Raw genomic sequence first — 72089 nt, forward strand, 5'->3', positions numbered from 1 at the left:
CACCAAGTTGTGGCTAATGTGTATCCCTTTTTTTATTTTTTAAAGATCTATTTATTTATTTGAAAGGCAAAGTTACACACAGAGAGAAGGAGAAGCAGAGAGAGAGAGAGAGAGAGAGAGAGGGAGAGGTCTTCCATCTGCTGGTTCACTTTCCAATTGGCCGCAAGGACTGGGGCTGCACCAATCTGAAGCCAGGAGCCAAGAATTTCTTCTGGGTCTCTCACGTTGGTGCATGGACCCAAAGACTTGGATCATCTTCTACTGCTTTCCCAGGCTACAGCAGAGAGCTGAATTGGAAGTGGAGCAGCAGGGACAAGAACTGGCTTCCATATGAGATGCCAGCACTGCAGGCGGCAGCTTTACCTGCTACGTCACAGTGCCCCCTAATGTGTATCTTGAGAGACCAGAGGTCTCTGTTCAAGTAGTTGGGTCCCCGCCATATGGAAGACTTGGATAGAATCCCTGGCTCCTGGTTGCCATGTGGCCTATCCAGCCCTAGCTGCTGTGGGTAACTGGGGAGTGAACCGTAGATGGGAAATTTCAGTCTGTCTATCTGACCCTCTCTTTGCCTTTCAAATAAATAATAACTAATACATATAAATATATAGAGTTGAAATTTTGAAATAAATTTCCCTCTCTTAGCTACTCCTCTAACTTTTACTACCTGTGAGACAATGATTGACCACTTCCTCAAACAAAGCTCCTAGAATTCATTCCTGATTCCACACTGTATCCATATTCACCACTACCTACTGTTTATGTACCTATCCACTCTCTTTTCTACATTTCAATATTTTTCACTCTTTTCCCAAATTCACTTAACATGTCCCAGCCTTTGAGTCAGTAGTAACTTTCTTTTCCCTTACCTCTCCATTTGGCATCTTTCTGGAGCCTGGGAGCTTAGGGTCTGAAGTGACCAGGAAAATCCCTACCTCCTTTCTCTGAATTCAGAACTGAATGAGTAATAACATTCAGGTGAAAATTTTATGGTCCTATTAAAATCATATACACTAAAATCGACACTAAATCCCTTATGAATTATGCAGTATTAGAGATAATTATGCAGTATTAGTATTAGAGGTTTACCATCTTCTTAAGTAAAAGCCCAATCACACTCCCAACTTTTTAATCATAATTTCCTTTCTTCCTTCCTTGTTTCTCTTTCCCTTCCCTCCCAACTCCCATCTTTCCTCTGTCTCTTCTTCCCTCCCTCAACCCTTCCTTCCTTCCTTCCTTCCTTCCTTCCTTCCTTCCTTCCTTCCTTCTCTCCTTTCCTTCATCTCTTTTCCTATATCTGAAATCGTCCTCTAGTTCCAACCAGGAAAACGAAGCATGGCGATTAGAATAATTGTTCACCTGAGTTTAAGGAACTAGGATTGGAAGAGAGGCATTCCTTCATTAAAAAAATAGTTACTGAGCTCCTATGCATGCTACATGCTATTATGCTGCTAGATACTATAGTGAACCACATGATTTGTATCTGAAGATGTTACCAAATATTAAAACAACTCAGAAAGTAATAATTTCTTTCAATAGACACGAGCATCTCACAAATGAGGTAGGGGCAGTGATCTTTTAGAGAGAATTGGTAAAATGGCTTTTTGAGAGTCTGACTCTGAGCAGAAACCTGAAGGATAGTGAACTGTGAGTATAAACTTCAGAAGAAAGATGCTAAAGGGCACAAGCTCAAGCTAGACGGCTTCGGGAAGAGCATGAAAGTCACTGGGCAAATGTACTGAAGAGGACAATGATAGGAGAGAGACCAGACCACAGACCTTGAAGGCTGTTTTGGGGTTTGGCAAAAAGTTTCAATTTGATTCTAAGTGTGACGGGAAGCTGCTGGATGGTTTTTAAGATGGACATCACAATCTGATTTACATTTTAAAAAGTCATCTGGCCTCTGTGTGGAGCATAAATGAAAAATGACCATAAGGAGACTGATAAGGGAACTCTCATGACATCCCAGTGAAAAATGGTGGTTTTGTTCTAAAGTGGTAATGTTCATATGACAAGATGCAAAGTCTTTACAGATTGGCAAGATTGCGGGGGAGAGGGAGTGCATAGAATCTGGAGGGGTGGATATGCACCCTGAGATTTCAGGTATACTTTGTCTTGTGGGCACCCACAGGAGGACATGGTTTCACTGCACTTTGAGAATCAGGAGCAGGGACGGGATATCATTGTGATAGGACACAATAGACACTTCTGAGCCTTTACCTGGAATGAATTTTATATGAATTATAACAAATCAGGTACAGAGTAAATATCTCTTTACACTGGACTCCCTATTATCAAAACATCAGTTCTGTGTTTTGCTGGACTATACAGTCTGCTGGTAAAGGCCAATGGGGTTACTTTTGTAGTACATCTGTCTGGGATTGTTGAAATGGCAGACAGTAGGGACCTAGTCACTGTAATGTTTTAATCATGACATAAATGATTTGTGTTCCTTTAGGAGACTTGTCAAATCTCTGGATGCCTGTCTGAAATAAGTGAGCTCATCAAGTCCTGTTCTAACTTAGATGGGAATAAAACAGTCCTTAGTACTTCCCATACCTGATGTCTAGGTTAATGCATGTCATCAAACAGAGGTCAGATGACATAGAGAGTCAGTCTCCAATTAGGCCCAGTTGTCAGATTCCTGATGAGGAACAGGTGCTTTGGAATTAAATTTGCTCAGCTTTGACTTACTGGATTTCCCAGCATTGCAGAAACTGAAAGGAAGATGGCAGGGAGGATTAGGAATTAGGAATCAAAAACCTTTTCTCCATTAGTGATGTATAAGTATAAAAGTTGAGAACAGAATGAATAGACCTGCAGAACCCCAGCCATTTTAGTGAATTTTTAAGGAAGATCACTCTGTGAAAGGTTAATTGTTTATGTACAGATAAGAGAAATATTAATAAAAAGCATTATATTGGATACTCAAAGTTATTTCTAGCTAAGGTAGTACCAAAGAAATAGAGAAAGATTATGATATATGTAAAGCTTCAATCCCTGAACATAAAGTCAAAATCATATATTCTTGTTGGTTTGGGAGAGAGAGAGAGAGAGAGAGAGTAGTTTTCAGTGTTGAAATTAAAGAAAAGGTTCAGTCAGATTTCTAAGAATGATATGACAGCTTTTATGTATTATGGGTTAGGCCTTTTTAAAAGTGACCATTATTATTACATATGAAAATTCTCTTTGAACATCTCCAGAAACTCTGACACCTTTTAGCGAAGTTTAGAGGAAAATAATTAAGAATAAAAATTGTTGGGAAATGTAGTGTGATTAATAAAAGTGTTTTGGGAAGGAATTTTTAAGAACATGAGAACTGACTCCTTAAACACTTTGAACATAGTGAGAAAGGAATACTGAGATTAACTGCTGTGTATGATGAAATTCTAGATACATAGATCTTTAGAGTAATCTACCAAGCAGGAGGGGCTAGTGGTTTCATTGAGCAAACATTCAGAATTTTTCCGAAATAATTAGAAAATATTTCTTTTTTAATATTTTATTTATTTAACTGAGAGATAGAGTTATAGACACTGAGAGCGAGAGACAGAGAGAAAAGTCTTCTTTCTGTTGGTTCACTCCCCAGGTGGCCACAACGGCTGGAGCTGCGCCATTCCAAAGCCAGCAGCCAGGTGCTTCTTCCCAATCTCGCACATGAGTGCAGGGGCCCAAGGATCTGGGCCAACTTCTACTGTTTCTCAAGCCATAGCAGAGAGCTGGATTGGAAGATGAGCAGCCAGGACTAGAACTGGCACCTATATGGGATGCCGCCACCTCAGGCAGAGGATTAATCTACTGCGCCACGGTGCTGGCCCCTAGAAAATATTTTTTAATTTAATTTGCTAACTCTAGCAAACACTGAAACCAGTTTAGGCAGATTTGGGGGAAGAATGTTAGTAGGTTGGCAGGGTATAAGAACCCCAGAATTTTCAATAGTCATAAATAATTTCATAATGGACAGAAATTCTGCTTATTAAACTAGTGCTAAAGCAGGATATCCCAAACATGTTTAAGGCTTCTCTGTACAGAGAATAATACTCCAAAATTGTTTGCCTTACTCAGTTAGGTTGACTTGTCAAAGTCAGGTTGGCGATAGTACTGAGTGGTGACTATAACCAGTATTAATTGTTTCTCGGGAATGAATAAAGGCAATGTGCATGCAACCATCCCCACTCTGTCAGTGAACAGCTTTCTAGTGAAGCATTCAGAGTCATCTGGAAAGGCTAAGAGGAGGACTTCTTGTGGTGGCCTTAAACAATGACAACAACCTGACATCAGTTCCCTTCACTGTTATTCCTTTTTGAGGGTAGAAGGTTGGCACAGAGCGTACCGGGTCAATTTGGAGATGTGCATAGTAGTGGAAGGAAAGAAGCAGACCCTTCAGGTAAGGAGATGGACATATCAAGATGTGGGGGAGCAACTCAGCCTCTCAAATAGCAGATATTATCACGTATTACTATGATACTACATAAAACAGTCATTCTTGCTGCTGGTGTTGCTGCACAGTGGGTTAGGCACTGTGTGTTGTCACACTGGTATCCCCTATCAGGAGTGCTGGTTTGAGTCTGGCCTGCTCTGCTTCTAATACAGCTCCCTGTTAATGTGCCTGAGAAAGAGGTGAATGATGGTCCATGTGCTTGCACCCCTGCTACCCATGTAGAGACCCTAATGGAGTTTCTAGTTCCCGACTTCAGCCTGGCCCAGTGCTGTCCATTCAGCTATTTTGGGAATGAACCAGTAGGTGGAAGATCTCATATTCTCCCTCCCTCTCTCTCTTTCTTCCTCTCTCTCTTTCCTTCTCAAGTAAATAAAATAAATGTTAAAAAAAAGATTCTTAATCTGAAGCAATTTTGCTGCCCCACATAGACCCACTAAAGGGACATTGGCTATGCTTCAAGACATTTTTAATTGTCCTAATTTGAATACAGATGCTAATGGCAAATGGTAAATAGGGGCCAAAGGTGTTGTTAAATATATAATAAACAGGTCAGCAATCCCCAGCCCCTTCAGCATATCCAATGATGCTGATACTGAGAAACTGATTACAAATTTTGCAATGTTCTAGAAATTGGCTATTAAAGTAGTTGGTACTACCCCAAATATATCCTACTAATAATACCTTCATAAAAAAACTTGTGATGATAGAGCATTGGGAGAGAACCTATTCCAGAGCCCTTTTGAATGTCTTTTATTAGCCTGAAATAGGGTTTACCAACACAAGCAGCACAAAGCTCTGCCTCATTTAAAAATATACATTTAGAGGCAGCAAAGATTACATAATGCCAGACATTTTGTTTTAGAACTGCGCTGCCAATATACATGCAACATTCTTGTGGCTCTGGGTCATTTAATTCATTACTCCCAGCATACCGCTCTGTTAACTGTTTAACCAAAGAACAAGTAACTCCTTTCTCTATGGTTGGCCCAAGTTATTTTAAATAAGACATGGAGCAGATATTTAGGACAACAGAAAGCTAGCAACCAGTGGATCATGTGTTGTCTAGGCATAGTTAATATTCTATTTTGGAGCCAAGGATTGATAATGAAATCAGTAGGTCATTAATCCATTACATCATTTGAGGCAATTTCAGTAGCAGACTTCTTTTTTTTTAGTGGCAACTATACACAGAATCTTTCACATATTTGAATAAAAAATTCAAATATGAGTTTTATAAAGTTCACAATTCCATTAAACTTAATTATATGATATTAATCTATCTCATATATACACATATTATCTGGAAACTCACTTGAGAAATAGAGCTGAATCTAATAATTTGATATTTCCTTTTCTCAATACAAAGGGGAAAAATCATTAACTAGATGGTGTCCGGAAGAGAGCCATTGTCCTTCAAGATCTGAGCCAAGGATTTCCCAGATTACATACTTAAAATCAAAAAGCCTCTTTCAGATTTAGTTAACTGTGGTGAATGATTTCCTGGGTTTACTTGTCTGCTTCAATCTATTCATAGCAGTTGAGAGTTTTTATAATATGTGAATTGTGGGTATTCCAGTTACTCAGAATAAGAAAGGCATTGGCCGCTCCATATCTTCTTCAAGAAATGAAAAATATTTTTCAAGATTATCATAAATTGGTTAGAAACATTCCGTCAGGAACAAAAGCTCTTAAGATATTTTAATAGACTACCTTCACAGTTTTAGAAATGGTGTCAACAAATTCCTCTCCTGATATTTTGATATTTGATTGAATGCTTTGGATGAAGCTACCTTGTTTTGAGCTAACACAAAAGGGAGAATAGAGGTAGAGTGGAGTTCCATATGGTACTAAACTGTAGAAAAGTACCAAGGAACTTAATGGGTTTTGGATTCTTTATGAGATGTCTGAGAAAGACATTTAAAGACCATAGATGTGGTGCCAAGCATTCTACTCTTACAAACGTTTAATATTATTGTAAGTTAGATCACTGAACGAAGACTGCTTATTTGAAAATTGATAAGTAAGAGCCTGCCAAATCATAAGGTGCAGCTGGCAACTGAGCTTGTGACTGTCACCACTAGAAGAGTGTGTGACAAGATTTTTCTGCCTCCTAGTGAAAGGTAGAGAAGAATTAAACCTTCAGTGTTGCATACTGGGTCAAAGAAATTTTCCACCAAATCCTGGCGAGGAGTGAGTGGCAGTGAGGGCAATGAAAACAGGGATTATCAGACCAATTGTGGAATGGTAACAACAGAAGCTATCAAAATTGAAGCTCTGTTTTTTTCTCATTACCCATTATTGGGCATGTAATAGGAATTGAACAGGGAAGTAAAGGTAATCCAAAACCTTTCCATCCATGTGTGGGGGATGGGGGACAGGGAATGTGTGTGGGATTATAAGGTTGTTTGGAGAAATTGGCCCCTGGCTAGGTTTATTCCATATTCTTCTCTCCACACAAGAATGAATTCAAAGTGGAGGCACCAAAGTGTACAGGGAAGCAGGGTTTACTTAAAGCAAAATAAAAGCACACACTTCAGAAATGAGTCAGATCAGCTTGAGAGACAAAGTGAACAAAAGGCAAAACACAAAGAAGACGCAAAAACAAACCAAAAAAATCCTCAACAAAGTTTGGTCTGTGTGTTTTTCTACTCTCTGGAGACAGAGCCTGGTTTCTGGCATGGATTTTAATTGAATATTCAAAAGGAGGTGGAGTTTGGTGCAGGGCTTCAGTGCTGCCCATTTCTTTGTCCTATTTTTTTTTTTTTAAGAATGTTGGAAGTGTCATGGTGTCAGGTGCATGATGAGAGTGGAAGTGCTGACCACATTTGTGAAACACATCCTACAGCCATACTGGATATTTCCAGCAGGCATCGGTTCTACATTTGCAACACTGTAGAACTTGGGGATGGTTTGATGATTTATGGAAGGTGGCTGCTAATGGTTCTCTGAAAGAAGAGGGAAAGGCTGTAGAGCCAGAGGCAAGTCACACCGCCAGAGCTGTCAAATCATAGGTAAGCTGGGGCTGTCCATGGTGGATCAGTGGGGCTGTCCATGGTGGATCAGCTGTGGCTGTCAAAACACTATTCAATTGGAGATGTCATACCAAAGCTTGTTCTGCTGTAGACTGGCTGGGGCTGTTAAACCTCAGGTCCTCTTTCCAGCTACCTATTTTAGCTTTCTATCATCCCTCATCATTTTCCACCCTCAGAGATTTTCATCCCTTAATCTGAATGAGTGTGTGACAGGAAGGTCCATCTGCAACTTCTTGATGCTATGTCAGGATGTCATCACTACATAGCCAAGAAGTAAAACTCTCTTGTAATTGATGTAGAAAAGTTGTTGGAGGATCTAGAGTTTTGTCACCAGTCACTGGCAATGACTAGAATCCTTGCATCACCATTGTTCTGCCATGAAACCATGAAGAAACAAATGAACAGTTGGGAAATTTACAATTGGGTAAAGAAAGAACAAGGGTAAGAACCATGTTATAGATGGCAAAGTGTTGCTGTGGATTCATTCTGAGAGGAGGAGTGTAGTGGGGGTAAGAGGCGTGGAGCCACCACACAGACACCGGGGGTGAAAGCAGGCCAGAGGCAAGCATCCGCAGACTCATTTATTTCAGTTGGTACAGCAGCTTAAATAGCCGAGGCAGCCAATCTGGTCAAGGGGCGGTCTATGTCCTAATCAATCACTGCCTGTTGCTAGGCAGACTCCATTGCCTAGCAACCTTGGGTTCCAAAGCCATTCCTGAGTAACTGACGCTTGCTTGCCAGCAGCCATCTTGGCCTTCTCATTCAACCACAACAAAGCACTTCTTAATACCCCTCAGAACCTACCAAGGAGCTGATGTTTCCTTTGGCAAAATCATAGAACTACTTGATTCCTCTAAAAATCCTTTGATGTGTCTTTCCATGAGCACACTGTTAATGTAAACAAGACAGGTTTCATTGGTCATTGCACATATTCTGCCTTGTCTTACCAGTAGATGTTCTAAGGCCATGTGATTGTCATTTAGGAAATTCAGTAAGATTTCCTCCTATAATGTGGAAAAGCTTACCAGAAGATTTTCCTACCAAAAGCAGTTTCCTAAGAAAATTAGAAGGAAAAGCGTGTCAGCTGAAAGTTGTAATATTCTTAATGTTTCTCTGTTTCTCTCTATATATCCCTCAGGAAGGGTTTGTGGAAAATTCTGTAAACTTTGGATCTTCAATTGGCTCACAAGAGTAGAGAGAATTATGCTCTGGTTGTGCCTATGAGGACTTGAGGCAGAGTTTGTAATGTTGACAGATATATAGCCAGTTAGCGATTCTTAGCTGATCTGGACTGTTTTTCCCCATGTCAGAACACCTCTACCTATTTAGTCATCTCTCTATTATTAAATGCAGGAAATAATAAACCTGGAAGCTGACTTGTAGAAGTTTGGAGTCCCATGGCCAGTTTCTGGAGTTTCCTCTGAATACCTGGAGCTGATTGATTTATAAAACAGTTACTAAGAAGTATCTGCCCTTCATGAGTGCTAGGGTCTGCATTAATATATTTCTATTTTAAAATATTTATTTATTTAAAAGAAAGAGTTACAGAGTGAGAGGAAGTATAAAGACAGTGAGAGAGATCTTTCATCTGTTTTATCACTCTCCAAATAGTCCCAATGGCCAGGGTAGGACCAGATCAAAGCCAGGAGCCTGGAGCTCTAAGTCTCCCACATGAGTGGCAGGGATCTAAGTATCAAGGCTATCTTCCACTAATTTCCCAGGCACATTGGCAGGGAGCTGGATCAGAAGTGAAACAGCCAGGACTAGAACTGTCACTCATATGGGATGTTGGCATTGCAAGTAGTGGTTTAACCTACTGTACCACAATGCCAGCCCCTGTTAGTATATCTCTTTAAAGCCTCTATCACCTGTGCCTAAAATAAAGCTGGATATTCTTTCTAATACTGTCTTACTTTCCTGACTTTGTCATAATTTGTAGGCTTGACTATACATTTTTTCATCCCAGCCAGTAGACATATGACCTTAGTGCTTTAACTTATCATGGACTCTTTGATAAATCCAAGCAGATTCTATTAATTGGAATGCTGTATCTTCTGAAGTATATTGGTTGGGCTGCTGAGTCTCCAGGGAGTCAACGTAAGATTGAGCCTCTGCACAGATATGCTGTTTCTCCTCTGGAGTGCAACAAATGTATGAGACAATGTGTAGGTAATGCTGGATTAGGTTAAAAGCCTGAGTTAAGGTTGGAAACTCTTCAATAAATTTGGTAGGGTCTTCTGAAAATCTTCCTAGCTCTTGTTCACATTGACCTAAGCCAGTCATGGAGAAATAGATTTGTACTCTAATCATCTCAGCATCTCGGAAACCTCTATCAGGGGGCAAAGCTTACATGTATTCAGTTAGCAGAAAGCCCCATTGCGAATTATGCCAATCAGGCTGTCCTTTGGTTGAGGGAGACAGGCGGCATTGTAGGGTGAAGGTTATGGACCAACAGGAGGTAGCGGAGAATCAGTGTCTGTTGGGAGAGGCAAAGGACCCAGCATTCCCTGCAAGGGGTTTTGGTGCTGGGACATGCTGAATTTTAGTTAGTAGAGCCCTAGTGGTAGAGGAACATGAAACAGTGGTTGCAGGCTCATCCTGCGAGGTCCACACTATTGAGATGGTGGGGCAATGGCAATCTTCCATGAGAAACACCAGAGAGAAATTTTGGTGAACATGTCCATCTATTAACAATCAGGCACAGGCTTTTATGGAGCAGGCAAAGGGTGAGTAGCTAGTTCAGGGCAACACTAATTCTATAGCATAAAGTTGATACTGGTGCCTCTATGCTTTTCCAATCAGTTTGAAGGTCACTTAGCCTACGTAGCCTTCCAGCTGGTCTTATGGGACTGGACCACAACTGGAAGCCATTTACCTAGCTGTCAATTACAAGGCCCCTCAACAGGAAGCACGGGTGGGAGAAATATGCCTGGGGTCCCTGCCATCTGCTGGCAGTCAGTGTGTGTCCTCCACCAGGGTTTTTCCTGGGAACATGGTGTGCCACGCCCTTTTGACATCCTGCGTACTCTAGGCATGTAGTCTTTCTGCCAGGCATAGGATCACCCACATTTCCTCACCCCCACCCTGTTTTAGGGCAGAGTATCTCTGCAGCCAAAATCTCGGCCAGTAGAGAAGCCTTTAATGTGGCATGGAAAAAACAGATCAATAAGCTGCAACCCACAATAAGCAGTACTGTAGTAATCAATGCATAGGGATGGAATCAAGATTTCACAAGTCCCCACCAGTAATCGACCAATCCATGTGTAAAGGTAGTAACTGCTGGGATAGAAACATGGGTGGCATTAAGCTTTAGAATTTGTTGAGTTAAATTGAAGAGTGTCTGCAAAAACTCCCTATCCCAAGAGCCCCTGATATAGGCTGACAAGTTATGATATTGAGTTTTCCAATCTAAGACACATTGTTGACACAAATAGCTATGAAGCAAACATCACACTGGAGGCACATGGTTGCCTAAGCTGTTCAATCTGTTTCTGACATAAATCTAACTCCTGTTGTAAAATCCAGTGTAAATGTTTTGCTCTGACCATTGGCTTCGTTTTGGGTAAACAGGGGAGCAGCCATCAGTTGAGTGATGTTCATCATTTCAACCTTTGAACACTTTGGACGAGGCAAACTGTGATGATCACCACACCAGCTACCACAGTGATAGTGGATATAATGGCAGTGATGATCAGTCCAAGGGCCCTCTTAGTCCACTCTACCAGCTACATGACTACATCCTTGAAGGGCTGGTCTCAGGGTCTGGTCCAGTTACTGTGTATTTGAACAAGAAATCAAATCGCCAGGGCCGTCCTAACCATGAAAAGAAAATCAAGAAAGGAGTTAGAGAGTAAGCAGTTAGTCAAAATACAGTTAAGGTTGGGGCTAGAGCAGTTCACCATGTCCAGCTCAGAGACATTTTCCAAAATGGTGAGGAATCGTGAACCTGGCAGAGAAGGCAAAGGATGAAAGGCTGTTATACAAGGAGGGCCAACCAAGAAGTTCTACATTTTGGGCCAGTCTGACAGATATACAAGGCAACATGTAGCTATGATAAGCAGCATCGATATCACCTGAGAAAGATGAGCTGTTTGAAAAGAACCAGAAACATATAGGATCATCAGGCAGAGAAAGGGAATAATTCTAGGAAGCCTCGTCAAACTCAGTTTCTGCCTCAGGTTCATGGATTTTTTAAAAAGATTTTTTATTCTTAAGTGCTGAAACTTAACTGAAAAGTGATCACTGTTAAATATAAGAGTGGGAATAAGAGAGGGAAGAGATGTGCAATTCGGGACATGCTCAAGCTGACTTACCTCAAACGGTAGAGTTAGAAACATACCAGGGGATTCCAATTCAATCCCATCGAGGTGGCATGTACCAATGCCATCTCACTAGTCCCAGTGATCAATTTCTGTTCACAATTGATCGTAATGATAGGACTAAGAACCAAAGGGATCACATAAACAAGAATTGTATCTGCAAATACTAGCTGATAGAATCAAAAAGGGAGAGAATGATCCAACATGGGAAGTGAGATACACAGCAGACCCATAGAATGGCAGATGTCCTAAACAGCACTCTGGCCTCAGAATCAGCCCTTAAGGCATGCGGATCCGGCTGAAATGCCCATGAGAGTATTTCAGGCATGGAAAGCCAAGACACTCTGGGGGAAAAAAAAACCTAAATGAAAGATCTCCATGAGTGAGATCCCAGTGGAAAGAATGGGTCATCAAAGAAGGAGGTACCTTTCTCTGAAGGGAGGAGAGAACTTCCACTTTGACCATGGCCTTGTCTAAATATGATCAGAGTCAGTGAACTCAGGAGGCTTCCATAGCCTTGGCAGCTCATGACAAGAGCCTAGGGTGATTACTGATGCCATAAATAAGAGTATCAATTTGTTAAGTCAACAACAGGAGTCACTGTGCACTTACTCCTCATGTAGGATCTTTGTCCTTAGTGTGCTGTACATTGAGATTTAATGCCATAACTAGTACTCAAACAGTATTGTTCACTTTGTGTTTCTGTGTGGGAGCAAACTGTTGAAATCTTTACTTAATGTATGCTAAACTGATCTTCTGTAGATAAAGAGAAACGAAAATGAATCTTGATGTGAATGGAAGGGGAGAGGGAGTGGATAAGGGGAGGATTGCAGGTTGGAGGGACGTTATGGGGGGAAGCCATTGTAATCCATATTCTGTACTTTGGAAATTTATATTCATTAAATAAAAGTTAAAAAAAGATTTTTTATTTATTTATTTGACAGGTAGAGTTATAGACAATGAGAGAGAGAGAGACAGAAAGAAAAGTCTTCCATCCGATGGTTCACCCCCCAAATGGCCGCAATGGCCGGAGCTACGCCGATCAGAAGCAAGGAGCCAGGTGCTTCCCCTTGGTCTCCCATGCGGGTTTAGGGCCCAAGCCCCTGGGCCCCTCCACTGCTTTCCCAGGCCACAGAAGAGAGCTGGACTGAAAGAGGATCAACCGGGACTAGAACTCAGTGCCTATATGGAATGCTGGCGTCGCAGGCAAAGGCTTAAACTAGTGTGCCACGGCGCTGGCTCCAGGTTCATGAATATTGTTATTATGGGTAAAAAGGTAGGGGGTTAGCCCCTCCAAAGGAGGCACCTACTATGATTGGTGGGTTGGGGCACAAAGTCCCGGTGTACCTGGGACTCAGCCTGATCTTGGGCAGCCTGAGAGTTTAGCATCACTACTGTACAGATCAGCACCATCAGCAATGAGCCAGTTGGATTGGGGGTTGGGTACAGGCATTGGGCTTGGTCCACCAGACATGGAGGTCCCCCATGTCACCCGATGTTGGGAGGGGGCAGGCCTCCTCCTCTTCTGGTGTCTTTATCAGCAGTTCGCTTAGGGAAAGACACTGGCGATGGTTTGTCAGAGGGTCAGTTTTCAGAGATTGGGGTCCAGGTTTTGACATTTTGGGCCAGCATCCACACAGGCTGTGGACTGACCTCTGGAAAGATACATGTGAAACCTCTCCTCTTCCCATTGTTATGAGGGGATCAGGCCCCTTCCACCCACCCTTTGGGTGGTCAGGTCCCTTCATCAGACCAGGGGCAACTGGGTTAGGCCTGTGAAAGGTCTCCAGTGTCCCACTGCTGATGGCTCTTCAGAGGGTGAAATTGTAAAAAAAATTAAGGTGAGAAGAGCAAAGTTAATGCATTCACTGGGGGGATCATATTCCCCCTCTGTTTTTTAAGCATAGTCGTAAGATCCTGATGTCTTCTTTCCACAATGCCCTGGCCCTGGGGATTATAGGGTATGCCTGCAACATGATGAATGGCATACTTGACACAAAAAGGGGCAAACACATTGGATTTATAGGCAGTGCTATTATTGGTTTTTATGGAAAGTGGGAGTCCCATTACAAGAAAGCAGGAAGGGAGTTAGCAATATCCTTAGGGGTGGTTTTGTGTCCATCTAGGTCTTTCCAAGTAACAGAGTGTTTTAGCTGATGACTAGGAGAAAGTCCTCACTCCCCCTCACACATCAGGGCTCTGGATAATTTCCTGAGGGAAATTCCTCTTTTCACAATATGGTGACATCCACTCCTGAGTCAGCTATGCCCTTGAAGACCTTACCATTTTTTAATAAAGATTTATTTTATTTATTTGAAAGACAGGGTTACAGAGAGAGGTAGAGACAGAGAGAGAGAGGTCTTCCATCCATTGGTTCACTCCCCAGATGGCTGCAACAGCCGGAGTTGCACGGATCCAAATCCAGGAGCCAGAAGCTTCTTCCAAGTCTCTCACATGGGTGCAGGGGCCCAAGGACTTGGGCCATCTTCTACTGCTTTTCCAGGCCACAGCAAAGAGCTGGGTCAGAAGAGGAGCAGCCAGGACTAGAACTGGCACCCATATGGGAAGTCGATGCTTCAGGCCAGAACTTTAACCTGCTACGACACAGTGGCCGGCCCCGAAGACCTTACCATTAACCCAAAAACATATCTGAGGCCGGATCTGTGACTCCTGAGGAATGGTTCAGTAAGCCCCAGGGGCATCTATTTCCATTTGATTGGATAGCCCAGCATTAGGATGGTGGGATGGTCCCTCTTGAGGTGATGGGTCTGGAGGCTGCCCTGATATCCATCTAAAGGTTTGTCCTCTTTGTCATATTGAGACCTACAATCCTTTGCCACCTGGTAGCCCTTCCTACAACCGGGGCACACCAAAAAAGGAGTGGAAGAGGGAGGAAGAATACTCTGGGAACAGACTGTGGGGTGCCACTCAGAGAAATCATGGCAGGGTAATTATGTCGCATATGGCCCCATGTCCCACAGCCCTAGCATATCGGGGGTCCATCTGTTCCTATAGGGTCCTGAACCCATATAACAGTAGTCAGAGCCTGGGAAGCATCTCTGTTTGGGCATTAAAGCCCTGGGTGAGCTTTTTGGTTTGGGAAGAGTGTGCACCATATTCTGACATGCTAGAATCCACACATCTAATGACTTCATATGCACCGGGCAATCACAGCACAGTGCTCTTTGTTTATGCCTTCCCACACTAGGTCACAGAACAGGGCTTTCTTGACCCCTTCATGAGCAACCTTGCCCTGTACAGCCTGCTCCACTCTGGTAAGGAAGACTGTAAGATCCTCAGAAGGCTTTTGACATAGCCCTTGGTGGTTGACTGGAGCCCCTCCTACTGGCAGTTTATGCCAATCACAGAGGGCACAAAGCTTTATGTGTTCAAAGAATTGTAGGGGGGTGCTGCAGCCTGGATGATGGGGTCTACCCAGAGCAGGTAGCCCCAGCTCTCAAATTGTGGACCACCTGCTGTTTGCATTCATCATAATAAAAGACTCTCCATTTTAGAAAGACTACAGGCTCCAGAAAGGCCAGCACAAGGTCCTTCCAGTGCTGGTGTCAGTTAAGGCCAACAGCTATGGTCTCCAGGAGTTGTTCAGTGTAAGGGTGTGAGGACCATTTTTATGTACTGCTTTGTGCAAATCTTTAAGAGTGGAATGAATGTGGGGATAACACTCACAGGGGCATTGAGGAGTTGGCAGAATATTGATGGGGAAGGCATCGGGTGAGCTACCTGGAGGGGAAGTTCAGATCCGCAGGGTGGAGTGTTGGGAGGCAGCAGGCTGAAGAGTGGTGAAGAGTCAGAGCGCCACAACAGGAATGCAGTGGAAGTGGCCCCAGGTGGAAAGCAGCCCCAAGGAACCTGAGTGGCAGGGCGTGAGGGTGCAACAGGCATGCAGTAAAGAAAAGGAGGTGGCACCTCTGGCTGGGGTGGGGTTTGTGGTTTGGGCTGGCCCAGCAGGACCTGAACTTACTTATCTGTCAGTGGCAGAGCCTAGGGGCCAGCTGGAGATGACAAGGGAGGGAGCCAGACACCAAAAGGAGGAGGCTCTCCCTGTTCTCCAGGAGGGGGAACTGATGGCCAAGTTAACAGGGGCCAAGGATGGGGGGAAGAGGAAGCTCCAGTGAGGCAGGGGAAGCCAAGGTTGTCCCTCACATTCTATCCCCTATCAGGCCCACAGCCTCTGAGTTTTTATCTTTGGTCTGATGGGGAGGCTCTGAGTCAGAATCATTGAATCAGGGGACCGGAACCTGCCAATGAAGCACCATAGATGTTTGTAGCTTCTGAGGTGGAACACAGAGGTCTGGCCAGTGGCATGGATGTCAGAAAAATGGCAGTAGGGGACGCTAAGCATTGCAAGATGGCAGTAGCTATAGTGTAAAACTGGAGGGAGACAGGTATGTGATGTACACCTCCCACCCGGCAGCTTGTAACATCTCCTAGACAAACGGATCATAAATGTCTACTGCCTCAAGCCACATGCCCACAGCAGTTTCTCAAAACTTTTCAGCTTCTTCCCATTTCAGTTTAAGGCCACAAGTTTCCAACAAAGCCTTCAAGACCTTAGGTCTAGTGTCCTTACTTGAGGTCTGGCCCACAATAAGGAGCGAAAGTAAGCAACCAACCAAGAAAGCAAAAGAAAGAGCTAGGAAGATATAATCACAGACAGACCAATTCAACGGGCCAGTCACAGGGGAACAAAAGAAAATCCACGTGGGGAACCGATGACCTAGAACAGGATGGAGATATCCTCTCACCTAGCAGAGAGGGGTTAGAGCCAATGATCACGGTCGGGGGTGGGGGCTAGAAAAAGGGGTGGAAGTGCCCTCTCACCTAACAGAGAAGGATTGGGGGCTGATGATCATGTCAGGGGCCCCTAGAAAGGGATGGAGGCACTCTCTCACCCAGCAGAGAGAGGATGGAGCCAATGGTCACGGTGGAGGCCCCTGGAGAAAGGGGAAAAGATGCCCTCTCACCTAGCTGAGAGGGATTGGGGGCCCAACTAATGGGTGATACCTCTTCACCTAGCAGGAAGGGCCCCACCCTTGCCTACCTTATGTGTTCAGGTCCCTTTTCTGGCACCAGTTGCGGGCTCATCCTGCAAGCCCCACACTGTTGGGATGGTGGGGTGACAGCAGTCTTTGACAAGATGCACCCTAGACAAGTTTCAGTGAATATGTCTGTTTATTAACAACCAGGCACATGCTTTTATGGGGCAGACAAAAGGCGAGTATCTAGTTCAGGGCAATGCTAATTCTATAGGAAAGCCGATACTGGCGCCTGTATGCTTCTCCAATCAACCTGAAGGTCATATAGCCTACGTAGCATTCCAGTTGGTCCTTATGGGTCTGGGCCACATGGGGAGCTGTTTGACAATTACAAGGCCCCTCAACAGGAAGCAGGGGTGGGGGAAATATGCCTGGGGTCCTTGCCATCTGCCGGCGGTCAGGTCATTTGTGTGTCTCAGTGTGCTGAGTCCTCCACCAGGGTTTTTCCTGGGAACATGGTGTGCCATGCCCTCTTAACCTGCATGCACTAGGCAGGCAGTTTCCCAGCCAGGCACAGGATCACCCACAATGGGTCATCTACCATATCTATCTGCTGCTCCTCTGTGTCTTATGTCTCCAGAAACACAAGGCTTAATTGAGTCTACAGATTGTTCTAAGGGCAGGGAATGTCATGAGTACCTGTATGTAAGGAATTTCTGACCATCTTTTCTGTTTCTTAAAGAACAGGTCAATTTAGGAGATGGTATTATTGTTGAGAGTCCCATTTGGTGGCCAGATTTCTCAATATTCTAGCTCGTAGTATGGCCAGATAGAGTTGCAAGAGAAGATGAGCTCCTTCATATTTATAATATCTAGACTCAGAATTTACCAATATCTGAGAAGACAACCTAGTGGTGAGTCCATTAGAATGGATGGTGAGTTACCCATGACTGAACAAACTTCTTCAAGACCTAGGAAAAGAAAAGGAAGCCATAGATCTATGAGACCCCAGTGTTATACCAAGGCATTCATCTCAAACCCCCGGACTTTTAAGGATTAGGTCAAATTCAGCATCCCTGGATGTTGACCGGACATCTGTACAGCCTTCAGTGAAACCAAGGTCTGATTCAGTCCTTGGAGAGGCTCTGCATCACCCAGGATCCTCAGATCCTGACTTTCCAGGGATAGTAAAAGGAAGTAGTCCATAGTGTGTCAAAATGGAAAGAGAGAGTGGCAGAAAGAAACCAAGACCCTCAAGCACAACAGAGGAAAGTCTCAGTCAAAATTCACCAATCGATGTCTGGATGGACTTCTGAATCTTGCTACAAACTGCTGACTGGCTTGTCACTTTTGTTGTGGGCAATAGGTCAACAGTTATGCTTATTCCAGGTTCTTTCCTCCATGCATGAAAGAATTCAAAATGGAAGCATAAAAGTGTGCAGGAAATTTCGTAGGGTTTATTTAAAGCAAAAGAAAAATACACAAACACAAGAAATAAATCAGGCCAACTAAGAGAGAGTGGACAAAAAGCAAAAACACAAAAAGACCCCACTACAATATTTAAAAACCCTCAAAAATGCATCAGGAGTGAGAGTATTGGCCATGGTAATTTTATTATAATGACACTATGATGACATTATAAAGGTCATTGTGGGGACATATTCTATAGCCATAGTTGAAGTTTCCCACTGCCCCTTGCTCTGTATTTGCAATGTGTGGAGCTTGTGGTTTCTGCTACATAGAAAAGGAGGAGCTTATTGTTACATGGAAGGTACGTTTGAATGGTTTACAGAAAGAGAATTGTCATGTGGGCTATGCTGGGCTACACAAACCATTAGTCATCTGGGGCTATCATGTGGATCGACCGTAGCTGTCGAACCACAGTTCACCTGGAGTTGTCAGGGGGTGGCCTGTGATGCCATGTTCATCAGAAGGAGCTATCAAACCTCAGTTCCTCTCTCGGGCCACTTCTCTTCCCACATGAGGGTGAAGTCTGGGTCTGAAGTAATGGTGCAAGCCTTAGGGTGGAAACAGTGTAAATGATTTAATTTGAAGTAAACGTAGGAGACAAAATTCTCAACGTTTAATGAAAAATTCATTCGGACATTTGAAGGTGTTCATTGATGAGGCCCAGTTACTCGCTGCTTTACAATGAGATACAAATCATTGACAAATTCAATTTTGGTGATATTGCACTTGAAATTCTCCAAAGTGCAGCTGTCTAGAAGATGTTGAAAATGATGATTCTTCAAGTTTTCTTGTAAAAACATAATTCAAGTATGTTTTTTTGGTGAAAGCAAATTTTTAAAATATATTCACAGATTTTATTAGGTTTTTAAGGGCAGAAGAGAGATGGAAGACACGGGATGGATATGGGACCAAGACAGCAGGATTTACTTTGAGTATATTTTGCTTAATATACTCAGTGTTTATGAGAAATAACCAATAAAGATGGTGTACTGAAGACACAAAGAGCATGGAACATTGAATGAGAAATTGGAGAATGGATAGAAGTGGAATAGACTGAGTTGTTATAGTTAGCAAAATATAAAGGAAGACAAAAAGCCAGAATACCCAGACAAATTTTCAATTCAGATAAACATTAAACAAATTTTCAGTGTAAGTATGTTCCAAATATTTCCAGGGATATGTCTGTGTGTGTATCTCTCTGTGTATTTGTGTGTGTATATATATGTTTATGCACACATTATTTTAAATTCAAATGTAACTAGGAATCATTTATTTTATATAGCAACCCTAATAAAAGATTAAATATAATCAGAGACATAATTTCCATTGTGACAAGATACAATCTAAATTTTAAAGCAGTCAGTTATAATAGTCTCTTCTAGTAATGTCTATTGAACTGTGAAGTGAAAAGTCACTGGTTAAGAGAGAGGCACAATTTGGGGCAATTAGATGGTTTAAAATAACTACTGTGAATAATTGGAGAAAGAGTTGAATAGAGAAATACAGAATTATGTCTAGACCCATTGAGAGCTTGGTTGACATCAGGGACACGGAATTGATAAAGGTACAAATCCGTGCAAGTTCATGTCACTAATCTCTGGAGGAAGGTCAGTTGGCAAAAGGAGTTGCCAAAACCGAGAGGGGTGTAATGGAAGTGTTTGGCCATGTGATCTAAGGTAGACTCTGAGGGAAGTCAAGGGAGTAGAGGGAGGATGTAGAGGAATCAAGGAAATGTGGCTTTAATATGATAAACTAAGTCAGAATGTGTGAATGAGTGAGCTAAAAACTGGCTGTGATAGAAGAGTGGGCTGTTTGACTTTAATATCCCCAAGATAAAGATGGTGTGGATAATGATACATCACAATTTGGAGTCAGGAGAATAGAACCTGAAGAGGAGGGGAGATGAATCTTATTGGGGATGAAAAGGTAAAAACCTACAAGGTATCAAAGAATAAAAAATAAGTAGTGTCGCTCCCCGTCTTCATGGAGGAACGACACAGGACCCTGCGCTGTTCTTTTGTCTGCTCGGCCCTCCCCGGGTTTGCTGCTGGTTCTTCCCGGGTTGGCTACCATCCCTTCCACCTCCGTGGAAGGACGGTTCCCCCTGGCCACTTTCCCCACTTCCGCGGGGGAGCGGCACACCGCCGGCTGGCTCTCTCGGGGGCTGCACAGGTGTTCCTTCAGATAGATGTTCCCCTTAGATGTTCCTGGTGCATGTTGTCTCTCTCCTCCTTTATAGTCCTCTTCCACCAATCCCAACTCTGCTACCCACAACGCCGAGTACACTGCTCTCCTCCAATCAGGAGTAAGTCCTACAGTTTATTGGTTGAACTGGAGGCAGCTGTGTAGAAGCTGTTTCTCCCTTCTCAGCGCCATATTGTGGGAGAGCAGATGCATAGAATAAGTCTTAATTCCAGTAACTTAGTCTAGTCCGAGTTGCTCCCAGTTGCTCCCCACAAAGTAGTACCTAAAAAGTGTCTTTTAGTTCTAGCAGACTATGGTGTGAGTGAATGGACCATATGTTTATTAGGGACCTATCAAGTGTTGTAACAGAATTCATATGTAATGTAATGAAGTAAAATAAAAACTATTTGAACTCATGTAATAATCCAAATTGTCAGCTCTCCTGATTGGAGATCCTAGAAGTGATTCAAGGACCTACGTTCTTTCAGGCTGGGTGGTTTCAAAGACTTCCCCAAGGTGTCTCCAAAGAAACCAGTGGGAAAGGAAGATTCTTTGGGAAATAGTATGCAAGGAGTTTTTATGGGTCAAGATGGGAACTAGCCCTCAAAAGCTGTCCTTACCGAACATTTGTCAAAATATAGTCATATTGTCATGCTTCACTTCATGCACTGCTAGACCTGAACTGTAACTGTGTGGACAAGAGGAAAATGCAGTGAGCATTGATAAACAGGTAACAGGTCCTTGCAGTAGAAAATTTCTAATTTTGAATGCCTCATGGCTAGTGGTGCCTTTAAAGAGAGAATATTTTTGGCCGGCGCCGCAGCTCACTAGGCTAATCCTCCGCCTGTGGTGCCGGCACATGGGATTCTAGTCCCAGTCGGGGCGCCGGATTCTGTCCCGGTTGCCCTTCTTCCAGGCCAGCTCTCTACTGTGGCCCGGGAGTGCAGTGGAGGATGGCTCAAGTGCTTGGGCCCTGCACCCCAAGGGAGACCAGGAGAAGCACCTGGCTCCTGGCTTTGGATCAGCGCGGTGCGCCTGCTGCAGTGCGCCAGCCGAGGTGGCCATTGGAGGGTGAACCAATGGAAAAGGAAGACCTTTGTCTCTCTCTCTCTCTCTCTCACTGTCCACTCTGCCTGTCCAAAAAAAAAAAAAAAAACAAACAACAAACAAACAAACAAAAAAACACAACCAACCAAACAAACAAACAAAAAAAAAAAAGAGAGAGAATATTTTTGCCTAAGGCAATGTGTTAAACGGAAATTTCAAGATCAGGGAGAGAGAAGAGAACACTATGAGGTAAGATGAGGAGAGTGGAAACACATGCTCTTATTGGGCAAAACTCTGGAGTGGTATCATTTCTAGGAATCAGAGCACTCTGGCCATAGGGGAATTGGATCAGTAACCTGGTCTTCTGATTCTCAGGGTGCTATGGCACTGAACCCACAGTTTACAGGCCTGTGCTGTATGCTTCTGAAATGCTTTTAAATGCTCCACCAGAGTCCTTTACTTTACATTTTTTTTTTGTAATGTATTCTGTTGTACTCTCTTTTATGTAAATGCAATCATATATGATGGATTATGGTCACATTTCCCTTTCCCATTGTACATATCTTTAGAAACCTCATATAGTATAGATATATCATTTACAGATGATCAACTGTGATATTTGTGGCTATTTCCATAAAAATAGACATCAGGCCCTCTCAGCATTGGAAATGTAAACTTCTACTATAATTGTGTCCCAATGGAAAAATAAGATGTGAGTACCATTATTTCAAATTACAACTCCTCTTCCAGGAATTTAATCTACAATAAATTTTAAGACTACCTTTAGAGGATAATATGTTAATAAAATACTATTGTAAATTGGACAAAAATTTATCTCAATATAAGACAAATTATTGCATTATTGCTGGTACTTTTGTCAGAAGTTCTTAATTGAATAAGAGAGGTTCTCAATAAATTTTTTTAGGAGATGCTTGCATTTTCATGAACCCTATCTAGTATATTCTGAAATTAACACCGTAATATTTTTTCGAATTCAAGAAAATGCATGAACTTATTCATTAATCCATTTGTTTTCTCATCAGTTATTGAGCTATTATCACGCATATGGTTCTGTCCACACATGAGACTTTTTGAGGATTTTATAATCTAGTTATAGAGAACAAAGAATTAGAGAACAATAGCAAATCATTAATCAAGAAAAGATTGCAAAAAAAGAGAGAGATGTTTACTCATTTCTAATAGATATCAATCTTCTAAATTGTGGATGATTAGTTACTAATAATTTATTCTCCCAAATAAGTGAACTCAGTTCCTCCTCTTAATCTTTTCCAAAATTTATACATTCTATTTTATCAAGTAGTATGGAGGTGACTTGATCATATTTTTGGCTGGGTTTGGATCCTTTCTTCTTTGAAAAAGCTGATCTATATGTTACCTACTCCACATACTGTGATTCCACAAATATTTATTTAATAAATGCAACCAAGATAAAGGGAAAAGGCATGGCTATGTCTCTAGTAAGACTTACATTTCAATTAACTTCTGATATATTTTAAAATGTCATTTTAAAAGGAGTAATAGAATAAATTGGTAAGAAAAAAGAATGATTTTATGCAGAGATACAGTAGTAAAACACTGAATTAATCATTGTGTGAATCCCTTGTTTTGCTACTGTATTGAAATACCTTAGGCAGAGTGACTTCATAAGTAAAAGATGTTTATTTAGCTCATAGTTTATGAGATTCAAAGCATAGCACCTGCATCAGCTTGGTTCTGATGAGAACCTCATGGAAGATGGCAGGAATATGTGGGAAAGGAAGAAATCTCATTAAACAGGAAGGCAGAGAGTGAGTCAGGCATTGGCCTCATTCATTTTCATTTTCTCTTAAGATTTATTTACTTATTGGAAAGTCAGACACACACAGGAGGGGGATGCAGAAAGAGAGATCCTCCATCTGCTTGTTCACTCTGAAGATGGCCCCCAAAGCCAGCCCTGCACCAGGCCTGCCCCAGGCAGAAGCCAAGAGTGCAGTCTGGGTCTCTCATGTGTGTGGCAGGATCCCAAACAACTGGGACATTTTCTGCTGCTTTTCCCTGGCCATCAACAGGGAGCTGGATGAGAAGTCAACAGGCAGGACTCGAGCTTGTTTCCATATGGGATGCCAGCATTGCTGGAGGTGGCTTTACCTGCTACACCACAACCCAGGCCACTGGGCTCACTCTTATAACAACTTGGCTCTCAGAAAAACTACCTTTCTCCCTTTAGAGGACAGCACCCTCAATGAGTAAGCACCTCCAACCAGGCCTCAATCCTAGAGGTTTCACAGCCTCACATGTTGTCACTTTAGGGACCAAGACTCTGACACATGAACCATAGTGGAATATACCCAAAACATATTCAAATCATATCACTCATACCCATAAAATAAGAAAATGCATATCTTCTAGCTTGACATGGATAGGAAGAAAAATATCAACCAAAATATGTAATACAAGCTGGAACTGATGCTTTGTCTCTGTTCAATTGACTTCAAACCAATGTCAATCAGAATAATCAAAAGAGGTTAATAATCTAAAATCCCTTCTTAGTTGTTTTGCACTATGCATGATATTGTTGGAGAACCACACAAATAGCTGAGGAAACATATTTGCTTTGTCAAAAGTCCCTAAGAATAGTAAATGTCTGGTAATACTAAATCACCAAGCAGAGCGAAGGCAGCAAGGAGTGAAGAGAGAGATGCAGACAGGATGTCATTTATACTGAAACACCGATACACAGGGAGCTGCTGCCTGCAGTGCTAGCATCCCATATGGGCACCAATTCGAGTGCTGGCTGCTCCACTTCTAATCCAGCTTTCTGCTATAGGCTGGGAAAGCAGTAGAAAATGGCCCAAGTCCTTAGGCCCCTGTACCCGTGTGGGAGACCTGGAAGAAGCTCCTGGCTCCTGGCTTCAAATCTGAGCAACTCTGGCTGTTGCAGCTAACTGGGGAGTGAACCAACGGATGGAAGATGTCTCTCTCTCTCTCTCTCTCTGCCTCTCCGTCTCTCTCTGTGTAAATAAATAAATCAATCTTAAAAAAAAAGAAATGACATTGAAAGCTTGTTCTTCCTCCTCTAAATCCATGTCATTGCAGAACTTTAGTCTCCTTTATTTTTTTTCTTTTTTTGTTTTTAATTTTTAATTTATCATTGGATACTTCAATTTTTCATGGTAATGTGATAATACAGAGAACAGATTCAATTGAGTTCACAGGTACTACTTTTTATAATAATGAGTACAGTTCTCAAATGGTAACTTTTAGCATATTCATACTTTTTATAAATAGCACTAGACAAAGACAAAGAAGATGTGGGTTTTATTTATGGTTGATTTTGCTATTAATTAGCAAAATAGTTTTTTATTATCCAATATGCTTCAGTTTCTCCACATTTGCTTCTTCAACACAAACAGAATAGCAGTAATTCTCTCCTCATACATCCTATTCTGTGTGAGACAGATCTGCATAAAGGTAAAACTGAGATAAGGATCAGGATTTCAGGACATCCTGTTGTTATGAAGTGTCCACATCTGTTCCCTAGGTATATACATATAATGTATTTATGCTTTGGGAAGTGTAGAATGAACTAATATAGTTTTAAACTTGATGAGTTTGGAAAAATTACCAAAATTTACTAGATCAAAAGTTCACAATAGAAAATGTGTATATATTCATAACCAGATGTGTTTACTTTGAAGAATAATCTAACTACTTAAGAAACAAGATTTTAGGCAAAAGACTTAGTCCCATAGACCTTTATTTCCCCATTGGTGGAACAGAATCATAAACAATATACGGCAGTCTCCTTCGTTATACTCCACACATGGTGAATGTTCAATAGGAAAATTTTTATTATAGTTGAGCAATTTCAGATTACAGTAAAGGCATGTATCAAAAAAGCATTTACATGAGCTCCTGACTGAAAGTTTATTTATCCTTTTTTGATTGTCATAAAAATGCAATGTAAAATGTATAATCTGAACTGTTTCTCAGTGTATAGTATGGCAATTGTTAGCTATATGCACATTTAAAAAATATTTATTTATTTATTATTTTATTTATTTGAAAGGCAGTTTCAGTGTGCTGTACATTGAGATTTAATGCTATAACTAGTACTCAAACAGTATTTTTCACTTTATGTTTCTGTGTGGGAGCAAACTGTTGAAATCTTTACTTAATGTATGCTAAACTGATCTTCTGTATATAAAGAAAATCGAAAATGAATCTTGATGTGAATGGAAGGGGAGAGGGAGTGGGAAAGGGGAGGGTAGCGGGTGGGAGGGACATTATGTGGGGGGAAGCAATTATAATCCATAAGCTGTACTTTGGTAATTTATATTCATTAAATAAAAGTTAAAAAAAAAGAAAGGCAGTTACAGAGAGAGGGGGGGAGAGATAGAGAGGCACACAGAGAGATCTTCCATCTGCTGGTTTACTAACCAAGTAGACATAGTGGCTGGGGCTGGGTCAGGCCAAAGCCAGAAGTGAGAAGCTTCATCTGGTTTCCCAAGTGGATACAGGGGCCCAAGCACTTGGATCGTCTTCTGCTACTTTCTTCTGCTACTTTGCCATGCATTAGCATGGGACTGGATCAGAAGAGGTGCAGCTGAGACTCAAAGCAGTGCCTATATGGGATGCCGGCATTGAGGGCAACAGCTTAACCCAGTGAGCCACAATGTTGGCACATTTTTCTGCAACAGATTTTTGAACTTTTTCATCTTGCAAAACCCAAATTTGTATTTGTTGAACAATTTCCTTTTCCCTTCTTCCCTCAGCCCATGGCAGCATCTTTTCTAATTTGTAAGAGTTTGACTAGATGCCACACAGAAATAGATTCATGTTGTATTGGTCTTTATATGATTAGCTTATTTTGCTTCATATAATGTTATTTTTTCTAAAGATTTATTTATCTATTTGAAATTCAGAGTTTTATATATATATATATATATATATATATATATGGAGAGAGCGAGAGCAAGAGAGAGAGAGAGAGAGAGAGAGATCAATCTTCCATTCTCTGGCTCACTCCCCAAATGATCATAAAGTCTGGAGATGAGCCGGTCTGAAGTCAGGAACCAGGAACTTCCTCTGGGTCTCTCACATAGATTCAAGGGCCCAAGGGCTTGGCCCATTCTCCACTGCTTTCCCAGGACATTAGCAAGGAGACAGATCAGAAGTGAAGCAGCTGGAACATGAACTGGTGACCCTATAGATGCTGGAGTCACAGACAGCATTTTCACCTGCTATACCACAACACCAGCCCCAATATATAATGCTCTTTATGGTCATCCATGTGGTAGCATATGATAAGATTTACTTCATTTTTTTTTTTTTTTTACAGGCAGAGTGGACAGTGAGAGAGAGACAGAGAGAAAGGTCTTCCTTTGCCGTTGGTTCACCCTCCAATGGCCGCCGCGGCCGGCGCACTGCAGCCGGCGCACCGCACTGATCCAATGGCAGGAGCCAAGTGCTTATCCTGGTCTCCCATGGGGTGCAGGGCCCAAGGACTTGGGCCATCCTCCACTGCACTCCCGGGCCACTTCATTTTAAAGACCAAATAATATTCCATTTTTAATAGATCACAGTTTCTTTATCTATTTTTTCCATTAATGGGTCTTTAGATTGTTTCTACCTCTTGGTTGTAATGAATAATATTAGAATGAACACGAGTATGCAAGTATCTCATTGAGATCCCATTTTTAATCTGTTTGGATATACACCAAGAAGTCGTATTGCTGAATCATATGATAGGTCTATTTTTGATTTTTTTTTGTGGAAAATCCTATGTATTTTCATAGCAGCTGTACTAGTTTGCAAGCCCACCGACGGTGTACAAGAATTCCAAATTATTCAAGTCTTCACCTGCACTTTTTAGTTTCTTCTACATGTTTTAAATGGGATCATTCTAATGTGTATTGGGTGATATCTCACTGTACTTACACATACTTTCATTGTATATGTTATTTGGAGATTTTCCTATATTTTAATTAATATTTTTGTGAACTTACAGGGTGTTTTTCTTAATTTGAGAGGCAAATTGGGGGAGAGAGAGAGAGAGAGATAAAGTAACTTTCATCTGATGATTCACTACCTAAGTTTCTGTAATGGCCAGATCTGGGCTTGGGACATAGCTGAGACCAGGGAGCTCAGTATAGATATCTATATGTATGGCAGGATCCCAATTGCTTGAGCCATCATTGTTACCTCCAAGGGTCTTTATTAGCAGGAAGGTAGAGTCAGGAGTAAAGTCAGACTTTTAACACAGGCATTATATTTGCAACATAGTCATCTAAATGGACATCTCATTAGTTAGGTCAAACCTTACTCATTACATAGATTATTTTTTCACTTAGTTGATGGTTTTACTTCTGCAAAAGTTTCTAAGTTTGAGCACTATCATTTTTTTCTTTCATTTTGGTTAGTTATTCTTGGTATCATAATCATGAAACCACTATTAAAGCCAAGGTATGAACATTTTCCCCTATATTTTAATCTAGGAGTTTTACAGTTTCAGGTCTTATGTTTAGATTTTTAATCCATCTTGTGTTGCTACTGTATGTTATCTAAGGCCAGGGTCCAAGTTATTTTTTGGATATGAATTGCCAGTTTTCTTAACACTGTTGAACAGATTATTCTCTTCTCCTATGTAATCTTTGCATTTTTGTTACAGATACTTTGATCATATATGTGAAGCTTCATTTGTAGGTTTTCTATTATTTCATTTTCCTATATCCAGGTTTTTATGTCAGCACCATTTTGTTGTAATTCTTAAAGCTGTGATATATATGTATGGATACTTTCATATTACACATTTGTAAGTATGATTATTTTTTATAATCCCTCATATATTCTAGAATCAGGAAGTACAAAGTGTCCATACTTGTTTTTCTGTCTTATGGTTGTCTTGACTACTTAGAGTCCATTGAGATTTCATAAGAATTTTGGAATTATATTTCTATTTCTTTGAAGAAACGTTATAGGGATATTGGTAGGAATTGAATTAAAACTGCAGATTGTTTTGGATGATATGGACAGCTTAAGACTTCCAATGCATGATTATAAGTTTCATTTATAACTAAATCAAGATCTCTATTCCAAATAACTCTTTTTCATCAATTACTTCCTCCAATAAGATTTCAGGGATAATTATCTCCCCTCTCCTTTTGTTTTTCTTCTGTTTTTGAATTTCACTAAGACAGAATCTAGGTGAACTTTAGGGAGGTTAACCAAAACATTTTGGTATGGGTGAAATAATACTGAACAAGTTGTTTAAGGGCAACTATGAATTTTTCTATTTTTAAAATTAATTGGCTTTCATTACCATTTATATTATTAGAAGAATGTTTATTATCGTCTATGTCTGGAGATCTGGTCTAATCCAGTATAAGATGAAAGTGTTTGGTGAGATGCAGAGAAAATATATCCAAATATGGTGTCTAAGGTAATATGGCAAGGCATGACAAGAGAAAAAAGAACTCTATCTTATGTGAAGACTGCTCAAAAGAGGGCTATCTGAGGAAGTCAGATTAAAAGCTGGGAAATGTAAAAGGGCAAACTACACAAATAGTGTAATCATTCCAAACCACACTCATCGTTTCCTGTAATTGACTTATCACACAATTTCTTCATCTGGAACCTTGCTAAACTGCAAGTTTTGTAAGGGCACCCATTTTAAGACAAATTTAATACATAGCTATTTGTGATAAATAATGGGATAGACCACGGATGAACAATTTTCCAGTGCCTTTTTCACATCCCTTTGAAGATTGTAGACCACTTACCTGGTTACCAAAAATGGTGAAATTTCATATTAAATCCAGCTTACATGCTTTACTCCTCCCTTTCAATACCTCTCAAAATGCTGACTGTCTCTTTGTTCATGACTCTCTCTCTCTCTCTCTGTGTCCTGTGTTTTCTCTAGGAACTCCGTGCTTGTAAACCCAGCATATTCTCTACTTCCTTATAACTGCTAGTGTAGATCAAGGCTATTACAAGGGTTAAAAACTGGATGCTCATTTTGCCAGAGTCTCTTGCAGGTCTGATAAATGATTTTGTCTTATCTAACAAGGCACAAAATGTGAGAATTATAGGATTTTTTTTCCTCCATAAGATAGTAAGATAATCTCCTTTCCCCTTCCTTCCAACTTTTGAATGTTACTACACAAAGGTATATTCTTGAAGCTGCTATATAGCCTCTCTGCAAAGAACCAGAAGAGGGTATCTGATATATTGGATTGCTGAATTAAGGAAACTTATCTCCACACAACACCAGAGTTAGGCTATATGAGATATGTTAATGGGCCTCATTGTTTTAAGTCCAACAAATAAGCAAAAGTGCTCTAAATGACACAACTTTACTACCTTATTTTTTTTTTTTTTTTTTTTTTTTTTTTTTTTACAGGCAGAGTGGACAGTGAGAGAGAGAGACAGAGAGAAAGGTCTTCCTTTGCCGTTGGTTCACCCTCCAATGGCCGCCGCGGCCGGCGCGCTGCGGCCGGCGCACCGCGCTGATCCGATGGCAGGAGCCAGGAGCCAGGTGCTTTTCCTGGTCTCCCATGGGGTGCAGGGCCCAAGCACCTGGGCCATCCTCCACTGCACTCCCTGGCCACAGCAGAGGGCTGGCCTGGAAGAGGGGCAACCGGGACAGAATCCGGCGCCCCGACCGGGACTAGAACCCGGTGTGCCGGCGCCGCTAGGCGGAGGATTAGCCTAGTGAGCCGCGGCGCCGGCCAACTTTACTACCTTATTATCAGCATAACACAGTGCTTAAAAATCAGATCTTGGAATGGGCATCCAAATCAGAGTAGTAAGGTTTGATTCTTGCCTCCAGTTCCTGACTCAAGTTTCCTGCTAATGTGGAACCTGAGAAATAATTTGGTTCCTGGTGTCCATGTGGGAAAACTGAATTGTATTCCCAGTTCCTAACATTTACTCCAGTTCCTGACATTCACCCCAATTCAACCCCTGCTGTAGTTGCATTTATGAAAGAATGAACCAGTGGATGGAAACATTTAAATTCTCTCTCTCACACACACACACATACTGACAGACACATATGCCTCTAAAATAAATATATTTTAAAAATCAGATTTCTGTGATCTTGGATGAGTTTCCTAACCTTGATATGACAGATTATTCATCTATAAATATAGATAGTAATAATATTTATATCGTTGGGTTCAATGAAATACAATGCTTAAAGCCCTTACACCAGTGTGAATTAGGTGGTATCATCATTATTCTTTATATTGTCTATACTCCATTTTCTCTTAACTTTCTATTTTGGTTCCTCTAAGTTCCTCTAAATCCTCTCCACCAATTTTCTATTAAACTTACATTAGCCTTTCATCTTCACTGCTCCATGCCAAGTTTACCAATGATTTTTTTTAAAGATTTATTTATTTATTTTGTGGAGTTTCTTGATCTCTTTGTAGATTCTGGTTATTAACCCTTTATCTGTTGCATAGTTTGCAAATATTTTTTCCCATTCTGTCGGTTGTCTCTTCACTCTCCTGACTGTTTCTTTTGCAGTACAGAAACTTCTCAATTTGATGCAATCCCAATAGTTAATTTTGGCTTTGACTGCCTGTGCCTCCCGGGTCTTTTCCAGAAACTCTTTGCCTGTGCCAATATCTTGAAGGGTTTCTCCAATGTTCTCTAGTAACTTGATGGTGTCAGGTCATAGATTTAGGTCTTTAATCCATGTTGAGTGGATTTTTGTGTAAGGTGTAAGGTAGGGGTCTTGCTTCATGATTCTGCACGTGGAAATCCAATTTTCCCAGCACCATTTATTGAATAGACTGTCCTTGCTCCAGGAATTAGTTTTAGATCCTTGATCAAATATAAGTTGGCTGTAGATGTTTGAAACAAAACCAACAACCCAATTAAGAGATGGGCCAAGGACCTCAATAGACATTTTTCAAAAGAGGAAATCCAAATGGCCAACAGGCACATGAAAAAATGTTCAAGGTCATTAGCAATCAGGGAAATGCAAATCAAAAGCACAATGAGGTTTCACCTCACCCCGGTTAGAATGGCTCACATTCAGAAATCTACCAACAACAGATGCTGGCGAGGATGTGGGGAAAAAGGGACACTAACCCACTGTTGGTGGGAGTGCAAACTGGTCAAGCCACTATGGAAGTCAGTCTGGAGATCCCTCAGAAACCTGAAGATAACCCTACCGTTCGACCCAGCCATCCCACTCCTTGGAATTTACCCAAAGGAATTTAAATTGGCAAGCAAAAAAGCGGTCTGCACCCTAATGTTTATTGCAGCTCAATTCACAATAGCTAAGACCTGGAACCGACCTAAATGCCCATCAACGGTAGACTGGATAAAGAAATTATGGGATATGTACTCTTTAGAATACTATACCGCAGTAAGAAACAACGAAATCCAGTCATTTGCAACAAAATGGAGGAATCTGGAACACATCATGCTGAGTGAAATAAGCCAGTCCCAAAGGGACAAATACCATATGTTCTCCCTGATCGGTGACAACTGACTGAACACCAAAAAGGAAACCTCCTGAAGTGAAATGGACACTATGGGAAACGGTGACTTGATCAGCATAGCCCTGACTGTTAATGAACAACTTAATACATTATCCCTCTTAGTAGTTTTTTTGTCTGTTCTACTTAATATGACTGGTTTAATTCTGTAATTAATACACAGTTATTCTTAAGTGTTAAAAATTAACTGAAATGTGATCCCTGTTAAACATAAGAGTGGGAATAAGAGAGGGAAGAGATGTATAATTTGGGACATGCTCAAGCTGACTTACCTCAAACGGTAGAGTTAAAAACATACCAGGGGATTCCAATTCAATCCCATCAAGGTGGCATGTACCAATGCCATCTCACCAGTCCAAGTGATCAATTTCAGTTCACAATTGATCATAATGAAAGGACTAAGAGTCAAAGGGAGCACATAAACAAGTCTAGTACCTGCTAACACTAACCGATGGAATAAATAAAGGGGAGAGTGATCCAACATGGGAAGTGAGATACTCAGCAGACTCATAGAATGGCAGATGTCCTAAATAGCACTCTGGCCTCAGAATCAGCCCTAAAGGCATTCGGATCTGGCTGAAAAGCCCATGAGAGTATTTCAGGCATGGAAAGCCAAGACACTGGCAAAAGATCTCTGTGAGTGAGATTCCAGTGGAAAGAACAGGTCTTCAAAGAAGGAGGTACCTTTCTCTGAAGGGAGGAGAGAACCTCCACTTTGACTATGACCTTGTCTAAACAAGATAAGAATCGGAGAACTCAGAGGGCTTCCATAGCCTTGGAAACTCATGACTGGAGCATAGGGAGACTACTGATGCCATAGACAGGAGTGTCAATTGGTAAAGTCAACAACAGGAGTCACTGTGCACTTACTCCTCATGTAGGATCTCTGTCCTTAATGTGCTGTGTATTGAGATTTAATGCTATAACGAATATTCAAACAATATATTTCACTTTGTGTTTCTATGGGGGTGCAAACGATTGAAATCTTTACTTAATGTATACTAAACTGATCCTCTGTAAAAAAAAAAAAAAGAAAGAAAAAAAAAAAAGAAATTATCAACTCCCAACTTGACTCTCACTGGGATTAAACATGACACTAGGTCTGATCTGATTTCATCATCATTTAAAAAAATCATCTATTATTTTTCACTTTATGTTTCTGTGTGGGAGCAAACTGTTGAAATCCTTACTTAATGTATACTAAGCTGATCTTCTGTATATTAAGATAATCGAAAATGAATCTTGATGTGAATGGAAGGGGAGAGGGAGTGGGAAAGGGGAGGGTAGTGGGTGGGAGGGACGGTATGTAGGGGAAGCCATTGTAATCCATAAATCGTACTTTGGAAATTTATATTCATTAAATAAAAGTTAAAAAAAATTATTTATTTATTTGAAAGTCAGAGTCACACAGAGAGAGGAGAAGCAGAGAGAGAGAGAGAGAGAGAGAGAGAGAGAGAAGTCTTCCATCCATTGGTTCACTCCCCAATTTGCCACAATGGCCCGAGCTGTACCGGTCTGAAGCCAGGAGCCAGAAGCTTCTGGTTCTCCCATGTGGGTGCAGGGGCCCAAGGACTTGGGCCATATTCTAATGCTTTCCCAGGCCATAGAAGAGAGCTGGATCAGAAGTGGAGCAGCAGGGACATGAACACGTGCCCATATGGGATGCCAGCGCTCCAAGCCAGGGCTTTAACTTACTGTGCCACAGCGCTGACCCCTTACCAATGATTTTGACATTGATAAATCTCATGACCAGTCCTTGGTGTCATTTTATCTGACACATTAGCAACATTAAACAATCACTCCCTCTTTCTTGAAATACTTGCATTTGGCTTCCAAGTCAGTGTCCTTATTCAATTTTTCTATTTTGTTGTATTTGACAGGCAGAGGACAAAAAGAAGAAGACAGCCAGAGAACTCTTATGGTTCTCTCCTCAAATGTCTGGGAGCTATGAACTCAATCCCACTATCCTATTTGGCTGACAGGGATGCAGCTACTTATGCTATGTGTGCACTAACAGAAAGGTGGAACTAAGAGCCACAACTGGGACTCAAACCCAGATGCTCTAATATGGGATGAAGTCATCCCAAGTGGGATCTTAACCTCTACACCAGATAGATCCTGGCCCAGTATTTTTATTTTACTTCTATAATTTATTTGTTTCTTTGCTTTGTCTTCACTACTCCTGAAGTCAATCCTCTATTTAAAAACATCTGGAAAGAGAAAAAAAGCAAAAATCACAAATCTGCTCCTGTGATAGTCCTCCTCATTTCAGCAAACAGAGATTCTATACTCAAGTTCTCTGGAGTCAGCTTAGATTCCTTACTTTCTCTTAAATTCTAATCTTAATCTACCAGCATATCCAATTTGTTTTATATTCAATCACTTAAAATCAACTACAAGACTAACAATGTAATCCAATCAGTTATCATTTCATGTCTGATTATTGGAAGTCCTCCTTCTGTCTTTGCCTATCTGTAATCTATTTTAACAGAGTGGTAAGTAAAGTGATCATGTCACCCTCTGCTAAAATTATTTTGAGTGCATCTGCTGTCAATCAAAACTAAAGCCAAAATACTTCCAATGATCCAGACCATATAAACCTGGAAGTTTCCCCTTCTTTTACCTTACTACTTCAGGATTCCATTCCTTGAATATATTTGCTATATTTCTCTCAGTACCTCTCACCAATTATCTCCAAACCTGACTCTTCCATTTTTGTTCACTCAAATGATACCCTCCAAGTAAAACCTTCCCTATTGAAAAATTTCAGTTCTGTCTCCCTTTCCCTAACAGCTCATCTTTTAATACCACGCTGTTCGTATTTTTCTCCATGGCATTCATCAACATCTTTTATTTATTTATTTATTTATTTATTTATTTATTTATTTATTTATTTATGACTATTTCCTACCTTCCCCCTCAGAAGTAAGTTCCATGGAACTGACAGATTTCATTTTGCTCAAGAGTATATCTTTAGCAAGTGGGACATCGATTACTGTATTTGTTGGATTAATGAGGTAGGACAATGAGAGCATTACTTTAATTCTCTTATTTTTGAATAGTAAAATATCTAATCCCTTATTTCACATAGCTACACCATTTTCAGACAACATTGTTATATATCCTTGTAGATTTCTTTTTTGCTCAATGTCATGTGACATAGATATAATCATAATAGAAGTTGGAGACTTTATACTCAGAATTCTTCAGGATAAATCTAGGTTTTGAGTAAAACATTCTGTGAATGCTAGGTCTATGTTTAGAAATAATAAGCACATATCAATTCAAATTTTAGAGGTTATAATCTTCAGAACTGTCTAAAGAATATATGGTGACTAATCAATCACTGACAGTTTACATCATTCAACAAAATAAGTGACTAGATATCTATTTGTCTAACCCTGTCTGATGGGGATTGGAGAATACTAACTGCTTCCATGTGATTCATAGTCGGTGGAAAAGTAGCTTCTTCTTGCCCTACTAGAACCATGGGAGTGGGGCTGGAAGGTTTCCTTTGGTAGACTCAGCTACATTTTTTCTTGCCCCTTTGACCTAAAGATTCAGACTTTTCTTGGAGTTCATTGGTGGTTCTGAGTTGAAGGCTGCTGTTGTAGGGACTTATGGGAAGCCCTAAGGAAACCCATAGCACTTTCTGCTGTTTGATTTCTCAGGTTCTGAAGTTTCCTGGTGGTTTTCATTCTTCTTTATACCTTTCAGATATTCCTCTGTTGCTTTTTGTGTTACTCACTAGATTTTTCATCTCTATGTAACAGGAACTAATGAGATCACTCCATCTTTGCTGAAATCTCAATTTCCATTTCTTGGTTTTGTTTCATGTATTTAGTATCTTACACCACAAGAAATAAATTTGCTGAAGAGTATAATCAAAATAAATAAAATATTTGTTTTATCATATTATTTTACTATAAAATAATTTTAGCAAACAGATTGACCATAAATTGTTTATTTTCTCATTGATCTCACTTTATAAAAAATTGTACTTAATTTTCTGTTTCTCTGGAATTGGCTTCATCAGTTAAACCATCTCAACACTTAGTTTCCTCCTTAGAAGCCTAACAAAGTGAAGTAATTCATATTTATATCTAGTCTAACCTTTGGGAAGGGCTTGTTTCAAGGTTTCATGAAACATATTCAAATGCTCAATATTCATTTTATTTGTATTATATCTTCTGTGAGTTTTTACAAAAGCAAACTTCTATCACTAGTCCTTTTAAGTTGATTTTCTTTTTACAAAAAGAGATATGTGGAAAGTAAAGGGGGCAAAAGTTTTTAAATCAGAATTTTTTTCCTTCTAACTTCTTTCCATTGGGGGAATTGAAATTTAATGATATGACTTTACATCTACATTTTATTTTGAAATAAAAATAAATGATCACCAAGGACATGAAGCTTTTGAACATGCTTTTTCAGATGGGGCTGTGAAGAAACTTTGAGGCTATTTTATTCATAAATAAATTAGAATTATAATTCATACCTTTCATCTAATTCCATGAATACTTAGTTTTGTAGAAAAGAATTAAAAACATGTCCAATTCAAGTGGTATCTATAGTTAAAGAGATAAACATTCCAAATATTCATGTGTACATAAATATGAAAAGCATACTAAAAATCAGTGAGTAAGTCATGATAACATCACATAAAATCAGAGAGTAAATTATTAAAAGTAAGACATGATGGTAAGAAAATTCATCAAATTACTAAGATTTGAAAACCTAATTGAGAGCTGAAAATGTAATACTTAACTGAATTACTATCTATATTGAAAGGAGCCAGCTTCTTTGTGCTAATGCCCAGAGAAATACCGAATGAACTCCTTGACCCACACATTTACAAGACTTTGTATTAGCACATTTGCTGTGTTCAGAATGTTAATGCATGAAGAATAATCACAGTGTTTTAAAGTATAAATATGAAATTCTCTTTCAATACAAAAACATTTCTTATGGCATTTGATAAAAACACCCTCTTCGATTTTCCAAGGCAATTTTTATTTCAAATACACAGTGTGATGTTGTGCAGTCCACATATTGTACATTTATCATATTGAAAAAATGTTATTTGTGTCTCTCTCTGTTTTTTTAAATAGTCTTTTCTTTACAAAATCCTTGGTTACCATTCAGAAAATAAACAGACAAGCAAACAAACAAACTTTTTGGTACTATCTTCTACCAGAAACTGAAATCTTCTGACTAAGACATTACTTTTTCTCCATGCCTAAGAAACAATACCTAAATAGAATCAAAACTCATGATCTAGACTTGACTCTATTGCATATTTAAACATAAAAATGGTTACTGCTATCATTATCACTAATTTTAAATGTTATTTTAAAATACTGCTTTCATGTCAAAATTTTGTTTAGTGGATTGTGAAACTGACTTATTGGGTTTTGCTCTACATATAAAAAGTGAAATCCAGGTAAGTGTAGAATTAAGACAGAAGATTGAAAACATGCCAGGGTTCATCAATGCGTAGCAAATAAGTGCAAATTTATGAAAAATTATTTAGTTTATGAAAGCACCGAGTTGTGATTTATCTGTATTATTTGTTGTAAGTCAGGTAAAAAGGAAAGGAAAATGGAAGTAATTTCCTGAAAAGACCAATGCTGGGTATGTTTAGCCAATGATCATTTTCATTGAGTGCCTCATTTGTGCATGCTCTCTATCAAGTCTTTTATTCTCATATTTCTTATTTACTCCTGAAAATAATTCTATAAAGTAGATACTCCTATTTTTATTTCAGGATTTACAAACAGAAGTTATGTAAAGTGAAGTTGATCGTTACAAAACTAATTAATGGTGGAGACAGGTTCCAAACTCAGTGAAATTCCAGATTTGATGTAACATATTACTTTGTTCTTTGTATAGTTCAACAATTCCCAAATAAACAAATGCACCCTCTCATGTTTGCACATTTACCCCATGGTATAAGTCATTTTTCCAAATGAACGAAGACACTGAATGTCTGGGACATGAAATTCAATCCTTCTTCCAGAAAGAAAAAGGCTAAGCTTGGTTTCAATATTGTAGAGTAAATAAAGTTGAAATAAATTGAAAATATCCAACATTGAATACTAGTAGTGATTAAGTAGAACCTAATTTTTATTGATTAAAATAACATTCAATACCTAATATTTGTGCAATACCATCTTAGAAACTCTGGGGTAGTGGGAAACATAGAGAAGATACATTACTCATAAGATTTGAGTAGATTTTCTCATTTCAAAGCAGTTTAAAAGATAGTAACTTTAAAAAAGTGCTCAAGAGTTTTGTATTCTATGCTTTTATGTGAATTTTGTTCCAAACATGTGATGATTTACATAAAGAAGTATATGTGCAGTAGGATTATTAATTAAAGTAATGTTGTAAAAGGAACTTATGGCATAGTGACACAGATAAGCAATATACACATATATGTTAAATATATATATATATAAACTGCCTTAGTACTGTAATAACTTTGTGATAATTGCTATTATAATTCTATGAATAATAAAATCAAGTTTTCCATAAAAGAGGTGCACGTCGTTGAAACAGGTGACTTAGACTTTTGGGTTTCAAATTTCTCACCTAGAAAGGTGAAAAATTATTCAAAGTAGATCATTTGAGTTTCTTTCTTGTCCTAAATTCTTTAACACAGAGTCTATTGTGACAGCAAAGAATAAAGTCTCAAGGAACAGGGGCAAATGGGAATTTATGAGGGCATAAATGCATTGATGCTCTTTATCCTACAGTAAGTAGTTCTTGGTCAGCAGTTCCCACACTTCTGGTGGCTCTCTCTACCTGTATCCTCCCATTTATTTCATGTTGACTTCCTAGCTTTGCTCTTCCTGATTTCAGAGAAAGTGTGCATTTTCTGGGAGGACTGAATGATCTATATACACAAAGAAATAGTGCTTTCTAGATTTAGTTCTTTGGAAAAGAATTTTGTGAAGTGACTTTACAAGAAGAGGGAGACAGAGGCAGAAATAAATGAGGAAGGGTTAGATGTTTGTGATGATCCATGAAGTAGAGATTGTGGGACTCCGAAGGTCAGATGGCATGAAACCTCTTAAAGAGATTTCCAACAAATGCTTTCAAGTCTCAGAAAAAATAATTCCCTGCTTAAAGCCTGGCACAGATACAGCAGCATCACGACACTTCCAAGGACTGGCATTCACAATAGTCTGAAGATTTAAGGCCTTCCTCCCCTTTCTGGGCACCACCATTCTGGTCTCGGGTTTCTCAAGAAACCTTAGAAAAAAGAGTTGTAGAGTTACAGTAATACTCTGGAGTCACATTTCAGTTGAATAATTAAAGAAAGAAAGAAAATGTAAAACAACAGTATGCCTTTCACATCTGAGGTTTTGAACAAATATTTATATCAAACTTCTAAGGCATCCAAATCCAAGCAGTTGAAGTCTTTATGCAGGTTGAATTTCTCTGCCACAAACTAATGCCAATCCCTGGAATTGGAGACAACTGATTTGGACCATGAAGATGGGAATGTGAATATTGAAAGAATTGTTGATTAGTAATAACTAGTGGCTGAGAAGTCTGTATTTAAACATGATACAAACTGAATAAAGGCATTAAATAGGGTTATAGACTACATACCACCCAAACAGCGGCTCACAAAGGAAAAGGCAGTGTGAATGGCTGTTTGCCTTTAATAGCAGCGCTGATATACCAAAAATCATCCTTAGGTGTTGAAGGAATGTTTCAGTCTTGCTATGAAACACTGCTTCATAGTATAGAGACTGTGAGTTATTGGGTACCTGAGAGCTGTGACATCTGAGGTAATTTGCTTGCTCTGGATCAGGAGTCACAATTTAGTGACTGACCAGTGGGTCACACTGCAGCTATTCCCCCGTGGATGGAAGGAACACAATACTTCAGCCATCACCTGCTCTCTCCAAGGTGCATAGGCAGGAAGCTGCAATGGAGAGTGAAGCCAGGTTTTAAACCAAGCCCTCTGATGATGTGGATTTCTGATGCTCAAGAGACGGACTCTTAAGCATGTAAGCCTTTACAACATGTTTAAGGGATGCTAATTCCTGAGAATTACTTGTCAGGCAGACAATGGGAAGAAGTTCGGGTCAATATTGATATTAGGGACTTTGGTGACATGGATACAAGAACAGGTGCCTTTTACTTTAGAGAATGTAGAAGGAATATAGACTGGATATGAACAGGCATAGAAATGTGGTTGATTGTTGCTATTACAACCTACATTTGATTGAATTTTTCTGTAATTATTGAGGTCAAAGAAAGAAAGAGGAGAGAAACATTGAGAGCATTGTTTTTGCCCTGTGCAAGGAAAAAAATCTGTTTCTTCATTGGCATTATCTATCCATCTAGGATTGCATAACACTTGTTACAGCTGTGAAAAACCCCAGATGATGCTTTGATGGCTTTAAGAAGCCAGGGTTGATACTAATTTCAGTCTTTCAGTGGCTGTTCTTTCAAGTTCTATATAGCTTTAGCATGCATAAAAACACAAGTTATTCCCCTGTGGGGGAATAACCAAGTTATGGTTCTCAGCAACATCATATTTTTCCATTGTATTTATTTGTTGGAGTATATTTTGTATTTTTTCTTCTTTTCAGTTTGTGATTGTACTGGCTTCCATGCAACTTCTTCAATGTGCTGCAGCAGTAGTCTTATAAAGGCATTCTAGTTCCTATTCACCATTGTTTCAGACTCATTCTTAGCTCTTCTGTTAGGAGAATTTCCTATGCCTTTAAATCCATCCTCAGCCAGAGCTTTTTGCTTCCAATGTGGAACGATGTCCAGAATCACCTGCACACAGGGCTAGGCTGTAGCTGTCCTTCGCTTCATGCCCTTTATGGGGTCCCACTCTCATTACCTGCACATCTGCTCTGGCAGGAATTTTAGGTTTCCTATTTCCTAAGAGGAAAAGTAGGGCTGATCCAGCAGAAGTACTTGGGGAAACACAATGCAGCGGTACTGGAAAGCTGCTTGTGAAAAATGGAGACTGTCCAGCAGTCACCTTTAAATCATTTGATTTTATTATTATGCAACAATTCACCATAAAAGCAGAGGAGCTTGCATAGATGATACTTATTTAGATCCAGAAAGTCTTAATTACAGAGAAATATGCTCCCATTCTGAAAGCTGCAATTAATGCTACAATGGCACTCTGCCTTGTCAACTTTTTTTGTGTGTGTGTACGTAGGGAACATTTCCAGAAATACAGCAGACTTTCTGGCTATGTCTTTCATTTATGAAATACTTTATACATTGACATTTAGAAATTTCTATTTGCTTGATCTCATATGGTCATATATTATATAAAAGAAAATTAGAAACGATTATAACTTTTCCCAAGTCAGGGAAAATTCAATATCTAGTGCATTGTGCATTTTTCCTATGCGCCATTAAAAAATACATTTCTAAGTTCCAATTGCCTTTCTAACTCTACCACTGGTAATGATGATGGACTTTGCGATTTTCTAGCAGCAATCCTGATTATAATCCAATTCAGCTATTTGGCCTTAGATTGTTATGTTGTGTAAGAAAAATATGCGTGTTCTAAATTGCTATAAGGTGTGTTCGTATTATAAGGATTGTCCTTCCTTGGGCAGATTCTTTCAAGATTCTTGTTAGGGAAAAACGTCAGAATAAAAAATTATAAAAGTAAAGAAAGTAAAAAGATGTAAAGTCCTTAGAATGTCTGATACACAAGATAGGTGGGATTTTTCAGGATGAATTCAAAGACAATATAATGATTAATAGTGATATAGCAGTGCATTGCTAAATATGTCTTTCAATTCAAACACATTATATGAGGTGGAAATTGAACTTTGGAGGCTTAACATTCTACTATTCAGCTTTATCAAGGTAAGGAACAAAGAGAGAAATACACAATAGCAAAAGAACTGTAATATGATAAGACTGTCATCAGCTAAATATTTCACCCGTCTGCCCTCCAACAAAATGACATTGCTTTTAATATAGCAATTATTTGGACAAGATATGGACCTTATTTCAGAAATTCATTTCGTATGTAGTCATATACCTTTCATGGATAACGACAGCAGTTGTCTTACCACTGTCTTAGTAGAATATCTTTGAATCCTTTGTTTGTGGTTTGTCACAGGAACTCATTGTCATTTTGCACAGCACAGAGAAGACAAAACCTTTCCTTTTTCTGAGAATAAAGGAAGCTCACTGTTATAGTGGAACTGATTTGAAAAGTCTTATTTTGGAGGCCAGATTAAACTTTATTTAATTTTTCTGCCTTTACGGATCTTGTAACATTGTTCTCTTCCTGCTGTGGTATGCTTTTGCCATCATTATTCTGTATTTTTTTTTTATGGCTTAAGGTAACTCTGTGAATATATCCATGTGTGCAATCTATATTTACTAATAGCCTATTGTATGATATCTGAATCATACAAAATTGATATAAATATTACAACAAAATTGTTAGGTGGCTTCACTAATGTCGATTAGAAAAGGCCCTTTCTGCTTTCCGTTTAGAGTTGAGTGTAACAAAGGAAAGCCACTTCTTGAGAAGTGTTTCTCTGTTTCACCACTTTGGAGAATCATTAACATGCTTAATTTGTTTCTGATAAATAATGCTTGAAATTACAGGAAGCAAAACCCACAAAATTTAGCAAATGGTCCTAATAACATGTTGCACTGTAAGAGCTAATCATCCTAACAACTCTATAAATAAGTTCTCCAGTGTTTTATTGAGCTGTTAAAATTCATCTCTCAAATTTGGCCCTGACTCAGTTGTGGATACCTGCATTCTAGGATTTCACCTGCTAGCAAGGGCACGGCTTCAGTCTGTCAGTCCCACAGCTCTGAAGCAGAACTCTTTGAGACTTTGAAGTTAATCCATTATTAGTGGAAGGGTATGTTAGATATTATATCTTACAAACATTTCATTGCTGGTAGTTAATTCTATAAATTCCTTATGCATTATTTAAAGAACATAACAAAAGTGACTATTTTATACTCCTATACCTTACAAAATACAATTAATTATTTATATTAGATTAATACCCCACATTTTGTTTAAAGTAAGTATTCTCACTTTATTTTTAATTTTTTTGGCTTTATTTATGCCCATGGCATCATCTTCTTGCCTAGTACATTCATTCAATTTAAGTACTATGTTATTCCTTTAAGAAAAGTAAGGTTGGGAATTGTTTGAAAATATAAAAGCTAGTGTAAGCTAAATCTGAGCAGTGTAGCAGATCACACTAGGAAAATAAGGGATTTGCCATGAGACTCTGCAATGGCTAACTTTGACATTTGGAATCTTAACCTTTTATGTCTTGTCTGTTTTTAGTATGATTTGCCTTAATTTTAAGTTTCAGATGTCATAACCTCCATATGTGACTCTCATTTTGCATCACCATGCACATTCCTATCACTCTATTTTAACTGTTTATTAGGACTCTTGTCTTCTCCAATGTGCTATATCCTTCTTGATGGAGCAGAGCATTGCTCTCATGCTGTTGCTATCTCCTTTGTGCTTAGCATACTGTCTGGCAAGCATCAAGCCATTAAATAGTGTGTGTGGGCAGGCATTCAGCACAGCAATTCAAATACTGTTTGGGACACCTGTATCTCAAAGTGAAGTGCCTCATATTGCATCCCTGATCCACCCCGTCCCTGATTCCAGCTTCCTGGTGTCACTTTTTCCGGGAGGCTCAGGTGACTGGCCTGGTGGTTGGGCCCCTGCCACACACACAGGAGACTGGATTGAAACCTTCAATCCAAACGCTGGCCTGTCCTTGTCCCAGCTGTTGCAGGCATTTGGGGGTGAATCGTGGACGGAAGATCTCTGTCTGGCTCTGTCTCTCTGCCTTTCAAGTGAATAAAATAAAATAAAGTAAATAAAATTATTAAAATGTGTAGAAAAAACAAATTAATGCTCTAAAATAATTATTTTCTCATGGAGAATTGCCATTTCAAGCATTGCTATTATTGTCCTATAAATTTGAGATATAGGTTTTTCTGTATTTTCAAGTTCATGGGAAAATAAACTAAAAACATTTTTCCCTTGAGAAAGTGAAAACTTAAAAAAATCATGTATAATTAAATATGTTTTATAGATAGAAATTCACTTGGTTATGAATTCAATAAGTACAGAAAATGCATTTCATATATTACATGTACTTCAGATCATAAATGTTAAATTTAAAATTATTTGAATAACTGGACATTAAACAAAATAATTTTATATTACTTTAAATTATTAGTACAAAGATGAAATTGCATGCATTTTAGAATTTTTTCCTAGGAGAAAAAACACAAAAATATCATAAGAAACAGGTACAAAATGAGAATGGAATAAAGATGAGAACTTCACAATCATGACGCCTTTTTCAGTTTGTTAATCACATTCCCACACATTTTATCACTGCATCTTCATGAAAACTTGGTGGCAAAGCGGGGATCATTCTCCTCATTTTGCAGAAATTGAATCTCAGAAAAAAATGCAGGACTCAAATCCTGTCAAAAAGAAAGGGAGAGAGAGAGAGAGAGAGAGAGGAAGGGAAAGAGGGAGGAAAAGAAGAAAGACTAATGAATGAATAGAGGGATTAGGATTCAGACTCATTTCTGCTGTTTTTAAATCTCATTTTTGAACTAAGAGATGTTATATTTCAGAAGAACAGAGAAAACTGGGATAGATTTTCCTCTTTGGGATACAGTAAGAAGAGAAGAAAAAGCATAAAATCTACCCTAAACATAGTGCCACAGAGCTCAATCTGACTCTGTTTCTGAGCTATCACAAGCAGCAGTTTGTGTTTCTTCAATACTTCATTTTTATCATTCTCTACCCTTTAATAGACACCCTTGATTGACACATTTCTCTACTCTTACATGAACATTTTTAAAACTGAGTTTAATAATTTTCAAACATTGATTTCTTTCTTTCACATCTTTCATGAAGTCTTATCTTTAACCCCACATTCAAACGTATGTTGGGAATTCCTTCATATTGCTGACAGAATATATCATGCGTGTTTCCAGAGCATACATGCAGTTATACTTTAATTGTACTTCCTTCACACTTAACTCCAAGGTTTTCAATTTACTTTATCTAAGCCTGAAAAAACAATGCACATGCCCAGGACTATGATAAATTCAGAAGATGTAAACCTGAGAACAAACCACTTCCTATTCTTTGGGAAATTTAAAAGCTAGTGTAGGGAAACAGACGCAGGCATCATTCACTGTAACACGGAGAGGGCTGACAGGAGGTGCAATGAGTCTTTAGTGCAATCCCGTGGGCAGGGATGGGACAACGTAGTTGCATTATAGAAATGCAAAACTTTTCACTTCTCAGCTTCCTACAACTGTCTGGTGAAGGGAAAGTAGACTACTATTGCTTGATGCATTAAGTGGCAGTATATGAATAGAGAAGTAGACATGGGCCAGACCATGGAAGATGTTTTTTTTCTAATCCCACCTAGTTTGAAATTCTCACATAATTACTAGTGTAGACACAGCTGCACAGAAATTCCTGGGGAATCTTATCAGGTTGTTTAAAAAAAGTCTTACTGCAATAGACTAAATATTCATCTCCATGAATTATGTTTCTAAATTGTGAAATGAAACTGAAAATTTGGAGTTTTTGAAAGGTTTTCCAAGTGGTAATTCTTACATCAGTCAAATTTAAGTCAATGTCTGGATAATCTCTGTGTTACTTTAAATGGGTAAATCACACCTTCAAATTATTTTGTTGACAGGTTTTTCTATTACAGGAATGGAGTGAGAATTTGAAAGGTTCAGAAAGCCAAGAGGGTTTTAATCTTGAGAGTTCAAACCTTGAGAAACATCAAAAACTTGCTCTTCCAAGTCCCCACAAATAGCTGCTTGTGAGCCACAAGGAAGCTCACCATGACCTTACAACTAGCCACAGGGAACTGCTATTTAGAACTGCTATTATCCCACATGTAGCACTCTCAGGAAGCTGGCAACATCCCATGAACACAAATAAACATCAGAAAGAGGCCACTCCACAAACAGGCATAAACATTTGTGGACACAGCGGTAGGTCTGCTTTTCCACACTTATCTTGGTGATTATAAGAATTATCCTTATATCTCCTTCTTGGCCATCACTTTTTACCGTGATAATCATTCCACACTTCTCTGTACACCATGAAAAGATCCAATATGCATCATTCTCCTACCATGGAGACACCATACCACGATCATACATATCTCCTTCCCCTATAATCACAAATTAAATTTGTAATTTTTTTGTTGGTTGGTTTTTGTCTTCATTAAAACGTGAAGATATTATTCCCTTGTAATTGTCTCAAGCAAAGGCTCTTTTCTTCCCTTATATTTTTATGAACTCTGGATGTGAGGGCATGGCAATTTCCTTTCTGCATTGATGTCCTTTATCCTCACCCATTTGCTTCTGTTCTTGCTCACCTAGATTCTAAGATACTTTAATCCAAATTCTTTTACCAATATTATTTATTTGCTTTTTTAAGGTTGCTTTCTTCATACAGCACCATAAACTTCTAAAACCTAAAATGACATTCATATTCTGACTTCCATGATACATTCATGAAGTACATCACAATAATACTTAGCTGTTCTGCTTCAATTAAAATAACAACCATAGGATTTTCCTACTCTATTTGTTTCTGCTTCCTGCTTCCACAGATGATTTCATAGCCCCTCACTCCTAAGGTCTCATCCACCATTGTATAAATGTTCTTGGTCTAACTGCCTGCTTAAATGATGAAATGATGCTGCCATCAGTTCTTACCTGGATTTCTACAACAATCTACAGGGTAGTATCTCTGGCTCCATCTTTGATCCATTATCTGTTTGTAGTAATCCAGGCATAAGCATTTTGGTCATTTGCATTATGCTACTTTATTGCTGAAAGTCTTTTAATGACTTCCCACCATACTTAGAGTAAAATCTGAACTTCTTTCTATAGCCTAATAGAAGCCACCTATCTAACCCTACTAGGCTCTTCAAACTCATGATTCTTTAGTCACACAAGTGATTTTTTTTTTTTTTTCATTTTCTCCAATATGCCAAGCTTAGTCCAACCTTGGCTTCTTCTCTTATCTGGAAGTGCTGCTTGCCAACATTCCACTACTACTCTCAAGAACATGAATAGATGTCTCATCCTTTACATTTCAGAAAAATATCTGCTGTTTAGCCAGGTTTTCCTCAAATGCTTTTCACCTAAAGTACTCTCTGATTTTGTCCTGAACATATCAGCCCCATGTTTATTTCCTATTACCTCAGAGAAAAAGATCCTACCACCTTAATTCAGACATTATGAAACTGCAAATTGTTTCTCTTTTCTGCCCAGATCCTCTTCTCCTTTTTCAAAAATGTGGACAGTGTGGGGCTGCTAAGTTATTTTCTTTTATTAGTATGGGGGGTTTTATTTATCCAGAGTTGGATATTATTTATCACATAATAGTAAGATTTTAATATATGTATTAAGATTTAGAGCTTTGAAATTTTGTGCTTACATCTATCTCTACATTAATAGAAAGATATTAGTGAGGACCAGGACTATACTTCATTCTTATTCAGCCTTTATGTATACAATGCTTAGTACCACAGTGCATGCATATTTAAGGGATGCTTTACAAGTTCATGAAAATATGAATTATATTTAAATTCTGTGTTCCATGAACTTTTTGAAAAATATATATTACACACACACACACACACACACTCACATAAAACTCCAGTCTCATTTTAACAATACTTAAAGCATGGGGCCAGCATTGTGATGTAGCAGGTTTTACAACCACTTGTGACAATGCCATTCCTTATCACAGTGCCAGTTCTAAACCATGCTGCTATGCTCCCCACCCAGCTTCCTGCTGATGGGCCAGGGAAGGCAGCAGATAATGTCTCAGGTGCTTGGACACCTGCCATTCATGTGGGAGACTCAGAAGGAGGTTCTGGTTCCTGCCTTCAGCCTCACCCAGTTACAGATGTTGAGATCATCTGGGAAGTAAACACTTGGATGGAATTATCTCTCTCTCCCCTTGCCCCCTTATTTCCTTTTGTCTTTGTCACTCGGCCTTCCAAATAAATAAATAAAGTTTAAAAATAATATCAAAACCCAACATATGTAATGTTTTTATGTTTCTATTGTTATTCAGAAAGGTTATATTTTTCAGAAAATTAAAACTTCACTTCTCAAAAGAACACAGTTGGTTTCATCACCTTTATATTTCTTCATGTTATGAGTTCAGAAGAAGTTAAATTCCAGAAATAAGATGTGTGTGACTGCTGTATGTCCCAAATCTTTTATATACCTCTGCCTATCAGCCACATGCTCCTTACAAAGACGGAGTAAAATATTACTGAAATTTCTATAACATGTTGGTAAATATTACAGAGAAGGAAATCATGCTGGGACAATTTGGTGATGCATTCTCAAAAAAAAGGGAACAGGTTGCTCTGACATAGAAATTTTCAAATTGATATGTGAAGATGTCTTGCAAAGCTGTAATTAGTGCAATTGGACATACTTAAAAGGTCTTAAAATCCCTGTGTCTTGAGATGATACATTAATGGCACTGATATTCCAGACACATTAGTTTGGTAAACTCTGAATTAAATTCTCTAAATATCCATATGTGCAAGTAGATGACATTTCTATTATTCCATTTCATTCCATACTATGAAGGTTTAATGGAGAAAGGAATTATTTTCCGTTTTATTTGTGATTCTGTATGTGCCCCCCCTCCCCCGAAAAAAAATGGGTTACTGTTTCATGTCTGATTTAGGTGTAGAAGAGAAAAGTGATTCACACCCAGCTTACTATGGATATTTCTCAAGCCCCTGTCCACACTGTAGATGTATACATGTCCCTGTTCATATAAATTCCATCTTACCGCTTAGAAGAGTGCAGCACAGTAATCTGACCTGATTATACCAACCTTGTCAGGCACACATCAGCTCCAACTCGCTTAGCTGATGGACCGGTTTAAGGTACCAGCCTTACTTCCTCCATGACTGCTAAACAAAAGTAGTTAATTCCCTGCATTATCTCCTTTATTTTTTATTTCTTTTTTTAAATCATAATCAACTAGATGAAAAAAAAGATGAACACAAATGAAACAAAAGGCAATTCTGTTTTGTTAATTCATGCTTATCAAACCATGCCCTTTGAAGACAAGAGCACATTATTACATTATTAGAAAGGAGTAATAATATATTTCTTATTTCCAGGATATAAGGATTATGACAGGCTTGTAGACTGTTCTAAATGAAGCAGCATTGTATAGATTTTATACATATTTATTTGGTAAAAGTTAATTGGCAATATATATCATTGCTTGACATATTTTATCATTTTATATTATTTAAAATCTTATATTCATAAAACATATATCATATTTTAAATATTGTATATCCTGATTGTCATTTAAAATATATTTTACTGTGTATAATGAGGCATATATTTTATTAAAATTGCATACATAATTTTTCAATCCAGGGGCATGCAGTATTATCAGAAAGAGAAAAAAAATGATTATTTTATTTTTTTTGTATTTATTTCTTTTTTAACTTTTATTTAATAAATATAAATTTCCAAAGTACAACTTTTGGATTATAGCAGTTTTTCCCCCTGTAACCTCCATCCCACCCACAACCATCCCATCTCCCACTCACTGTCCCATCCCATTCTTCATCAAGATTCATTTTCAATTATCTTTATATAGAGAAGATCAACTTAGTATATACTAAGTAAAGATTTCAACAGTTTGCACCTGCACAGAAACACAAAGTATAAAGTACTGTTTGATTACTAGTTATATCGTTAATTCACATAGTGCAACACATTAAGGGGAGTAAGTGCACAGTGACTCCTGTTGTTGATTTAACAATTAACACTCTTATTTATGACGTCAATAATCACCCGAGGCTCTTGTCATAAGCTGCCAAGGCAATGGAAGCCTCTTAAATTCACAAACTCTGGTCTTATTTAGATAAGGTCATAGTCAAAGTGGAAGTTCTCTCCTCCCTTCAGAGCAAGGGATCTCACTCACAGAGATCTTTCATTTAGGTAATTTTTTTTTTGCCAGAGTGTCTTGGCTTTCCATGCCTAAAATACTCCCATGGGCTCTTCAGCCAGATCCGAATGCCTTGAGGGCTGATTCTAGGCCAGAGTGCTGTTTAGGACATCTGCCATTCTATGAGTCTGCTGTGTATCCTGATTCCCATGTTGGATCGACACTCCCTTTTTAATTCTATCAGTTAGTATTAGCAGGCACTAGTCTTGTTTATGTGATCCCTTTGACTCTTAATCCTATCATTATGATCAATTATGAACTGAAACTGATTACTTTTTCTAGTGAGATGGCATTGGTACATGCCACCTTGATGGGATTGAACAGGAATCCCCTGGCACGTTTCTAACTCTACTATTAGGGGTAAGTCCGATCGAACATGTGCCGAACTGTATATCTCCTCCCTCTCTTATTCCCACTCTTATATTTAACAGGGATCACTTTCCAGTTAGATTTCAACACCTAAGAATAATTGTGTGTTAATTAAAGAGTTCAACCAATGGTATTAAGTAGAACAAAAAATATTAAAAGGAATAAAATAGTAAGCTGTTCCTCAACAGACAGGACATGGGCTGATCAAGTCATTGTTTCTCATAGGTCTTCCTTCCATTGTTTCACTCCCCAAAAGGTTGCCGTCGCCAGCGCTGCGCCAATTCGAAGCCAAGAGCCTGGTGCCTCATCCTGGTCTCCCATGCGAGTGCAGGGGCCCAAGGACTTGGGCCATCCTCCACTGCCTTCCCTGGCCACAGCAGAGAGCTGGACTGGAAGAGAAGCAACTGGGACTAGAACCGGCATCCATATGGGATGCCGGCACCACAGGCGCAGGATTAACCTAGTCAGCCATGGCGCTGGCCCACTAGCAAATAACATATTGTTACTATATTATGATCTTGTTTTTCTATTTTCTCTATATGATAGATTGTATTTTGGAAAGATGGCTGCAAAAAATGCCCTATCCTATAGACTACTGTTAAAATTAGATATTGTCACTTCTTCCTTTAACAGAGAGGTCTTTGTTGCCTACTCATGAATCTGGCAAAGTTGTATAGTCTTTTGGAAATGAAATATGTGATTAGATTATAAAAGATAATAACATTTCTATTGGACCATGGTAGTGTGAGGAATCCCGAAGAAGCTACATGTTGAGGCCACAGGCCAATTTCTAACTGGCAGACAAGCCAAAACCTAAGCCAAAACTGGCAACAGCAAAAATTCATGGGGGTAAAGACTCCTCCAGGAGATTCCTTCTCTTCGCCATTGGATCACTCATGACTTTGGATCTTTATGCCAGGGTCCCATACATTCAGAATCAGAAACAGATTGTCCTCATGTCATATGAAATACTAAAAAATAATGTTTTACACTGCTGGTTTTGGGTGTTTTAATATGCTCCAGTAGATAGGGAGAATAATCTGACCATAATTATTCGCACTGGAATACTTTTTTTAAATTTTTAAAGATCTATTTATTTATTTTAAAGGCAGAATTAGAAAGGGGGTGGTGTGGAGAAACAGAGAAAGAGGTCTTCAATCTTCTGGTTTATTCCCCAAATAGTCGATGGGGCTGAGAAAGGCTGAAGCCAGGAACCAGGAGCTTCATCCAGGTCTCCCACATGGGCGGCAGGGGTCCATCTTCCACTGCTTTCCCAGGTACTTTAGCAGGGAGCTAAATCAGAAGTGGAGCAGCCGGGAGCTGTACCAGTGCCTTTTTGGGATGCTGGCATTGCAGGCAGTGGCTTACCCTGCAATACTACAATGCAGCCCTGCTGGCATTGTTTTGATTACTATTTCTGTTATATGACACTTAAGACGTACTACAACTGTATGTAACTTGAAAACCCAAGTGAACTCCAAGGTTGCCTTTTTTTTCTGTTGCATAAAAAGAGTGTACAGACAAGTAGTCAAGGGCTAAAATGACAGCCCTTGGTTACCAAAGCATGATGCTTCCTATCTTTATTTTTTAATGTCATCTTTAGGACAATTCTTCAATTTTCACCTTCACCTCACATCCACATTCCAACCATTAGGGAGGAAAAATAGAGGACAGTACAGAATGAGTCTTCCTTCCAGTAGAATGAACTCCCATTAAGGAGATTTCCTTGGAACAAAAGTTTTTGCTTCATTGACTACACCTACCAAAAGAGAGCCTGAAAAAAATGTAGCTTTATGTTTGACAAATTACCATTTGAAAATAATCAGTTTTCAATTCCTAAGGAAAACTGCAAGAATATATTTGAAATAGTTCTTACTAATATTATTTACTGCAAATGGTCTATCTTTTCCTATCCTCTAACTGTGTCTTTATTGCTCTATTATGTACCTTATGAAAAATAGATAACTGGAGATTGGGAGGTTGAACCATTTTTTCTGTTTTTATTAATGCATTCATATTTATTGTGATTAGTTGGGATAAGATTGACATCTCCCAATTTGTCTTCTTTTTGAAAATTGTTCTTGTAGGAATCTTTAAAACGTGAACATACATACAGACTTCACATAGTGAAACAAAATGATTTTCTTCACATTCACAGTGTTGAAGAGAGGTGACTATACAGGCCCACATCTATGTGATTTTATCTTCGAAAAAGACAAATAGTAACCTTTTTTTTTTGGATGGAATCACTTAAAAATAATTTAAGGGGATGAGAGGGTGATGCTGTGACTACAGTGCCGGCATCCGTATGGGTGCTGGTTTGAGTCAGAGCTGCTCCACTTCTGATCCAGCTCTCTGCTGTGGTCTGGAAAAATAATAGAAGATAGCTGAAGTCTTAATTGAAGAATTGTCCCTAAACCCATGTGGGAGACCTTGGATACGCTCCTGGCTCCTGGCTTTAGATCAGCTCAGCTCTAGCTTTTGTGGACATTTAGGGAGTGAACCAGTGGATGGAAGCCTCTCTCTCTCTCTCTCTCTCTCTCTCTCTCTCTCTCATTCTCTCTCCGCCTCTCTGTAACTCTGCCTTTCAAATAAATAAATAAATCTTTAAATAAAAATAAAAAAATAACTTAATGGGTAAGGTAAGTTTTGAATCACTACCTGCTACAAATTTAAATTTAAACCTTATCTTACGGATTGTGTGCAAATATTTGGAATGATGACACTTCAGATCTCAGAGGGCCAAAACAGGGCTAGTGTCAGTAGTAATTAAGAAGCATGACAGGTAGACAAGTGTGTATTGTGGCTAGGGGTAATGTTGAGTGTGTGTTAGATTCTTGTTGACCGTAGGAATAAAAATTGAATTCTTCTTGTGCTAAAGAAGAGGGGTTTGTTGTAAGGAAACAAGGATAGAAGAGAGAGTCAAGCCTTCCTGAGTTTCAAGTAGAAAAAGAGTTGTTAGCAAAAGCTGCCATACTCTTGAAGAAAGATTCTGTTTCTTATTTCTTTCTCTCTTTCTTCCTTATTTCTCATTACTCTGGATACCCAGCTTGTTTTTTTTTGAATATGTTTCATTTTTTATTTTATTGCATTTAAGTTTTTGATTACTATTCTTATTCACACCCCACAGTGGTTACCCTAGGTTCTTTCACATCACAGTAACATAAATTGCATTATTCTTACCACTGCTGAAAACTAGCGAATATCAACTGCTATTTCATTGTCATATTTTCCTGAGAGAGAGAATCTGTCTGTGGTTGTATTTTCCAACCAGGTTACAATCGTAGTTTGTTGGTCAGATATTGGGTCAATTTTGCTTAATGAAGTTTCTTCATCTAATCTAATTTCCAGGGGAAAGCAAAACTCTCCTGGAAATTACTCAATGCATAGTGTGTGTGCATGTATGTTTCATTATTGTGGCTCTTTGAGGCTGAAAGCTTAATACTAGATTCCACATTATTATATATGTGTGTGCTACTCCTTGATAAAGCAATTCCAGTGTCATTCGCTTGTAAATATGTCCTGGTTTTGGGCTGTAATTAGATGGCATACTGATCATTTTAGAACAATTTTAGACTTAAAAGATTATGTAAATATAGCATGAACTTCACATATGTTCCACATCTAGTTTCTTTATTTTTAGCTACATCAAAATACACATTTTCACAATTAAATAAGCAGTATGAAACATTAAAATTGCCTTAAGTCCATAATTTATTCAAATTTCCTTGATTTTCTTTATTATCCTTTTTCCATTCCAAGATTCCATCAGGATACTATGTTACATTTTATAATTATATAATTGGCCTTTGGTTGTGATTATATTTTACTCTTTTCCTCTTACATACATATATATATATATTTCTAGTTTTTAAATTTTTCTATCAAAATTCATATTGCTAGAGCTCCAGAAAATATTTTTAAATTCTATGCTAATTCTAGCATAATTATATATGTAGCCTAATTGGATTATGAAGATGTAAGACAAATGAACATCCAGTGTAAAATACTGATGGGTAAAATGTCATTATTTTAAAAAATCATTCCATTAAAAGCCCTGTGATACTAATACTCTGGTTGAAATTTACTTTACACATCTATTCACAAATTTTAATGATAAAATAAACTATTGTTATATCTAACATACACTTGATTAAACATTACAAAATCTACAAGTCATGTTTGTTTAAAGTTCTTTCATGATTTTAAATTTAATTATCTGAAAATTATCAATCATCTTACTAATCAATACTTGAAACTGCATGCATTTCAGTGTAATTATTAATGCAGCTCATTTACTGGCTCATTTACTTGGGCTATGCACAATTATGTATGACATTTTAGAAAGAACACTGTTTTCATCATGATACTCATTTTATTTTCTGGAGATAAACGAAAGTTCTATTTCTGATTATTCTGTTACTTATTGTTTTCCAGACTAAATTCATATACTAAGAGATACCAGATGGTAATAGAAAACATACCAGTGGTAGTCTATTTAATTGTTATCTTAAATTGTTTTTCTTCCTCCTCCAGAAGAATGTATGTTTTATTTATTTTACTATGGGAAGGCAGGAAAATGCAATCTCATATTTTAGGACAGTATTACATTCATTTCTCATTTAAATCTCACAAATATTCTGTGATATAGGTAAATTAAATACAAATAGTATCACTAGGCTTATCCAACTTTGAATAATAGTGGAAACAAATAAATATTAATACAGATATTTTATTGGTTCATTTAGTCACATTTAAAAAACATATTGCCTATTTCTTTTCCCGCAGCTCTTTTACATCGGATCCTTAATGAAGTTCAGCCTCAGAAAGGTATTGGGTGAGAATGGCTAATGCAGGTACATTTTATTAACTCTTCTGGGTTTTATACTCCATTTTTTCCCTTTTTGTGATATTCATTCTTTTTTAACTTTTTTTTTTTTAATTTTACTTGAAAGTCACAGTTACACAGTGAGAGAAGGAAAGGCAGAGAGAGAGGTCTTCCATCTTCTGGTTCACTCCCTAGATGGCCACAATGGCCAGAGCAGTGCCAATCTGAAGCCAGGAGCCAGGAATTTCCTCTATGTCTCCCATGTGGGTGCGGGGGCCCAAGGACTTGGGCCATCTTCTACTGCTTTCCCAGGCCATAGCAGAGAGCTGGATCAGAAGTGGAGCAGTCAGGTCTCAATCCAGAGCCCATATGGGATGCCAGCACTGCACTCAGCGGCTTCACTCGCTACACCACAGCGCCGGCCCTGTGCTATTCACTCTTAAATCTAAACATATTTATCTAATTCCTACTATGCCCCTACCTCTCTTACATATAACAGCTTTAGTGTTGAACAATAGACTTATTTCTTGACTTTAAGAATTTTATATTCTTCAACAGACAAATGCAACAAGCAGTAAATACATAAATAAGAAACTTTGAAACGAGAGAGTTACTATGAAGAAAATAAAATAGTGTTATATGAAAAGGAGTAGTATAATTGCTAGTGAAGTGGTAAAGTGGTAAAGACTCAATTATGAAAAGGAGCCACATCTGTGAAGACTTAGCAGACTAGGGCCCCAATTAAATTCCTCAGAAATCTGAAAATATATCTACTATATGACACAGTCATCCCAGTCCCAGGAATTTACCTGAACAAAATGAGAGCAGCATATGAAAGAGTTGTCTGTACTTCTATGTTTATTGTAGCTTAATTCACAATAGCTAAGATATGGAATCAACCCAGATGCCTATCAACTGGAGATTGGATTAAAAAAAATGTGGAATACTACTCAGCCATAAAAAAGAATGGAATTTTGTCTTTTTCAATAAAATGTATGCAACTGGGAACCATGATGCTTAGTTAAATAAAGAAGTCTCAAAAAGACCAATATTGGGTCTGGTCCTGTGGTGCAGTAGACTACGCCTCTGCCTGCATTGTGGGCATCCAAGTGAACATCCATTCGTGTCTCAGATGCTCCTCTTCTGATGCAGCTCTGCCTTTGACCTAGGAAGGCAGTGGAAGATGGTCCAAGTGCTACACCTGTGTGGGAAACTGGGTGGAAGCTCCTGGTTCCTGGTTTTGGCTTAGCCTACCTCTGGCCATTGCAGCCATTTGGAGAATGAACCAGCAGATGGAAAACATTTCTCTCTGTCTCTCCCTCTTTCTGTCTATAACTCTGCTTCTAAAATAAGTAAATAAAACCTTTTTAAAAGGGACTAATATGGTATGTTTTCTCTGATATGTGGCAGTTAAAATAGAATATAAAAACATATAGAAATGACATGGAAATTTTGTGATATGATTATAGTTTTTAGCTCTTGTTTATACTCCTTTGGAACTGTGGTTTTCCTACATTTTTACTTGTTGAGTATTATGATTAGTGGTGAATTTAAAAAAAAAGACTCATTGGACTGAAGTCCTTTTGTAACATTTTTTTGCCCACACATCTGTAAATTGATCTTCTGATAACCTTGATATTCCAAAATTTATTGCCTATTTACACATCTTAATATCCAATATTAATTTTCTTTGCTGTCAATTTATGCCCATACTTCAGTTGTATAATTCCCCTGCCCTTTGTATTCACCTTTTGTCATTTCTGCAGGCACACCCATATACGATGTTTTATATGAGAAGATTAGCTTAAAAGTGAGTTAACACTAAATGTGTTATAAACACAATAAACATATGCAATAAACATTAAGGTGCAGACAGCCTTTTTGATTGCCAATTTAAATTCCTTTGGGTAAATTCCAAGGAATGGGATGGCTGGGTTGAATGGTAGGGTTATATTCAGGTTTCTGAGGAATCTCCAGACTGACTTCCATAGTGGCTTTACCAGTTTGCATTCCCACCAACAGTGGGTTAGTGTCCCTTTTTCCCCACATCCTCACCAGCATTTGTTGTTGGTAGATTTCTGTATGTGAGTCATTCTAATCAGGGTGAGGTGAAACCTCATTGTGGTTTGATTTGCATTTCCCTGATTGCTAGTGATCCTGAACATTTTTTCATGTGCCTGTTGGCCATTTGGATTTCCTCTTTTGAAACATGTCTATTAAGGGCTTTGTCCAGGATCTCTAAGTTGAATAATATATCCTCTCTTGATTTTGTCACTGCAGAAAATTCAGAAGATAAGCTTATCAGAGGATACTTTTTTAGTTTTCATTTTATCCAAATTACATATTTTTGTTTGACAGGCAGAGTGGACAGTGAGAGAGACAGAGAGAAAGGTCTTCCTTTGCCGTTGGTTCACCCTCCAATGGCCGCTGCCACTGGTGTGCTGTGCCAGCGCACCGCGCTGATCCGATGGCAGGAGCCAGGTACTTATCCTGGTCTCCCATGGGGTGCAGGGCCCAAGCACTTGGGCCATCCTCCACCGCCTTCCCTGTCCACAGCAGAGAGCTGGCCTGGAAGAGGGGCAACCGGGACAGAATCTGGCGCCCCGGCCGGGACTAGAACCTGGTATGCCGGCGCCGCAAGGCGGAGGATTAGCCTAGTGAGCCGCGGCGCAGGCCCAAATTACATTTTAAAAAAAAACACGGTTAGGACTTCTACATAATCCAGTTAACTTAAATGTTTTTAATGTTTCAAAATTTATTATTTCTTATATCTCCTTCATATTTTATATTAATTTCTACTTTTTTGATAATTATTAGCACTTTAACAGAATACAACTCTCACTTTGTCTACCAATAATTGGTAAACATATTGAACCCTTGCGGAGTACAACATACTCAAGTCATTTGTGGCTTGAAAATGGACCCTATTAGCTGTATAAAAAGATGCCACATACCTAGATTATGTGAAAATCTCTAAAAAGACAAAAGCTATCCATCAATTTGTGCAAAAAATATAAAACTAAGATATTGCATTAAAAATACAATGTCAGAGAAGACACACAATTGATAATTAAAATACTAAGCTCCATTACATAAATGAAAGGAATTTCACAACAGGGGGAATACAAATGAGTAATATACATATTATAAAGTATTCAATCTCATTACTGCTCAAATGAATGTCAATGCTAATTGAAACAATGAAATATCACTTATTTATGTATGATTATAACAAATTCTAAGAGACTCAGCCTCTTAAGAGTTTATGATATTAGTAATCATTTTGTGACATTCTTTTATGTCAAACCTTTTATGCTAAAAACATTGTATCTCACACTTTGGCAAATCTCCTTTTCAGAATTTTTTTTCTTAATTTTAAAATTTGTTTGATAGAGACTAGAGAGAAGCAGAGGAAAAGAATTACAGGAGAAAGAGAGAGAGAAAGAGAGAGAGAGAGAGAGAGAGAGAGAGAGAGAGAGAGAATCTCGAGGATGTTGATTCCTCAAAAATGACTGCAATGACCTCCGCAAAACCAGGAGTCAGGAACTCAGTGTATGTCTCCACATGGGTGTCAGAAAATCAATTACTTGAGCCATAAGTGCTGCTTCCAAGGATGTGTACTAGCAGGGAGCTGGAGGCAGGAGTTGGAACCAGGAGTCAAATCCAACCATTCCAGAGGGACACATGGATCTTAATAATCAGGCCAAACGCCCATACTTAGAAATTGCTTGAAAAAGCCATTCAGAATTTTATTCATACAGACGACATTGTGGTTTTACTTACATTGGTTCAAATTTGTAGAAAACAGAAATAAGAAAAATAATTCAAACATTATATCTCAAATTATACAGTATAATATTATGATCCATTAAAAACTAACTTCATCAAATATATGCCTTAAAGGATATAAAAGTGAAAAATAAAAAAATAAGAAAGTTAGCAAGCCTTCTAACTTTAGTAAGCAAAATTGAAGTAAAATTTAATGAATTATTAATTGGAGAGAGGATGAAGAAACAAAGATAAATGTGGCAATGTGTAGTTAAAACACCCAAGTCAAATTAAAGAAGCATTATAGCAGCTAACACACATGACTCCAATGGGTTACATTACACTATGAAGGAGTTACTGTGTTTCACTGATGACCAAGGATCCCCAAAACAGCTTACTGAGTGCATCATTCCCAGTGTCCCTTAAAACGTCAGGAACATTTGTCTGCATTTACTTTATGTATGTGAGATTATAACATGTGAGAATAGCATATGCAGGTTTTCAAATATTCTTTGCTTGAAAACCGGAAATGTGTGAGCAACAGGATATTCTTCACTAATTATTTAGTTATTTCAACACTCTGAGCTCTTGGTCTTATGAGGTGCGTGGGTGCCAGATATATAGTGATAGTTTCTATTATCAGCTTGCTGGAAATATTATCATTTCACTACAGTCGGTATTATCCATACTAATATTTTATATAGTGAAGTTAAATATAGGTTGACTAATGGATACAATGATAGAGTTTTGTTTAGTCACAAAATCCATTTTTATTTAAAAGCATAAAGTAAGTTTCAACAAATTCCTAGTCTGTTTAAATAATTTTTATCTCTGTGAGTCATCAACAAATTGTGAACACAATATCAATCAAACTTTTTACTTTCTGGATATAGTCCAGAAAAATTTGAAATATATCTATCTGTTATGTGCCACTTGTATTAATAATATCTGCCACATCTCTTCACATGTGGAAACTAAAATATGTTTTTAACTCTTTCAAATTAAGTTGATATTAGCAGGAAATGATAATGTTGTCACCAAAATGTCAATGACCGACTAAACATCCTGTGTCTGTTCTGCAAGAATGAGAGAGATGTCAACTTTGAAAACTGCTGAAATCCCAGCCAGAAATTTGTTTAGAATGTACTTTTGCAATGTGTACTTTCAGGATTCCTTCAAGAACAAAATCCCAGGAAAGTTAAAAAGAGTCAAAACCATTTTTGTTTCTTTTTCCCACAAAATGATTGATTTAAATATTTGGAAATTAATCAGTGAAATCTTTAGTTTGTGGCCGATGACAGAGAGTAATTAAGTCACTCTCATCTTTCTGTATTTTTCTCCATAAATCCAATAAACACATCATCAACATGCATCTATGGTAGCTCCATTGCTATCAATCTTTTTAGAGTCACAATTTTTTGCTGAACTATATCATAGCACAATTTGCCAGTTTATCTTAATCCTGAATAAAAATAAAGAGTAAACTTTTTTTAAAGCATATTTGCTTTCAAATTATATTGTTCATCATTTCATTCTTTATTGATTTAAGTGCAATCATTGCATAATTCGATTCTGTAAGTTTGCTGTAGTGGCGAGGTAGAAACGCAAAAATGATTGAAGGAAGACCTTATTATTGACCAGCTGGCGGGGGGGGGGGGGTAGATGACATTGTGATAAGTTCCATAAAAGAGATAGTCATAGAGAGCCCTGGGAGCTCACAGCCCCAGGACAACAGGAGTAATTCTCCAGGGAAGGAAATGCATTATCTTATCTTGGATTATGAGCAGCTATTGGGAGAAAAGAGGAAATTGAAGGGGATAAATAGCATATCCAAAACCTTGAAAAAATATGCCATCATATAAGGAAAGGTAAAATTTGAGTATGATTGAAACATGGGCCTATCTGGGCCTCCTTACGCTGTTTCAGGAGCCGCAGCTGATTCTGTGGCTTGCAGTCACATGTTTCTTTAAATATTTGTTAAAATGAAGCTTCTTCCTAGATCTAGAATTTGGAACTGGAAGTAATTTCTTTAAAAAAATTATTTATTGCACTGGCATCCCATGGGGGTGCCGGGTTCTGGTCCCGGTTGCTCCTCTTCTGGTCTGGCTTTCTGCTGTGGCCCGAGAGGGCAGTGGAGGATGGCCCAGGTGCTCAGGCCCTTGCACCCACGTGGGAGACCGGGAGGAGGCACTTGGCTCCTGGCCTCAGATCAGCCGTAACGGCCATTTGGGGAGTGAACCGGTGGAGGGAGGACTTTTCTGTCTCTCTCTCTCTCACTGTCTATAACTCTACCTGTCAAATAATACAAAAAAAATTATTTATTGGGATCGGTGTTGTGGCATAGAAGGTAAAACTGCTGCCCACAGCCTAGGCACCCCATGTGGGCTCTGGTTCAAGACCTGATGCTCCACTTCTCATCCAGTTTCCTGCTAATTTGCCTGGGAAAACAGCAGAAGATGACCCAAGTATGGGAAGAAGCTCCTGGATCCTGGCTTTGGCCTAGCCCAGCCCAGCCACTGGGGCCATTTGGGGAGTGCCTCTACTTCTCTCTCTCTCTCTCTCTGTAACTCTGCCTTTAAAACAAATATATATATATTTGACAGGCAGAATTAGATAGTGAGAGAGAGAGACAGAGAGACAGAAAGACAGAGAGAAAGGTCTTTTTTCCGTTGGTTCATCCCCCAAATAGCCGCTACAGCTGGCGCGCTGCACTGATCCAAAGCCGGGAGCCAGGTGCTTCCTCCTGTTCTCCCATGCGGGTGCAGGGCCAACGCACTTGGGCCATCCTCCACCGCCTCCCCAGGCCACAGCAGAAAGCTGGACTGGAATAGGAGCAACCGGGACAGAATCCAGTGCCCCAGCCTGGACTAGAACCTGGGGTGCCAGCACCACAGGTGGAGGATTAGCCAAGTGAGCCACGGTGCCGGCCTTAACAAGTATAATTTTTTAAAAAGATTTATTTTATTTATTTGAAAGACAGAGGTAGAGGAGGGGAGATTTACCTTATTTATTTGAAAGGCAAAGGTAGAGGAAGGGAGATAGAATCTTCCAACCAGTGCCTTACTCTCCAAATATCCACAACCATGGCTAGGCAAAGCTGAAGCCAGGAGTTTAGAACTCAATCCAAGTCTCCCACACGGGTAGCAAGGACCAACTACCCAAGCCATTCTCTGCTGCCTCCTAGCCTGCACATTAGAAGGAACCTGGAATCACAAGTGGAGCTAGATCTCAAACCCAGGTACTCTAATAATGGATGCAGATGTTTCAATTGGGGGCCCTAACTGCTGGATCAAGCACCTACCTCTGGTTGTTTTTTGTTTGTTGTTTGTTTTAGAAACAACACATGATCAGTGACAACTAACCGAACACCAAAAAGGAAACCTGTTGAAGTGAAAGGGACACCGTGAGCAACAGTGACTTGATCGGCCCTTGTCCTGACTGTTGATGAACAACTTAATACTTTATCCCTTTCAGTATTTTTTTTGTTCTACTTAATACTATTAGTTGAACTCTTTAATTAACACACAGTTATTCTTAGGTGTTTAAATTTAACTGAAAAGTGATCCCTATTAAATGTAAGAGTGGGAATAAGAGAGGCAGGAGATGTACAGTTTGAGACATGATCAATCGGACTTGCCCCAAATGGTGGAGTTAGAAACATGATGGGGATTCCAATTCAATCCCATCAAGATGGGATGTACCAATGCCATCTCACTAGTCCAAGTGATCAATTTCAGTTCACAATTGATCATAATGATAGGTCTAAGAGTCAAAGGGATCACATAAACAAGATTAGTGCCTGCTAATACTAACTAATAGAATTAAAAAGGGAGTGTCGATCCAACATGGGAAGTGGAATACACAGCAGATTCTAAGAATGGCAGATGATGTAAACAGCACTCTGGCCTCAGAATCAGCCCTTCAGGCATTCAGATCAGGTTGAAGAGCTCATGAGAGTATTTTAGGCATGGAAAGCCAAGACATTCTGGCAAAAAAAGAAAAGAAAGGAAAGGAAAGGAAAGGAAAGGAAAGGAAAGGAAAGGAAAGGAAAGGAAAGGAAAGGAAAGGAAAGGAAAGGAAAGGAAAGGAAAGGAAAGGAAAGGAAAGGAAAGACCCTATATCAAAGATCTCTGTGAGTGAGATCCCAGCGGAAAGAACAGGCCATCAAAAAAGGAGGTACCTTTCTCTGAAGGGAGGAGAGAACTTCCACTTTGACTATGACCTTGTCTAAATAAGATCGGAGTTGGCAAACTCAAAAGGCTTCCATAGCCTTGGCAACTCATGATAAGAGCCTAGAGTGATTACTGACGCCATAAACAAGAGTGTCAATTTGTTAAGTTAACAACAGGAGTCACTGTGCACTTACTCCTCATGTAGGATCTCTGTCCTTAATGTGTTGTTCAATGTAAATTAATGCTATAACTAGTACTCAAACAGTACTTTACACTTTGTGTTTTGGTGTGGGTGCAAACCGTTGAAACCTTTACTTACTTAATATATGCTAAACTGATCTTCCGTATATAAAGAGAATTGAAAATGAATCTTGAAATGAATGGAATGGGAGAGGGAGAGGGAAAGGGGAGAGTTGCAGGTGGGAGGGAAGTTATAAGGGGAATTACCACTGGAATTCAAAAGCTGTACTTTGGAAATTTATATTTATTAAATAAAAGTTTTAAAAATATATTTCAATATTGTTTCACATTGGTCTTTGCTTTATCCATTCATAGAATTGTTGTAATTTTTCCCCAAGTAGGTTGTGTTCTATTCTTTAATGATTAGTACAACATTGTTCATTTGAAATTACTACCTCTTCTATGGTCCTCAAACTTAAGGTGTACTAAATTGAGGCATATAAATCAATGGCAAAAAGATGGGCAAATATTTTCAGATTGTTCTATTTCCTTTCCAGATGAACATTCCTGAAACTAGATTCAATAAAGCAGATACTTTTGTCTTGAATACAAAAATTTTGGATGGATTTTAAAGCAGTTCCTTCTAAAATTAATTTACACATTGCTAGAGTAGAAGAATATAAAACTTCGATTCTATATTAGAAATCAATGAGGGCCGGCGCCGCGGCTCACTAGGCTAATCCTCCGCCTAGCGGCGCCGGCACACCAGGTTCTAGTCCCGGTCGGGGCGCTGGTTTCTGTCCCGGTTGCCCCTCTTCCAGGCCAACCCTCTGCTGTGGCCAGGGAGTGCAGTGGAGGATGGCCCAGGTGCTTGGGCCCTGCACCCCATGGGAGACCAGGAAAAGCACCTGGCTCCTGGCTCCTGCCATTGGACCAGCACGGTGCGCCAGCCGCAGCGCACTGGCCGCGGCGGCCATTGGAGGGTGAACCAACGGCAAAGGAAGACCTTTCTCTCTGTCTCTCTCTCTCACTGTCCACTCTGCCTGTCAAAAAAAAAAAAAAAAAGAAAGAAAGAAATCAATGAATTAGTAACTACTTTTGCTCCATATAGTATAGTGCTTTTGTTCTATAACTGGATGGTGATCCCTTTTTGGGTTTAAATGTAGCTTAGATCAGAAATACTTCTGAAAACCTAATAGTCAATTCCTTTTTTATCATTGAATATGACATAACTACTGTAAGTGTTACATTGTATATTTTTTATACTTTATGCTTATGATTTTTGTTTTATTTCAAAAATCACATGGAAATCAGTCATTTTTTATAGATATATTTTAGGTTTTTTTACCTATATATACTTGAGTGTGGACAGACAGGTATACAGGGGCATGTAATCCACTTGAGAAATATGATTCTCTCACCATCTTGATGATATACTCACATAAAAAGAACACTTCTTGCTTGCTGATGAGCCCATAATGAACAGATTGGCAAAGAAAGCCCACCCACATACAAAGAAAAGTTTTATGGAAGACATGAAATATAAAAGCAAATTAACTAAAACTGGAATCAAGAGTTTTAGAACAACCTTGACAATTCTTTTATTATTTGCTATGATTTGAATAAAATGTAGCTCTTGATCTCATGTGAACCCTTATGCCCTACAGTTAGTGGTACTGAGATCATGACAATTTAGTACAAGTATGTTTAGGAGACAGGAGTGTTAAGAGGTCCTTAGTCATCGGGGGTGGGCCCTCAAAAGGAGGTTGTTGTGAGAGGATTGATAATGAATGCTGAGTCAGGCCTAGCCACTTTCACTTCGTTTTGTGGCTTACCACGTTGTTTCTCTGCACACACTGTACAGGTGCCATCCTCTGGGTTAACCAATCAGAGGTTGAATCGATGGGATCTGCCCATTTTGTCCTGTGAACCTCCAAAACTGGTAGTTAAAATAAACCTTCATTCATAAGTAGCTTGTCTTTGACTTTATTTATAGTAATGAAAAACTGCCTAATATTTTAGTTGAATGGCTGGATGGACGAGGGCTTGTGAATTCTGTCCTATCTTTGTGTCAGTAGTTCCCAGTGCAGTGTGCTAGATACAAGAGAACTAGGTGATACTCTGCACTGAATGGAAAAAGTGAATGAGTAACTATAGCATATAAAAATATATCTACACATATGGATATTAATGCTTGAGATTAACTAATATACTGATTGAAGAATCATCACCTTTTCATTTACCAATTGGTTTTTATGACTAAAGAACGCTAAGCAATTTACTTGAAATGATTCAGACGTGTAAATAGGACTAAGGTATTGAATGGGCTTTTTTCTCCCTTTTCTAAGAAATTAGCTTCAATTCTGTCTATATTAGTAGTAAGTGCAGTTTATCTCAGTTATTCTTTGTCTTCTGTTTCCACCTTGGCTATCCTTCTGGAGGCACCTGTCATACCATATTCAGTTCACTCTGCATTCTGTTAATGCTTTGAGCTAGCTTTAGGGTATCTGCTTAGGAGCAACTAAAGGCACTCCCAGTAGGGACCAGTGACAGCAGAAAGAATAAGCAAAACTACCCACAGAGGTATGAGCTTCCAACAATTTTGTAGAAGTGTGAAGATTTATAGTAGAAAATAAAGCACCTCATGCTGGGCCTGGCTTCAAGCCTCCCTTAGTACCTTCCACTTAGGCAATCCCTTTTATCCTGTGCACATAGTGTTGTATCTGAAGGAGTTTAAGTTTCATACTAACAAGTTGGCTTAATTATTTTTAACCAAACTGTTAACTATCTGCAGTGATTTTAGAAAAAGCTCTGAACAAGCTTTAGTTTTGCTTTCAAGATGAAACTGCACAGAGCTGTTAAAAATGGAATAGTTTTCTTCGGGAAGGTTCATGGATTCCTGTCCCAGAGAGAGCCCTAGCAGCCAGGTGGGCAGCTTACAGGCAAGCACCATTTCTAGGAAAGGAATGAAAAAGATTTGAGCTTGCCTGCAGCAACTAAGTTTACTTATCATGAAAGACTTCTTTCCATTACATTGTTTAAATTTCTAATCCGGTTGCCATCGAATAGAAGCATTAGGGTATGCTAGGAACACATAGATATGAATATTTTATTATACAGAATTCAGGGCAAAGCAAAATCAATCTGGTGATCCGATTTTACCCATCCATATGACAACATTCATTTAAAACTAATTGCTATCAAGAATTAGTTTCCTTTCTTCAGTATAGACAGGTATTACATAAGTCCATGGAGCATTATGTTCATTCTTTTAAATATCAAAATGTTGAAAATGTCTAAAGTTATAAAATATTACATGCATGACTGTTTACTACATAAATGATTCAGCACCTTTTTTTCTGCCGCATTATGTTGTTAGATACATGCATGAGGCTTACTCATTTTGCACCATCACCACCATGATGAGAAATGTTACTATTTTATTATACTGAGCACATCCATGTACATTGCAATGCTTTTCTTATAGTCTATAAATTGTATAAATAGTTATTTTATTCTCTATTGTAAATAGGTAACTTTTTAAAAATATTTTTATGTATTTGAGAAGCGGAGAGATACAGAGATGGAGACAAAAAGAGAGAACCCATCCCCTGCTTCACTCCCCCAAATGTCTGTTAAGGTCAGGGAAGGTGAAGTCAGGAACCAAGGATGCTATTCAGGTCTCTAACATAGTTTGCAAGATTCCATTTACTTGAACTGGCACTTGCTGCCTCCCAGGGTCCACATTAGGAAGTTGGAGTCAAGAGCAGGAGTTGGTAGTTGAAATCAAGCACTCCAAACTGGGACACAGGCATCCTATCTGTCATTTCAACCATTAGGCCCAAAACCTACACTGACAACTTTATTCTTGGTTTTAATCCAGATCTATTTGGAATACTTCTAGCTGCCATCAGTCTTAAAGAAGAGCTTCTGAAGTAGTTCAGAAATGCTTTTTGAGAAAAGCACGTGGTGACCAAGAAATCCTCTGCAATTGGGCTTGAATCAACTTTATCAAAACTTCTCCCTGGCTCTAGGTCCCTAATATCCCCTTAGAGGATTTAAGTTAGGAAAACACAACTTTTTTTTTGTCCCTTTCAAATGCAAATATTTTCCTGGCTCCTTGCCAGTTTTACAACCCAAGTATCTGTTTTCCAGGGGCCTGGGAGCAATCCTTTTGTAATGGAAACAACAAAAAAGATAGAGCCATTATTCCCCAATTTCTGTGGGAGAGTAGGGACCCAACTTGGATAAAGGGTAAGTGATAAGTGGCAATTAGCAAACACAGATGGCTGCAGAAATCTTAGACCCATTCTCCCCAACCCCCTTCCCGCCCTTTGCCCCCAGTGTCCTCCAGTACTTTTCCATTATTTCACTAAAGCCTGTAAAAATCCTTTTGCCTTTTGTGTCAAGAGAGTTAATCTTTCTCCTATTGCAACAGTCTTGAATAAATTCATCCTTGCTAATTAAACTCCATTGGTACCACTTTTCTTTGGCATGGCAAATTTTGAAAACTAGGATTATAAGAGAAACAGATCACAAAGAATATGAGAAACATGTAATAGTTGTTTCAGCACATGGAAAGAGAATTTACCAGATGATTTTTACAGCAGTGGATAATGGTAATGCTAATAAAACAAAAGTACTAATTTTTTCCTTTAAGAATTCTCAATTCTTTACAGAGAATCATTGTAACTTTATTGCCTAAATTGTTAGCTATACTACACACATATACACTTTTTTTTCCCCTCTAAAATGTCACACGGAAAAAAAATATCTCAAGGTCACAGAGGGAAAATAAATTTAATAGAATCTAGAACTCTGAATACTTAACACTGTTTTACTTTGTGCTAGCCTCTCCATCACAAGCAATTTAAATCTTTTATCAAAGTCTGTATACCCTGAATTTTAGCAAGGATATCATTATACCGTCTCACACTACATATATACACTATTGGACCGGAGATTGAGATTAGACTAAAATGTCATTTTATTGGTTGACTGTTTATTTTCTTACACATTTTTAAGGGTATTTGTCTAAGTTGAATACTGCTGACTGTTTTTCTCTGACAGAAATCAGTTTTTTTTTTTAATTTTCTGGAATTAACATGAGTTTCTTTGGATACTTTTTTTTTAATCCCTATATTCTCCTTACAATTTATTCCTTTAGGGAATGGTTTGTGCTTTGGCAAGTTACTTTCAGATTCCCCTGGGGCTTGTTTGAAATCCTATTTAGCTTTATATTTAGATATTTTTAGTGGTTGACATTATTCAGTGCTGTGGCCTGCAGTGTCATATGTATGCAGACGATACTCAGATTTTCTTTCCAGTCCCTGCAGACCTATGAAGCGGCTTGATGTTTTGCATAATTGTCTGTGTGATATTCAAGCACGGATGTCTTCAAATTTCCCTGAATTTAGTACAGATAAAATTGGGTTGCTACTGACTTGTTCTCCAGGATAAATGTTTTAAAAGTAATCTGTGCTTGTAACCTTAAAGGGGTTAAATTCTTTTCTTTAAATCGCACTTTTGACCTTAGGATTACTATAAAGTTGTTTGGGTGTGTGTGTTTTATGAACCACACAATTTCCTTTTTGTAGTCCTCTCATGCAAACTTCAAATAATGATTTTCTGATTTCACAAGGGTTTTTGCCACAATTTGCAACCAGTGACATCTACTATATTGCAGTCTGATTATAATAGATCACAAATCATTCCACATCATGTTGCTGCATTCAGAAATCTTTTTTATGCATGAGAACTTTAAACTTACTGTTGGTTCTGAAGGCTCACCTAAGAAAGCTTATTGGGGCCAGTGGGTTAATCCTTTGCCTGCAGTGCTGGCATCCCTTATGAGCTCCAGTTGTAGTCCCTGTTGCTCTTCTTGTATCAGTTCTCTGCTATGACTTGGGAAAACAGTAAAAGATGGCCCAAGCATTTGGGCACTGGACCCTATGGGAGACCCAGAAGAAACTCCTGACTCCTGGCTTCCAATGGGTTCAGCTTCAACCGTTGTGGTCATTTGGGGAGTGAACCAGTGAATGGAAGACCTTTCTCTCTGTCTCTTCCTCTTCATAGTCTATAATTCTACTCTTAAATAAATAAAGTCTTTATTAAAAAGATGAAAACTTATTTGTTTGATTTAGCTTTTAAAATACTTATATCTTCTTTTGTATTAAGTCCACCTAGCACCATAAGATGGGCACAGTAAGGACATTTCACATGTGTAATTGGTTTGATTGATAGGTCATATGAAATGTTTGCAGAAAAATACTATTTTATAATGAGAAGTCCTATTAATGAATTCACAGTGATTTTGAGCTGTGAATAAATGTATATCTAACATATCCTCTCACCAGGCAGCCAAAGAGTGTACAACACTTTGGATACTGCATTAAACAAATGGAGTAGAATAAAATTTCTATGAAATGGTCTCAATTCATTAGTCTGGTAAAGTTTAGGTACCACTTTCACTAAATGTGTATTCTGGTTGATAAGTGATGCTCTCTTCCAGTTCTTTAAAGAAATGGAGCTTTTGAATCTGTTTGATGGCCTGAGAAAGTTGAATTCATTGAGTTTGCATTAAATAGAAAAATGCATTTAATTGATAGACCATAACATAGAAACATCTAAGAGTAACACATGCTTTGCCAGACACAGTTATGGAATTTCTGAATCTGATGAAGCCTTCCTAATAAGAGTTGAGAATGTGAATATGCATGTTGGTTAGAGATGGCTGCCAGAGTCCCAGGAAAGTTAGGTCACAAATAGTTTGCAGGGGTCTTGTGTACAGGTTCTTCCGTGTTTATCTGTTGGAGATACTGATTGATCAAAGAATGCCTGAGCATTCCTTTTGTCTCCCAACAAGACATCTGTAAGAAAGAGTAGATTCTGGATTTCAAAAACTTTTAAATATTTTATCTATGTCCTTCCCTATCCTCTAACTTTCAAAGTTTCATGATTAGATTCCCACTTGAGTCATTTGTAGATCATACTAAACTGCTCCATTCTTGCTATATGCTATGATTATTGAAGGAATTGGAAAAAAATGAAGAGTCTCTATGTTCATCAACTGCAACATCTGTTATCCACTCAAACTTCATCATGTTTTGTGCCATGGTACAGATTTATTTGAGTGATTTTTTTGGTATAACATAGTATTAATATCCTGTAGACAACATATCCAGATTATTTCATATTCTATCACCTTGTATATTAGGACAATAAGATATTACTAAGCTTTTATACTGACAGGTGAAAGAAAGCCAGCACTCTGGTATAGTGGGTAAAGCTGCTGCCTGCATTTCTGGCATCCCAAATGGGTGTCAGTTAGAGTCCCAGCTGCTCCACTTCTGATCCAGCTCTCTGCTATGGCCTGGGAAAGCAGTAGAAGATGGCCCAAATGCTTGGGTCCATCCACCCGCACAGGAATCTTGGAAGAAGCTCCTGGCTCCTGGCTTCAGTTTGGCCTAGCTCCAGCTGTTGTGGCCATTTAGGGAGTGAACCATTGGATAGAAGATTTCTCTCTCTCTCTCTCTCTGCCTCTCTTATTTTCAAATAAATGAATCTTTTTTTAAAATTTACAAGAAGTTAAATTACTTGCCCAGCCACATGGGTTATAAGAAATGGGGGCTGACAGATTTCTTTTCAACTCATGCTAACCATAAACTAAGAATCAAACTTGTTAGTACAGTTCTCAGGGAGAACTAATATCTTAGTATCAGAATATTGATAATGCATCTTTCATGTGAGTAGGGATATTCTGTAAAGAGATTCAAGCTATTCATTTGGATTTATCACTTTTTTTTTTATCTTCAATTAGCTCTTGAAAATTTAGAAACTCTACCCCCACCCCGCACACACACACATACATACTTCCCCTATTAAGACAATTCTATATTTAAATGACTTACTGACCAATATGATCAGCATAAAATGAATACTCATAATTATGGTATATGGGACTTTCCACAAACTATTCTTACACACTTATTTCTCAACACCATAGTCTCCTGCCATAGTGAAATATTTGTTGTTCCCATTATCTGTGTTCTATTTTTCTTCTGAGACTTTTTGTAGATTTTTCTCAATTCCAACTCTTTCATTTCCCTGTTCTTCCTCTTAATGCTGAACTTCAATACAGTGGTAGTTGTGTTACGTTGAGTGGCTACTCTGATTTCCCAGATTTGGATAATGTGTTTCCCATAATATCCTTTATTTGCCACTTACCACAGTTACCTGTTTGCCTGTTAGATTTTAAATCTCCTGAGGAAGATTTGTGTCTTTTTTACCAATGTGACCTTAGCAACACACTATAATTCCATGATATTATCAGATAATAAAAAATATATATTTGTCTCTGAATTGGCTCCTGAAACAGCCAAAAGGACCTCTGTCATTTCTTGAGAGGTAGGTATATCTGACACAGTGCTCCTAATTCCTTAGAATTTTCTGAGAGGTAAGAATGTTTTTACTTCTAAAGAGATGCCTATTTGTGGGCTCCTGAATGAGGATTGCTCCCCCTCCCCAAAATCAAGCCATGATTAGCTCATTCCTAGAGGATTAGATATGAGGTTGAGGACTGAGTTAATAATCAGTCAGATGATGGACATTTGGCATAGTGGCTTATACAGAGGCTTGTGATGCCCATGTGCTGGTCCTGGGGTCAAGTCCCGGTTGTTCTGCTTTTATTCCAGCTTCCTACTAATAC

The sequence above is a fragment of the Oryctolagus cuniculus genome, chromosome 9 (genome assembly GCF_964237555.1).
Source record: "Oryctolagus cuniculus chromosome 9, mOryCun1.1, whole genome shotgun sequence".
NCBI lineage: Eukaryota > Metazoa > Chordata > Mammalia > Lagomorpha > Leporidae > Oryctolagus > Oryctolagus cuniculus.